This window comes from Oncorhynchus tshawytscha, linkage group LG18, assembly GCF_018296145.1.
Source record: "Oncorhynchus tshawytscha isolate Ot180627B linkage group LG18, Otsh_v2.0, whole genome shotgun sequence".
Lineage (NCBI taxonomy): Eukaryota > Metazoa > Chordata > Actinopteri > Salmoniformes > Salmonidae > Oncorhynchus > Oncorhynchus tshawytscha.
Genome location: NC_056446.1, coordinates 21,504,021 through 21,557,415, shown reverse-complemented (window position 1 = coordinate 21,557,415; position 53,395 = coordinate 21,504,021). Strand labels below are relative to the sequence as shown.

Here is a 53,395-nt window from a genome sequence, read left to right as displayed (position 1 = left end):
GTGACTTTTGCCAGGTTTAGTTAAAATGTCTAGCCCAATGACAACTGAAAACTAGGCCCAAAAGATGTTGCTCCAGCAAGAGTTGCCACATTTATCCAATATGTGGCTCCATATTAGCTAGCTAGTACTGTCTTTCTTACTTGCCATGATGTGTGTGCGCGTGCTGCTCTCCTCTCACTTGTGACTCAGCTTGCTGCATGCTGCAGCCCTCTCACCAAGCACACATACCCCCCCCAGAAAGGGATATGCCATGGTGTAATTTAAAAGTAGCTATAAAAAAAAAAAACTGTGACCAAAACATTTTCATAACATCGTTTTCAAAATGTCCCCCCCCAGCTGGGTTGATTTGCCTCCCTCTCTAGCGATTTGTTTTCCTCTGAATCTGATCTGGCGTTCCAGTGATGTAGGGGGGTTTCTGGGTGTGGAACCCCACCCCTCTGACCCCGACAGTCACATTGTCTGCCTGTGACAGCCCACCCACCCGTGGGCTACCTAGCCTTAGTCACTGACCCACAGATTCACATGGCTCCCCTTACTGTCATCAGCTCCTGCACGCTGCTCCAGTAAGACACTTACAGCAGAGCAGCTCATGTTCAGGGTCCAGATGCAGATGTAGGGTAAAAAATAAAATAAAAAGTGATATTCAGTGGGAACTGGAAAGGCAAAAACATGATTTTCCCAACACTGCATGAAAGCATATTTATACAGCTAGAAGAGGGAGCTCTGTTCTGTTTTGTCTTAATATCAGTGTTATCTTGTCCTTGAGGGAACAACATGTGAACATTTCTGTAATTTCACTGGCGAAATAAAGTAGTAATTTTCTTTAATGTAAAAATGTGTGTGTGTATAGGAGAACCTGTTTTCAATTTGGTCTTAGACTCATCCAGCTCCAGTCTAGCAGCGTCTTTGGCTTTTGTCTCAACAGATAAATCCGCTGCAACGTCAACCCCATGAATGCTCCCTCTGATACCATTTTTTACATTTTTCCAGAAACCAGAAGTAGAACTTTAGATGAGATGTTATTAATCTCCCCCTCCCCTGCTGAAATGCACATTCAAAAAAAGCACTATGGTGTCCATCTAGCTAACAACAGACAATAAATACATTGTGTTGTTCAGATGAGCTCTAGGTGAAGTAAACAGGATATTAGCTGATAGTCATAAAAAAATGAAGAGTTTGAGCGAGAGAACACTTCTATGTAAAAGACACAAAGGCAAGTCTGTCGGTGGTTTTTGCATCGGTTTGTGGTTCCCAGGCCATAATGTAAACTGGGATTCCAAACAATTATCCCTTTGGAAGTGTGTGTGGCTTTTGCCTGTTACCCATAGCGAACAGAAGTGGCAATGGTTGATGCTTTCTGACACCTTCCTGTCCTATCTGTTCTTCAGCTTTGTTTTGTTTTCTTGTCGGACGTTAGAATGTCGCTCTGTATTTGAGAGTTTGGTTTTAGTTTTCTGGTAACATTCACTTCTGAGTTAATCTGAAACACACAGTCACAGCATAGTTTTGGGGCATAAACTTCAGGGAAGTCGTCAAGCTTTCAGTCAGCAATGCATTGTCGGAAATGTAGATACAAGGGGAATCCGGCTTCTTTTTGAAGTTTATATTTTTTCACTCAATCCAAGCTGCCAGGGTGACATTGACAGAGTGCCCGGTGTAAAATCTGTGAGGTGACTCACAAGTGCACTTATGCTCCTCTGTTTTAAATGAAACCAAATGCACTGACATATTTCTTACACATAGTCACCCAGTCATCCTCTTTTCATTAGAATGGGGGAAGACATGTGGCTGTGGAATGATGAAGGTATCTATGCAGATGAGGAGAATCCCAAGTAGGTGAAGCAGACTCAACAGGACAATACAAGTTAATAGGTCTACTTGAAGTGCTTACTTGAATATGACAACTTTTGCATTGAGAACAGGTGTATGTGTGTGAGAAAATGAGTTTGTGAGTGAGACCGAGAGAGGGGGAGAAAGCAAACTCGCTGCTAACCCAAAACCTTGCATTAGGTTTGAGGTGCGACTATCATGATGTTCTGAGATGTTTTCATTCCTTATGGATTCTGACGGCATGGGTGATTTCATGGAATTTTTCTTTGATTTTTCTTCTGGAAAACAGATTTGTTCTCTAGCGTGCATACTGGGGTTGGGACCATTGTGCATGATGTTCTTTTAACACAATTCTGGGGGAAAAATATTTTTCAGGTATTTTATTTACATCAAAAGGTGATTTAGCTGTTGGACAAAGAATCTTAATTCCAAAGAGGGTAAAAATGCTAATTTGGTTACCATTTCTGGTTTGGATTCTGCACTTCATGGATCTTATTAACGGACAATATTTCTCAAGACATCCACGACACAGACGTAAGTAGTGAACCGACACATTTTGATGCGACCTGATTGAAATGCGGACACCTGTTCTGCGTAATTATACGCACATTCAACTCCTCTTCATACATGTGTAAAAGCATGGACATTACTATGTGGGTGCAGTAAATTTGACTTTCGGGGGAATAATGCGGTCATATATTTTCATGGTTTATACGCATTGGCTTACTATGTGAACCATACAACACATTGTAAAGTTTGGCTGAGGGTTTGATAAACCTCCTGTTCCTATTCTTGGAACATTAATGTGCCAGGTATAGTAAGTCACAACTCAGGTTTATGAGATTGGCTGTATACATTGAGTAGAGAGCATAATGATTTGTGATAATGTAGTTCTTCCAAAAAAGACTGAAGTTGTATGGGATTCAAGTTTGACCAAATTTCACATGCACGTGCTCAAGACATGTAACTGCATCCTCTCTTATGCAGGAACACATACACATGTGTGTGAGTGAAAGAGCGAGAGAGACAGACACACACAGCCATAACACCAGCTCTTTTCTCCAGGTAGCTTAGTGGTGAGCAGGTTGTGTCATGCTGGCTGCCTGACATGCTCAGTGTTAAACGGCTGCCTGTCCTGTAAGCCCCGCCTCTTCTTCCACTTGAAGCATGATGGGATGCGGGAGAGGGGGACCTGTCTGCTATCCTGCCCCAGAGGTCACTATGGGACACGCTCCCCACATGTCAACACCTGCACCAGTGAGTCATGTGGATGAACAACACCGACACTCTTATGGAGTGTTGTGATAATAATGTCATACACAGTGTAATGCCCTGATCATGTATCCACTCTAACCATGGTCCCTGTCTGTGTCTCAGAGTGCAGGGAGGACTGTGTTTCCTGCTTCAACAGGAACTTCTGCACTCACTGTCACCAGGGCCACTACCTGTACAGAGGGAGGTGTGAGAACAGCTGCCCCGAGGGCCTGACCCCAAATGCTGCACTAAGAGAGTGCAATGGTAAGTCTATTACACTACAGCTGAACTGTGATCTTCCTTCATAGTCATAATGTGTTCAAAGTCTGGCTAAAACTAATAAGATCCAGTATTGGTCGGCCAAGAATCTGGGCTTGGATGCATCAAAATCACACATTGTGGAAGAAGACATATAAAGTACATATTTACAGTAGGGAGAGAGATCTATATAGAAATGCGTCTCTAACGTCTATGTCCCTCCATCCCAGATTGTCTAGTGGGTTGTGAGGTGTGTGTGACGAGGAACACCTGCACCAGGTGTAGAGCAGGACTGTACCTCCTGCATGGCCAGTGCCAACATACCTGCCCAGGGGGGTTTGAGCCTGATAGACAGCTCATGGAGTGCATTTCTCAAGGTTAGTGACTCTCTGTGTTCCCCCATCTCTGTACATGCCATTCCAGCCATCCCAATAGATCATTGATTGATCACTCTACAATGCAAATTTGAGTGTACATTTTGTGTATCTATCCACCCTACAATGTCATGCCCCCCATCTCTCTCTCAGTACACTGTCAGGTGGGAGAATGGGGAGACTGGGGCCTCTGCTTTTGGAGAGGGAGGGACTACAGGAATTTTGTGGAGGTACGAAGACGAGAGGTCCTACGGCACCCCACCCTGTACGGCGACCCCTGCCCCAAAGTCAAAGAGTGGAGGAAATGTGTCATCAAAAGGAGACCGAGTCCAGGTATACTGGTGATCAAAGTGAAATGTTCTGACTTATTTCAGTTTTCACACATCTTGCATTGTCCTCTCCTTTTCCACAGGAAGATCAGATGGCAAAGGCATTAGGCCAGCAGAACATTGATGCAAGATCATTGGTGGGAGCAAAATAATAGCAAGTGGCAGATGTGATCCAAAACAGGATGGAAGGACAGGAGGACTGGATTAACTGGTTTGAAAGAGAGACCTCCATTGCCTGAACATCAGTCGTTTCTGTAGTCAGGAACAGTGTGCAACAATTTATTCCTCTATGTTTGTGACCAGCTGTTGACCTGCCTTGGTTGAGAGACCTTGGAGAAGTTAACATTATCATCTGCTCTAGAATTTTGTGTTCAACATTTTTTTGTTCATTACGAAATGTCACCCACATGATCCATTCCAGGAAAAGGTCACGAACTTGATATGGACTGAATTGAGCAGTGTTCAAAAAGCAAAGTGTGTTATTCTAATCGTTTTTTTTGTTTCTATCATGATGGTGGCTAGCCCACTTATTCTACATGTGTAGCATTTCTCTGTATAGCAAGTCAAATTGAAACTATTGATTCCTTTTCATGATTGCAATCATTGTTATAGACCTACATAAAATGTTTGTGTAGGTGATTTTATAGTAAATTACAGTATATTGTCTTCACAAACATGACTGAATTTTTTTTTCAATGAACCAAAAAACGTTGTTAGGTGGAAAGCCTACTCCAAAGATGTCTATAGCTAGCTAAATAAAACAAATTCTATACAATATGTTCTATACATTTTCTCCTACATTAAGGCGGCAGGTAGCCTAGCGGTTGGAGCGTTCAAATCCCTAAACTGACAAAAGTGAAAAATCTGTCGATGTGCCCTAGCCCTTGATCATGACTCAGTTCCATTACATTACACATAAGAGTCATTTGACGAAGGCGTGTTCTGTACGGGGATGCTCAATCTGAACAGTAACAAGCGTCGCTTGCTGTGCGTTATTGGCAGCACAAGGGCCTTAACTTCCATAGCAGAAAAAAATACAAGGTTAAATTGATACACACATTGGTACAGTTAGGGTTACTGTTCTCATACCGCCATATCTCCATGTTACAGCGCTTGTTTATGGAAAACAGACAGCTATCTAGCATGCTCTGAACACCTGTGTGTAATGTACATGTGCAACTCGGGAAGTGTAGTTTTTTCGGTTGGAGACACCCATAGCTGTATGGATCTGTGCAAAACTGCTACTGTAAGTGTAACTTTTTTAGTTGAAGGATACTTTCTCGCTGATGAAAGATAAGGGCCATATGTTTCAAAAGCGGTATTGCAAGCGATGAAAACGTTAAAACACAGTGTCGGGATTGTAGTTCACATGAGGCAGTTGTGGGCAAAGCTAATGCCTGAGAACTGTAAGGAGAACGCATATAATGCTGCCTAGAGTTTTCAATAGCTCGATGTGCCCTTGAGCAAGGCACTTAAACTTGATTGCTCCATGTTCGTTTCTGATAATGGCTGGCCGTGACCGTAATCTCCGAGGGTGTCTCAGGGAGTTGGGATATCAAAAAACACATTTCCATTTCACACATGCATATAATAGCTGACACACTTGTACATGTGTGAAACAGGACAAATATAAGCACCCACATGTTATACGCAAGCAATAATACATGAGGCCATGTGTTAATGTCAATTTTATCATGGTTGTGATGTGGTCATAGCCACGAGGAGAAGCTGACAAATAAAACCACCCACACGTTATTCGGTATGATCAACCTCCGACGCTTGAGGTGGCAGACAGACCACGCAACGTCATCCCGTTACGTGTATGAATACACGGAAGGAGCAGGAACGTCAGTATTTTGCTTTGTTTTGGTAGAAGATATTTTAGTGATTAGCTAGCGTTTATAGGTCGAAAGCGATCAATAATTTGCGAATGATCTCAAAACATCACTGAGCGATGGTCAAACGCTATTCATGACAGGTGAGTGTGGAGGAAATACGCTCGAGGTAGAAGACAGTCAAGCGGTGAGTCACTGACAACTGTGGCCTCCGAAGCTGACAGTAATTTGAAAGCATAACTTGTCAACAAGAAATGGCTACTGTACAGAAGCTAACTAGTTTGATGGCCACATCATACTATTGATGTGTGTATTTAGTAGCTAGCTATGTTCTTTATGGTGATTGTCCTGTTCGCTTTAGATTAGCAAGATGGCTAACGTTATAGCAACATACCCTCTCTAATTATAGCTAACCCGTGTTTTTATCTCTCTGGGAAAGGTGGGATTAAACCGACTCCTGACTCTTGTCTCTTCAACAATATTTTTTTCCACAGAGAGGAACTTTGAGAGAATACAGAATTGACCCTGATGTCATCCCAGTAACTGCGCTTGAGAGAGTAAGTAGTTCATTTTTTTCCATCATAGTAATTAGGGCAATATGATTGACACAAAATATTCTAGCCAGCTAAATCATCTGAAATTCACATTTTAGATATTTAGGCATATTGCTAATTGAGTCTCTCGTGACCGCTTTATGTGATTTTGTTCAACTGGGAGCTGAGAATATTGCTTAAAATTAGTCCGCAGGACTGTCTTTTTCTGTCTCTCAGCATTAGCTTAATGATCTGTCTTTTTCTGTGTCTCAGCATTAGCTTAATGATCTGTCTTTTTCTGTGTCTCAGCATTAGCTTAATGATCTGTCTTTTTCTGTGTCTCAGCATTAGCTTAACGATCTGTCTTTTTCTGTGTCTCAGCATTAGCTGAATGATCTGTCTTTTTGTGTGTCTCAGCATTAGCTGAATGATCTGTCTTTTTCTGTCTCTCAGCATTAGCTTAACGATCTGTCTTTTTCTGTCTCTCAGCATTAGCTTAACGATCTGTCTTTTTCTGTCTCAGCATTAGCTTAACGATCTGTCTTTTTCTGTCTCTCAGCATTAGCTTAACGATCTGTCTTTTTCTGTCTCTCAGCATTAGCTTAACGATCTGTCTTTTTCTGTCTCTCAGCATTAGCTTAACGATCTGTCTTTTTCTGTGTCTCTCAGCATTAGCTTAACGATCTGTCTTTTTCTGTGTCTCTCAGCATTAGCTTAACGATCTGTCTCCCCCCTCAGCATGGCGAGCTGTGGTGAGGTAGACCACACTGTGGACTCTGTGTCCTCTAAGGTGGAAGATGGAGGGGACGCCTGTACTGGTGACTCCCCCACCTCCCCTAAACCTTCGGCCAACCCCTTGCCGGAGTGTGCCATCTGCCTCCAGACCTGTGTCTACCCGGTTCGCCTGCCCTGCTGCCACGTCTTCTGCTTCCTGTGCGTTAAAGGAGCCTCCTGGCACAGCAAGCGCTGTGCTCTCTGCAGACAGGAAGTACCTGAGGACTTCCTGGAGCATCCCACCCTGCTGTCCCCAGAGGAGCTGAAGGCAGCAGCTGCAGGTGGGCGAGGAGGAGCCGGGCCGAGGAACGCTGGGGGAGACAATGCCTGGTACTACGAGGGGAGGAATGGATGGTGGCAGTATGACGAGAGGACCAGCCGTGAGCTGGAGGATGCCTTGGCCAAGGGCAGGAAGCGTGCCGAGATGCTGATTGCTGGCTTCCTGTACGTGGCTGACCTGGAGAACATGGTGCAGTACCGCCGCAACGAGCACGGTCGCCGCCGCCGCATGAAGCGTGACATGGTGGACATTCCCAAAAAGGGCGTGGCCGGACTCAGACTGGACCCTGACCCCGCCCCGCCAGTAGTTGCCATGGCAGCTGTTCTGGTCACAACAGCGACAGTGGAGCGGTCAAGCTCTGCTGACGGGGAGGATGTGACTGGACAGGCAGGTCGCTCAGGGGTTCTCATCCCAGCTCCTCCTGTCAGACCCCCTACAGTCCTGGGGGCTCACCCTGCCACCCCAGCCTTCATCTCCCTGGAAGACTCTCTGTCCCAGCTCCTCATCAGCCAACCAGAGGGGGAAGAAGAGGAGGATGAAGAGGAGGTAGCTTCAAGCATGAGCCAGGCGTACGAGTCAGCATCTGGTAGCAGTGAGGATGAGGATGGTGGTGGTGATGAGGTAGGCCAGGGGTGGGACAGGGAGAGGAGGGGACGAGAAGTAGGAGTTCAACGGAGGACCAGATACAGACTCCTACAGCGGTGGCTCAGGGAGGTCCAGCCTGACAGACTGCCACCTGGTGGTGGGTCCTCTAGCGGAGGCCTTACTGTGCGCTCACGCAGCCCTGACGGTCAGTGCAGTGTTACTGAGGTGTGACCACAACTGGACCACTGTCTCTGCACTCATCCCGGCTCAGCAAAAAAAACGCATTCACTTCATGCCCATGGTGGTAGTGAAGAACCCAGGGGAAGATAGCAGATCAGCCATTTCCATTACATATACAGTTCAGTCTCGTACATATGCTAATCAATAGTTTATAATAATATGTCAGCCAGCAAGATTATGCAACATTGCACACAATGAAATAGCCCATACTGCTCCACTGTCTGCCACTGTAACCATTTGAGCCCATGTTAACCATGCGTTGGTACTAAATATTTGAAGAGAAATGGTGAAATGATAAAGGTTTGAGATTTGGAGGGGACTTAACCTTTTAAATGTAGCATCCCATCTCTAACCGGAGGCAAAAAATAATTATCTTGTTTTGTTGTACATTGTTTTTTGATGTAAGAAATGTATTTTCTCATCTCTATTGAGTGTGTGTGTGTGCTCTTTTGTCTGTGTATTGAGGTCATATTCCATCTTAATATAAAAAGTGTGTGCTTGTGTTGTGTGTGAAAGGTGATGAGAGCCTACTGGTAGAGAGGTCTTGAGTGTAGAGACGAGTGACGATTTCTATTACTTGTTCTAATATGTTATGGAAACAGTTTGGATGGGAGATGTAATGTGAGTGTTAATGAGTCTGTTTTGAAGTTTGAACCTATTATTTGAACTCTTCTGTCAACAAAAAAGTATTTTTGACTTATTTAATATGATTTAACATATGTGTGTGGTCTCTTTAACTGTGTTTTCTCAAAAACAATAAAGTTTGTCTTGACATTAATTGAAAAGTCATGAGTTCAATTTTATTGGTAACTTAATGGGAATGACAATTATTGGAAGGTGATAGCTATTACATATGCATATGACTTTGGGTGATACAATATGCTCAGTGTGCATGAGTGTTGTGACTCAGCATTGTGAATTTACACACCTCTTACACCCGCAAGGTTTTTTTTATTAAACATTTTTTACCAGGCAGGCCAATTAAGACCAAATTCTAACATCAGCTCAGTAGGTGGAAATGATGGGAAATGCTATATCAGGAGACTTCCTCACTCAGATGAAAAATGACAGAATGAAACGGATGTTGATGGAAAAAGATGGTTAACCTGTGGTTACTTGGAGGCATGAGACAAACTCAATGACTCGTCTTTTCATCAAGTATAAAGCAGAAACCTTTGCATGACAAAGACACTACTTGTTTGGATTGAAACATTGAAACATGTGAGTTACTCTATTCCTCCTGCCTCTGACCACACAGAATGACTAAGCAGCAGGAAAATGAGAGAATTGTTTTGCAAACTGAAACTGATTGGATGAAAGTTATGTAGATGTTTCCCTGGATTCACTTGGTGTGTGGATCTTGATGAGCCTGTGGATAAGCTTTTTATGGCGGTTTTGGAGCAGTGGATTCTTCTTTGCTGGTTGGCCTTTCAGGTTCTCGATACAGGACTTGTTTTATGGGGATATAGATACTTTTGTACCTGTTTCCTACAGCATCTTCACAAGGTCCTTTGCTTTTGTTCTGGGATTGATTTACACTTTTCGCACCAAAGTATGTTCATCTCTAGGAGACAGAACGCGTCTCCTTCCTGAGCGGTATGATGGCTGCGTGGTCCCATGGTGTTAATACTTGCATATTATTGTTTGTACTGGTGAAAGTGGTACCTTCAGGAGTTTGGAAATTGCTCCCAAGGATGAAACAGACTTGTGGAGGTCTACAATTTCTTTTCTGAGGTCTTGGCTGTTTTTTTTTATATTCCCATGATGTCAAGCAAAGAGGCACTGGGTTTGAAGGTAGGCCTTGAAATACATCCACAAGTACACCTCCAATTGACTCAAATGATGTAAATTAGCCTACCAGAAGCTTCTAAAGCCATGACATCCTTTTCTGGAATTTTCCAAGCTGTTTAAAGGCAATGTCAAATTAGTGTATGTAAACTTCTGATCCACTGGAATTGTGATACAGTGAATTATAAGTGAAATAATCTGTCTGTAAACAATTGTTGGAAAAATGACTTGTGTCATGCACAAAGTAGATGTCCTAACCGACTTGCCAAAACTATAATTTGTTAACAAGAAATCTGTGGAGTGGTTGAAAAACTAGTTTTAATGACTCCAACCTAAGTGTATGTAAACTTCTGATTTCAACTGTACATAGTCATTGAACACTGGTCACTTTAATAGTGTTTTATGTATATACTCTGTTCCAGTCATGTCTAATCCTATATAACTTATTTAATATTCATTTATGGATTATGTGTGTATTGTTTTTTATTTTATTGCTTGGTATTACTGCACTGTTGGAGCTAGAAACACAAGCATTTTGCTGCACCTGCAATAACATCTGCAAATCTGTGTATGTGATGTCTAACTCCACCCACACTGTGTGCTCCTGCAGTAATCTCAGCAGCTATGCCCTGCTCAAAGATAACCACCAGAGTCTGTGGTGATGTAGGTGGGTGCTTCCGTGGCTATGGCCTGTGTGGTCCAATCGCTATTCGTGACAGCTGCGTAATGATAGACGCCTCCAGCAACAGAACATACAGTAATTTCGGAAAGTATTCAGACCCCTTGCCTTTTTCCACATTCTGTTATGTTACAACCTTATTCTAAAATGTATTAAATTAAACATGTTCCTCATCAATCTACACACAATACCCCATCATTTTTTTCAAATGTATATAAAAAAAAAACTGAAATACCTTATTTGCATAAGTATTCAGACTTTTTGCTATGAAACTTGAAATTGAGCTCAGGTGCCTCCTGTTTCCATTGATCATCCTTGGGATGTTTCCAGCTGTGGTAAATGCAATTGATTGGACATGATTTGGAAAGGCACACACCTGTCTACATAAAGTCCCACAGTTAACAGTGCATGTCAGAGCAAAAGCAAAGCCATGAGTTCGAAGGAATAGTCTGTTAAGTTCAGACATAGGATTGTGTTGAGTCACAGATCTGGGGAAGGGTACCCAAAAATGTTTGCAGCATTGAAGGTCCCAAAAAACACAGTGGCCTCCATCATTCTTAAATGGAAGAAGTTTGGAACCACAAGGACTCTTCCTAGAGCTGGCCACCCGGCCAAACTGAGCAATCGGGGGAGAAGGACCTTGGTCAGGGAGGTGACCAAGAGCCCGATGGTCCCTCTGACAGAGCTCCAAAATACCTCCGTGGAGATGGGAGAATCTTCCAGAAGGACAACCATCTCTGCAGCACACCACCAATCAGGCCTTTATGGTAGAGTGGCCAGACGGAAGCCACTTCTCAGTAAAAGGCACATGACAGCCCGCTTGGAGTTTCACAAAAGGCACCTAAAGACTCTCAGAATCTCTGGTCTGATGAAACCAAGATTGAACCCTTTGGCCTGAATGCCAAGCGTCACGTCTGAAAGAAACCTGGCACCATTCCTACAGTGAAGCATGGTGGTGGCAGCATCATGCTGTGGGGATGTTTTTCAGCAGCAGGGACAATGAGACTTGTCAGGATCGAGGGAAAGATGAACAGAGCAAAGTACAGAGAGATCCTTGATGAAAACCTGCTCCAGAGCACCCAGGACCTCGGACTTTGGCAAAGGTTCACCATCCAACAGGAAAACGACCCTGAGCACAGAGCCAAGACAACGTAGGAGTGGCTTCAGGACAAGTCTCTGAATGTCTTTGAGTGACCCAGCCAGAGCCTGGACTTGAACCCAATCGAACATCTCTGGAGACCTGAAAATAGCTGTGCCGCGACGCTCCACATCCAACCTGACAGACCTTGAGAGGATCTGCAGAGAAGAATAGAAGAATCTCTCCAAATACAGGTGTGCCAAGCTTGTAGCGTCATACCCAAGAAGACTCAAGGCTGTAATCGCTGCCAAAGGTGCTTCAACAAAGTACTGAGTAAACGGTCTGAATAATGCTGTAATGTAACAAAATGTGGAAAAAGTCAAGTGGTCTGAATAGTTTCCATGTGCACTGTATATGCCATTATGCAATAAATCCCCAGTACACCTGTATAAATCACACACCATGATGTACTTTGTGTTCAAATCAAAGTTTATTTGTCACGTGTGCCGAATACAACAGGTGTATTCTTACTTACAGGTTCTAACCAAAAGTGTGGAGGGGGAAAAAGTGTGTGTGTGTAGGTAAGTAAAGAAATAAAACAACAGTAAAAAGACATTTGAAAATAAGAGTAGCAAGGCTATATACAGACACCGGTTAGTCAGGCTTATTGAGGTGGTATGTACATGTGGGTATGGTTAAAGTGACTATGCACATATGATGAACAGAGAGTAGCAGTAGTGTAAAAAGAGGGCTTGGCAGGTGGTGGGACACAATGCAGAGAGCCTGGTTAGCCAATGTGTGGGAGCACTGGTTGGTCGGGCCAATTGAGGTAGTATGTACATGAATGTATAGTTAAAGTGACAATGCATATAAGATTAACAGAGAGTAGCAGCAGCGTAAAAGAGTGTTTGGGGGGGGCACACAATGCAAATAGTCCGGGTAACCATTGGTTACCTGTTCAGGAGTCTTATGGCTTGGGGGCAAAAACTGTTGAGAAGCCTTTTTGTCCTAGACTTGGCACTCCGATACCGCTTGCCATGCGGTAGTAGAGAGAACAGTGTATGACTGGGGTGGCTGGGGTCTTTGACAATTTTCAGGACCTTCCTCTGACATAGCCTGGTGTAGAGGTCCTGGATGGCAGGCAGCTTTGCCCCAGTGATGTAATGGGCCGTACGCACTACCCTCTGAAGTGCCTTGCGGTTCGAGGTTGCATCACTGCCGTACCAGGCCAGGATGCTCTCGATGTTGCAGCTGTAGAACCTTTTGAGGATCTCAGGACCCATGCCAAATCTTTTTAGTTTCCTGAGGGGGAATAGGCTTTGTCTTGCCCTCTTCACGACTGTCTTGGTGTGTTTGGACCATTCTAGTTTGTTGTTGATGTGGACACCAAGGAATTTGAAGCTCTCAACCTGCTCCACTACAGCCCCGTCGATGAGAATGGGGACGTGCTCGGTGGTCCTTTTCCTGTAGTCCACAATCATCTCCTTGGTCTTGGTTACGTTGAGGGATAGGTTGTTATTCTGGCACCACCCGGCCAGGTCTCTGACCTCCTCCCTATAGGCTGATTCATCGTTGTCGGTGATCAGGCCTACCACTATTGTGTCGTCAGCAAACTTAATGATGGTGTTGGAGTCGTGCCTGGCCATGCAGTCGTGGGTGAACAGGGAGTACAGGAGGGCACTAAGCACGCACCCCTGGGGAGCTCCAGTGTTGAGGATCAGCGTGGCAGATGTGTTGCTACCTACCCTCACCACCTGGGGGCGGCCCGTCAGGAAGTCCAGGATCCAGTTGCAGAGGGAGGTGTTTAGTCCCAGGTTCCTTAGCTTAGTGATGAGCTTTGAGGGTACTATGGTGTTGAACGCTGAGCTGTAGTCAATGAATAGCATTCTCACATAGTGTGTTCTCAGACATTCAGTTGGTACTTGTATTTATTTGGCTTTCATTTATGATAGACACTGTCATTGTTGTAGTTATTGTTGTTCTCATATGCCAACAATTGTTTTTTAGGGCAAGTAAGAGGCAACTCTGACCTCTAATGGCTGAACATATAAAACCATTTTTTCAAGATTTTATAAAAAAACAATGCATTTCCAGCCGTGGTATGTAATACAATTAGACATTTTAGATGAGAGCCATGTGAAAGACATACTGTATATAGATGTTATTATGGTCACCGGGTGATAAATATAGAAATTCAACACACTTGGGGTCTTATGATGCCAATGTGAAAGATACATGGGAGAGAAAAAGAGAGAGTGATGATGGAGGAGGAAAGAGGAAGACCGATAGAGGGAGAAAGGGAGGTGGTTGGAGTGGGAGGGAGTGAGAGAAGGAGACAGGAAGATGACAAAGTGAGAGAGAGCAATGAGAGATAGGAAGAAGAGAGGGGGGGGTGGAGAAAGAGGTAGAGTGAAAGAAGGATGATGGAATAAGAACGTGAGTGAGCAATCAGTGGGAGAGAGGAAGGGATGGACAAAAATAGGGATGATGAAAGAGAACATGGTAAAAGAGTTAATCTTAGGTACGTATGCACTAGGCCAGACATAGCCCTGAATACAGACAGACAGACGGACAGACGGAGAGACAGATGGACAGAAAGACAGGCAGACAGAGGGGAGACAGAGGGGAGACAGAGAGAGAGGGAAGACAGGCAAAAGTAATTTAACTCTCCCATAACCCATGTAGTCTACACCCTATCATGTCCCCCCTCTCTCTGCATGCAATACACTGGGATACAACCCCCAGTCCTACAGGAATAGTTGGATTGTTCTTGTCTGACTCCCACCACCCTGTAGTTCAAGAGCAAATTGTTTTTGTGTGTGTTATTCTTTGCAACCTTGTTTTGCTTGGGATGGGACTGTTATTTCTTGTTTAATGCTTAGGGGCTGTGTATTCCTTACATTGTGAGTTATGTTCTGTTGATACGTTGAGACATGTTTGAACTAATCCATTCTATGTTGGTCGATTTATCTATTCCATCTATTAAAACCAAATTTCCATTAGGTAAGAGTTAAGTTCTGGTGCCTGTAAGTTTGCGTACGTGTGTGTGCATGCATGCATTCGTTTGTGTGTGTGTGCATGTGTGTGTGTGGTTGTTGGTAGCCTATTTCCAGTGGTAGAACAGACATGGATGCGGTCAGATTCACAGACGTGTCTGTAGTCTCGGCCCAATAGGAACCAGCATGACCTCATTCTACTGTAACCATCATCTGCTTTAAACCATTAAGACTCCGATGGCATCCCACTGTGAAAACAGTGCCACCACGAACATTAATAACTCTCAGATGTCACCCCCCGGCTATGATTTTATTTTAGGAATAAGGCCTGTTTTTCTTTTGAAGCCAGGAGGCTAGTATCAGCTACATTTATGCCTTTACTAGACTATGGGGATATTTTATTTTTATGCTTCCACTCAGTGTTTGAGATCAATTGACACCCTTTACCATGGCACATTGAGATTCATTTTAAACTGCAAAACCCTTACGCACCACTGCACTTTGTATACCAGGGTGGGCTAGCCTCAGTCACTGGTATACTTTTATTTACAAAGCCATTTTGGGTTTACTACCATTTTATTTTGGCATTTTTATTGTTCAGAAATGTGGTGGGTACTCTCTTCGTTCGCAGGACTTTATCCTGCTAACTGTTCCAAATGTCCGAACTGAATTTGGTAAAAGGGCTTTTATGTACTCTGCGCCATCGGCTTGGAACGCCTTACAAAATACTTTTAAACTGGAAGAACTTGTCCCGATTGGTGATTTTAAATCACTGATGAAGGATTTTGAGGCTGATTCCCTGACCTGTCAATGTTTTTAATTTGCTGTTTTATGATTTTGTTATACTCTTGTGAATTTTATGATTTTTACTAGATTACTAGAGTAGTTTTTCATGTTGTCTGTCTGTAGTTGTGTAATGAGTTGGTGCTGCCTATCCAGGATGCTCTTGAAAAAGTGATTTCAAACCTAAATGAGCTCTTCCTGGTTAAATTAAAGGTTTATTTTTTAAAATTTTTTAAATGATCACCTTCCTATGCTCATAAATATGTCAACCTATGACACAGTTCTGGACTCGTACATCATAGAATTATTTCTAGTGTATCGTCCACCATGCATGTTACATTAACCAAGGCACTGTAGCAGTGGTAACATGGAAGCATAAACAGAGAAAACAATGACAGAATGGATTAATAGAATGGATTAATAGAGATTTGAGTGTGTGATTGAGTATGACGGAAATAAATGGAGCTAGTCTGATGAAGGATAGAAGAGAGGACAGAGAGAAAGTGTGAGGGAGAAACAGGTAACTGGTCAAAAGAAAGGAAACACCAACATAAAGTGTCTTAATAAGGTGTTGGGCCACCATGACCAATCTGTTGTCAGGCCTCCTGCTGGTTGTAGGGGTCTCATCTTCCTACGTGGTAATTGCCTGAACAGGGTCAGCTGTCCCTTCAGCCTGTTGCACACAGACTGACAGGGTCAGATTCAAACCCTGCAGCTCTACTTAGAATCCTACAGGTCAGGAAGCCAACAAGACAGCCTGTCTGAACTCACATAGCATCATACTGTACACCACACATGCTGCATTGGGACTGTTGCTAGCTCACTGTGAGAGAGTTAGCTTCTCGCTTGGCCAAAGTCAAGTTCACTTGTTTTTTTTACATTTAAATAGTTCTCTTCTCTCAACTCTAAGTCATTTTTTTAAGAGCCACCAGATACAGTGAATATTCCCTAATGGTACATACTGTATAGTTTAAATGGACTTTGCCCTGGGCAGTGGTGTCACCAAAGCTCAGTAGTTGTCTGTGCAAAAACCATTAGCTTACTGTTGCTATGGCTGCTATTTCCATATAGGTTTTATTATGTGATACAGTTGAAATCGGAAGTTTACATACACTTAGGTTGAAGTCATTAAAAATAGTTTTTCAACCACTCCACAAATTTCTTGTTAACAAACTATAGTTTTGGCAAGTCGGTTAGGACATCTACTTTGTGCATGACACAAGTCATTTTTCCAACAATTGTTTACAGACAGATTATTTCACTTATAATTCCCTGTATCACAATTCCAGTTGGTCAGAAGTTTACATACACTAAGTTGACTGTGCCTTTAAACAGCTTGGAAAATTCCAGAAAATTATGTCATGGCTTTAGAAGCTTCTGATAGGCTAATTGACATCATTTGAGTCAATTGGAGGTGTACTTGTGGATGTATTTCAAGGCCTACCTTCAAACTCAGTGCCTCTTTGCTTGACATCATGGGAATATCAAAAGAAATCAGCCAAGACCCCAGAAATACAAAAACAAAGTCAAGGTATTGGAGAGCCATCACAAAGCCCTGACCTCAATCTCATAGAAAATTTGTGGGCAGAACTGAAAAAGCGTGTGTGAGCAAGGAGGCCTACAAACCTGACTCAGTTACACCAGCTCTGTCAGGAGGAATGGGCCAAAATTCACCCGACTTATTGTTGGAAGCTTGTGGAAGGCTACCCGAAACATTTGACCCAAGTTAAACAATTTAAAGGCAATGCTACCAAATACTAATTGAGTGAATGTAAACTTCTGACCCACTGGGAATGTGATGAAAGAAATAAAAGCTGAATAAATCATTCTCTCTACTATTATTCTGACATTTCACCTTCTTAAAATAAAGTGGTGATCCTAACTGACCTAAGACAGCGAATTTTTACTAGGATTAAATGTCTGGAATTGTGAAAAACTGAGTTAAATGTATTTGGTGAAGGTGTATGTAAACTTCTGACTTCAACTGTATATGTTAGATGTGTAAATTATATATCTCAGTGGTGTGATATATTCTAGATGTGTTGATATGTGTCAGATGTGTATAGTCAGCCAGTAGTGAATGATTTTGCCACCTCAGCTAACCTCAGCTAAGCCTTCTCAGGTTGACCTGTCTCTGGGGAACATTCAGATTGATCTCTGGCTCTGGGCCAATGGCATAATATCTGGTGTTCTCCCTGGTTCTACCATAGTAAGCCTGTACTACAAATTGGGATATTATACAGCATGTGGTGGTCACAAAACTATGCTGATAGTATATACACTGAGTGTAGAAAACATTAGGAACACCTGCTCTTTCCATGACATCGTCTGACCAGGTGAATCCAGCTGACAGCTGATCCCTTATTGATGTCACCTGTTAAAACCACTTCAATCAGTGTAGATGAAGGGAAGGAGACATGTTAAAGAAGGATTTTTAAGCCTGGGGGACAATTGAGACATGGATTGTGTATCTGTGCCATTTAGAGGGTGAATGGGCAAGACAGAAGAGTTAAGTGCCTTTGGGGTTTGGTAGTAGGTGCCAGGTGCACCGTTTGGAGGGTGTCAAGAACTGCAATGGTGGTTGGATTTTCATGCTCAACAGTTTTCCGTGTGTATAAAGAATGGTCCACCACCCAAAGGACATCCAGCCAAGTTGACACAACTGTTAGAATCAACATGGGCCAATATCCCTGTGGAATGCTTTCAAATCCTTGAAGAGTCCATGCCCCGCCGAATTGAGTCTTTTCTGAGGGTGAAAGGGGTGCAACTCAAACCAAAAGTTTATTTGTCACATGCGCTGAATACAACAGGTGTAGTAGACCTTACAGTAAAATGCTTACTTACAGGCTCTAACCAATAGTGCAAAAAAGGTATTAGGTGAACAATAGGTAGGTAAAGAAAAAAAACATCAGTAAAAAGACAGGCTATATACAGTAGTGAGGCTATAAAAGTAGCGAGGCTACACACAGACACCGGTTAGTCAGGCTGATTGAAGTAGTATGTACAAGAAAAAAAAAAGATACAGTGGGGCAAAAAAGTATTTAGTCAGCCACCAATTGTGCAAGTTCTTCCACTTAAAAAGATGAGAGGCCTGTCATTTTCATCATAGTTACACTTCAACTATGACAGACAAAATGAGAAGTAAAAAAAATCCAGAAAATCACATTGTAGGATTTTTAATGAATTTATTTGCAAATTATGGTGGAAAATAAGTATTTGGTCAATAACAAAAGTTTATCTCAATACTTTGTTATATACCCTTTGTTGGCAAAGACAGAGGTCAAACGTTTTCTGTAAGTCTTCACAAGGTTTTCACACACTGTTGCTGGTATTTTGGCCCATTCCTCCATGCAGATCTCCTCTAGAGCAGTGTTGTTTTGGGGCTGTTGCTGGGCAACACGTACTTTCATCTCCCTCAAAGCATTTTCTATGGGGTTGAGATCTGGAGACTGGCTAGGCCACTCCAGGACCTTGAAATGCTTCTTACGAAACCACTCCTTCGTTGCCCGGGCGGTGTGTTTGGGATCATTGTCATGCTGAAAGACCCAGCCACGTTTCATCTTCAATGCCCTTGCTGATGGTAGGCTTTGTTACTTTGGTCCCAGCTCTCTGCAGGTCATTCACTAGGTCCCCCTGTGTGGTTCTGGGATTTTTGCTCACCGTTCTTGTGATCATTTTGCCCCCACAGGGTGAGTTCTTGTGTGGAGCCCCAGATCGAGGGAGATTATCAGTGGTCTTGTATGTCTTCCATTTCCTAATAATTGCTCCCACACTTGATTTCTTCAAACCATACTGCTCACCTATTGCAGATTCAGTCTTCCCAGCCTGGTGCAGGTCTACAATTTTGTTTCTGGTGTCCTTTGACAGCTCTTTGGTCTTGGCCATAGTGGAGTTTGGAGTGTGACTGTTTGAGGTTGTGGACAGGTGTCTTTTATACTGATAACAAGTTCAAACAGGTGCCATTAATACAGGTAACGAGTGGAGGACAAATCAAATCAAATTTTATTTGTCACATACACATGGTTAGCAGATGTTAATGCGAGTGTAGCGAAATGCTTGTGCTTCTAGTTCCAACAATGCAGTAATAATCCAACAAGTAATCTAACTAACAATTCCAAAAAAAAAACGACTGTCTTATACACAGTGTAAGGGGATAAAGAATATATACATAAAGATATATGAATGAGTGATGGTACAGAGCAGCTTAGGCAAGATACAGTAGATGGTTTCGAGTACAGTATATACATATGAGATGAGTATGTAAACAAAGTGGCATAGTTAAAGTGGCTAGTGATACATGTATTACATAAGGATGCAGTAGATGATATAGAGTACAGTATATACGTATACATATGAGATGAATAATGTAGGGTATGTAAACATTATATTAGGTAGCATTGTTTAAAGTGGCTAGTGATATATTTTACATCATTTCCCATCAATTCACATTATTAAAGTGGCTGGAGTTGAGTCAGTGTGTTGGCAGCAGCCACTCAATGTTAGTGATGGCTGTTTAACAGTCTGATGGCCTTGAGATAGAAGCTGTTTTTCAGTCTCTCGGTCCCAGCTTTGATGCACCTGTACTGACCTCGCCTTCTGGATGATAGCGGGGTGAACAAGCAGTGGCTCGGGTGGTTGTTGTCCTTGATGATCTTTATGGCCTTCCTGTAACATCGGGTGGTGTAGGTGTCCTGGAGGGCAGGTAGTTTGCCCCCGGTGATGCGTTGTGCAGACCTCACTACCCACTGGAGAGCCTTACGGTTGTGGGCGGAGCAGTTGCCGTACCAGGCGGTGATACAGCCCGCCAGGATGCTCTCGATTGTGCATCTGTAGAAGTTTGTGAGTGCTTTTGGTGACAAGCCGAATTTCTTCAGCCTCCTGAGGTTGAAGAGGCGCTGCTGCGCCTTCTTCACAATGCTGTCTGTGTGAGTGGACCAATTCAGTTTGTCTGTGATGTGTATGCCGAGGAACTTAAAACTTACTACCCTCTCCACTACTGTTCCATCGATGTGGATAGGGGGGTGTTCCCTCTGCTGTTTCCTGAAGTCCACAATCATCTCCTTAGTTTTGTTGACGTTGAGTGTGAGGTTATTTTCCTGACACCACACTCCAAGGGCCCTCACCTCCTCCCTGTAGGCCGTCTCGTCGTTGTTGGTAATCAAGCCTACCACTGTTGTGTCGTCCGCAAACTTGATGATTGAGTTGGAGGTGTGCGTGGCCACGCAGTCGTGGGTGAACAGGGAGTACAGGAGAGGGCTCAGAACGCACCCTTGTGGGGCCCCAGTGTTGAGGATCAGCAGGGTGGAGATGTTGTTGCCTACCCTCACCACCTGGGGGCGGCCCGTCAGGAAGTCCAGTACCCAGTTGCACAGGGCGGGGTCGAGACCCAGGGTCTCGAGCTTGATGACGAGCTTGGAGGGTACTATGGTGTTGAATGCCGAGCTGTAGTCAATGAACAGCATTCTCACATAGGTATTCCTCTTGTCCAGATGGGTTAGGGCAGTGTGCAGTGTGCAGTGTGCAGTGTGGTTGAGATTGCATCGTCTGTGGACCTATTTGGGCGGTAAGCAAATTGGAGTGGGTCTAGGGTGTCAGGTAGGGTGGAGGTGATATGGTCCTTGACTAGTCTCTCAAAGCACTTCATGATGACGGAAGTGAGTGCTACGGGGCGGTAGTCGTTTAGCTCAGTTACCTTAGCTTTCTTGGGAACAGGAACAATGGTGGCCCTCTTGAAGCATGTGGGAACAGCAGACTGGTATAGGGATTGATTGAATATGTCCGTGAACACACCGGCCAGCTGGTCTGCGCATACTCTGAGGGCGCGGCTGGGGATGCCGTCTGGGCCTGCAGCCTTGCGAGGGTTAACACGTTTAAATGTTTTACTCACCTCGGCTGCAGTGAAGGAGAGTCCGCTTGTTTTCGTTGCAGGCCGTGTCAGTGGCACTGTATTGTCCTCAAAGCGGGCAAAAAAGTTATTTAGTCTGCCTGGGGCAAGACATCCTGGTCCGTGACTGGGCTGGTTTTCTTCTTGTAGTCCGTGATTGACTGTAGACCCTGCCACATACCTCTTGCGTCTGAGCCGTTGAATTGAGATTCTACTTTGTCTCTATGCTGACGCTTAGCTTGTTTGATAGCCTTGCGGAGGGAATAGCTGCACTGTTTGTATTCGGTCATGTTACCAGTCACCTTGCCCTGATTAAAAGCAGTGGTTCGCGCTTTCAGTTTCATGCGAATGCTGCCATCAATCCACGGTTTCTGGTTAGGGAATATTTTAATCGTTGCTATGGGAACGACATCTTCAACGCACGTTCTAATGAACTCGCACACCGAATCAGCGTATTCGTCAATGTTGTTATCTGACGTAATACGAAACATATCCCAGTCCACGTGATGGAAGCAGTCTTGGAGTGTGGAATCAGCTTGGTCGGACCAGCGTTGGACAGACCTCAGCGTGGGAGCTTCTTGTTTTAGTTTCTGTCTGTAGGCAGGGATCAGCAAAATGGAGTCGTGGTCAGCTTTTCCGAAAGGAGGGCGGGGCAGGGCCTTATATGAGGACAGAGGAGCCTCTTAAGGAAGAAGTTACAGGTCTGTGAGAGCCAGAAATCTTGCTTGTTTGTAGGTGACCAAATACTTATTTTCCACCATAATTTGCAAATAAATTAATAAAAAATCCTACAATGTGATTTTCTGGATTTTTTTTCTCATTTTGTCTGTAATAGTTGAAGTGTACCTGTGATGAAAATTACAGGCCTCTCTCATCTTTTTAAGTGGGAGAACTTGCACAATTGGTGGCTGACTAAATACTTTTTTGCCCCACTGTACATGTAGATATGGTTAAAGTGACTATGCATATACAGTGCCTTGCGAAAGTATTCGGCCCCCTTGAACTTTGTGACCTTTTGCCATATTTCAGGCTTCAAACATAAAGATATAAAACTGTATTTTTTTGTGAAGAATCAACAACAAGTGGGACACAATCATGAAGTGGAACGACATTTATTGGATATTTCAAACTTTTTTAACAAATCAAAAACTGAAAAATTGGGGCGTGCAAAATTATTCAGCCCCTTTACTTTCAGTGCAGCAAACTCTCTCCAGAAGTTCAGTGAGGAACTCTGAATGATCCAATGTTGACCTAAATGACTAATGATGATAAATACAATCCACCTGTGTGTAATCAAGTCTCCGTATAAATGCACCTGCACTGTGATAGTCTCAGAAGTCCGTTAAAATTGCAGAGAGCATCATGAAGAACAAGGAACACACCAGGCAGGTCCGAGATACTGTTGTGAAGAAGTTTAAAGCCGGATTTGGATACAAAAAGATTTCCCAAGCTTTAAACATTCCAAGGAGCACTGTGCAAGCGATAATATTGAAATGGAAGGAGTGTCAGACCACTGCAAATCTACCAAGACCTGGCCGTCCCTCTAAACTTTCAGCTCATACAAGGAGAAGACTGATCAGAGATGCAGCCAAGAGGCCCATGATCACTCTGGATGAACTGCAGAGATCTACAGCTGAGGTGGGAGACTCTGTCCATAGGACAACAATCAGTCGTATATTGCACAAATCTGGCCTTTATGGAAGAGTGGCAAGAAGAAAGCCATTTCTTAAAGATATCCATAAAAAGTGTTGTTTAAAGTTTGCCACAAGCCACCTGGGAGACACACCAAACATGTGGAAGAAGGTGCTCTGGTCAGATGAAACCAAAATTGAACTTTTTGGCAACAATGCAAAATGTTATGTTTGGCGTAAAAGCAACACAGCTCATCACCCTGAACACACCATCCCCACTGTCAAACATGGTGGTGGCAGCATCATGGTTTGGGCCTGCTTTTCTTCAGCAGGGACAGGGAAGATGGTTACAATTGATGGGAAGATGGATGGAGCCAAATACAGGACCATTCTGGAAGAAAACCTGATGGAGTCTGCAAAAGACCTGAGACTGGGATGGAGATTTGTCTTCCAACAAGACAATGATCCAAAACATAAAGCAAAATCTACAATGGAATGGTTCAAAAATAAACATATCCAGGTGTTAGAACGGCCAAGTCAAAGTCCAGACCTGAATCCAATTGAGAATCCGTGGAAAGAATTGAAACTGCTGTTCACAAATGCTCTCCATCCAACCTCACTGAGCTCGAGCTGTTTTGCAAGGAGGAATGGGAAAATATTTCAGTCTCTCGATGTGCAAAACTGATAGAGACATACCCCAAGCGACTTACAGCTGTAATCGCAGCAAAAGGTGGCGCTACAAAGTATTAACTTAAGGGGGCTGAATGATTTTGCACGCCCAATTTTTCAGTTTTTGATTTGTTAAAAAAGTTTGAAATATCCAATAAATGTCGTTCCACTTCATGATTGTGTCCCACTTGTTGTTGATTCTTCACAAAAAAATAGTTTTATATCTTTATGTTTGAAGCCTGAAATGTGGCAAAAGGTCGCAAAGTTCAAGGGGGCCGAATACTTTCGCAAGGCACTGTATGATGAACAGAGAGTAGCAGTAGCGTAAAAGAGAGGGTGGTGGGTGGGAAACAATACAGATAGCCCGGTTAGCCAATGTGCGGGAGCACTGGTTGGTCGGCCCAATTGAGGTAGTATGTACATGAATGTATAGTTAAAGTGACTATGCATATATGATAGACAGAGAGTAGCAGCAGCGTAAAAGAGGGGTTGGGGGGGCACACAATGCAAATAGTCTGGGTAGCCATTTGATTACCTGTTCAGGAGTCTTATGGCTTTCGGGTAAAAACTGTTGAGAAGTCTTTTTGTCCTAGACTTGGCACTCTGGTACCGCTTGCCATGCGGTAGTAGAGAGAACAGTCTATGACTGGGGTGGCTGGGGTCTTTGACAATTTTTAGGGCCTTCCTCTGACACTGCCTGGTGTAGAGGTCCTGGATGGCAGGCAGCTTAGCCCCAGTGATGTACAGGACCATACGCACTACCTCTGTAGTGCCTTGCGGTCAGAGGCTGAGCAATTGCCGCACCAGGTAGTGCTGCAACCAGTCAGGATGCTCTCGATGTTGCAGCTCAATATTAGGAAAGTGTTCCTAATGTTTAGTACACTCAGTGTACTTCTATTCTGTGTCCACTTTGTTTTGTATTCAAGGGTCATTTCAGACTGTTCCATATTTGCAAAATAAATAAAATATTTAGTGTATCAAAGGCCTTTGACTTCGACAGATAAACACCTCCAATTGTCATTTATACAGTACTCTGTAGTCTACTATGAATCAAGTGCCATGAAGTTAGAATGTTTTAATCTATAGATATACTGACAGGATTAGAGAAGTTTGTTTCTAAGATTTAGAATTTAGAGCAAGTTTATCTCATAGTAAAAGCCCATTTAGTACCTTATACATACTAAGAGCCCAGATTCAGTGAAAGGATGAGTTGATTCAGTTTCAGGTCTCAGTTTTGAACCTGTTATTCTTGTCTCATTCCAACCTGTCAGTCTCCCTAAAAGACTGAAGCGCTAACATCATATCTGCCTTTATCCCATAGCCTAGAGAATCCAACTCTTTCTGTACTCCAGCTCTCCCTCATTCTAGCTACCCCCCTCTTCATCCCTCCATCACTCACTCGTAATGGACACGACAAGATGAGCCAGTCACAGCAGGGTGCTTGTGTGTGTGTGTGTGTATGTGTGTGTGTGTGTGTATGGGTGAGTCGGTGCGTGTGTGTCTGTCTGTGTGTCTGTGTGTGTGTGTGTGTGTGTGTGTATGTGTATGGGTGAGTCGGTGTGTGTTCGTGCGTGTGTGTGTGTGTTCGTGTGCCTGTGTGTGTGTGTGTGTGCCACAGGAGGCTGCTGAAGGGAGAATGGCTCATAATAATGTCTGTAATGGAGTGAATGGAATGTTATCAAACACATGGAGATTTGGTGTCTGATTCAGCCATTACTATGAGCCCGTCCTCCCCAGTTAAGTTGCCACTGGCTGCCTGTGGTGTGCGTGTGTGTCCAGACAGAGTACCCGCTCCACTTTGGACAACCGGGCACGATGACACACCCAGACCCCCTCCACAGAAACCAAATTGGATCGTCATTCATCACGCGTAAAGTGGTCCATTATAGTCCCCTCTGCCAGGCAACACACTCACTAATCCCACGAGAGCTCCCATTGCTTGTTTTGAAAGCCGAGCCCCTAGCCCGGATCTCCTTTCAAAGGGATGTTTTTGGGCCCCTTTCTATTTTCATGGGGTGGCTGAGATTCTGAAAGACCCAGAGTTAGACCGTGATATTGGTCTTCTTTGGCGGCTGGGACCAGGTGTCAACGACAGAAATTGGGTTAAACAAGGAGGTTTGGAGTGGTGGCTTCGTACACTGTAGTTTATTATGCCTAAGTCAGAGTAGATTTGAAAATTTCCATTTTTTTAATTTCTAAGATACTGTAGATGTCCTACAGGAGGGAATAGTGTTAGTGGGATTGGACAAAATACATTTTGGGTCGTTCCACCATTTTGGGGCCTTTGGGGAAGCTCAATAAAACTTTTGATTTCACTTAATTTGAACATTCTGTAGCGGTGCGTGGGTAAAATCACAAACAAAGCCATATTGTATATCTATACATTGTTTGCTCTATAACTTGTTAGTTCATATGCCTTGCGACCATGATATATAGGCCTAAGGCAGAGACAAAAAAGAAGACACAGTGGCAGAATAAATTCAACCACACCTTTGTTTCATCACAAAACTGGAGAGCAACCTCTGTCAGGTGAAGTCCACAAAGAATATTGCATGTAACAAACAGTTACATGGTCAAGCAAGTTAATGTTTCCGCCATTTTCGGACTACTAAACAACTATTGATATAGAATCACAGAGTTACCGCAAGTCACAAAGAAAAAAATGGGCTGCCTCCACTGTTCCAGCACCACTTCAATTTCAACATTTCAACATCATCAAATCACCAATGCTTAGTCTAATACAATGACAACAATTTAGTCCAATCAACGCAAGCTAAATATGATGTGGCTGTCCATGGTTCTGATATCTGTGTGTGTGTGTGTGTGTGTGTCTGTGTCTGTGTCTGTGTCTGTGTCTGTGTGTGTGTGTGTGTGTGTGTGTGTGTGTGTCTGTGTCTGTGTCTGTGTGTGTGTGTGTGTGTTTTGTGCAAGTAGAAAAAACATGTTGACTCACCGTACTTGTAGAGAAACGCCAATGCCATCCTCCTCTGTTTCATGTTGACAAAACGGTCTATAACTCTGTCATACAGTACACACTATTAGTTTTTGTTGTTCTAAGCTACCTGGCTAAAATGCTTGCACTCTAACCCAACTTTCTTTCATGGGCAACACTGAGCCAGCTAGTTAACATTAGCCTACTACATCTAGCTACATAGAATCGCCGTTATAATCATTGACCGGTACGGAGAATTAAGTAAAACCACAAGTCCAAATCCCTATCTCCATCCATGGCTAATTTAGAAAAGGGCCAATTTTTGCTAGCTAGCTAGCTAGCCACCGGAGGACAACAACACAACGAGATGCATGTTTTTTATGTCAATGGCTTTTTGCTCTCGATGTGATCAAATCAAATCTAATGTCATGCCCTGATCTGTTTCACCTGTCCTTGTGATTGTCTCCACCCCCTCCAGGTGTCTCTTATTTTCCCCAATGTATTTATCCCTGTGTTTACTGTCTCTCTATGCCAGTTCGTTTTGTATGTTTCCAAGTCAACCAGCGTTTTCCCCATTCTCCTGCTTTTTGCATTCTCCTTTTTCTCGTCCTCCCGGTTTTGACCCTTGCCTGTTTCTGTACTTTGTACCCGCCTGCCTGACCATTCTGCCTGCCTTGACCACAAGCCTGTCTGCCACTCTTTATCTCCTGGACTCTGATCTGGTTTTGACCTTTTTGACTTTCCTCGGCCATTCTCTTGCCTACCCCTTTGGATTAATAAACATTGTAGGACTCCATCCATCTTCCTCCTGTGTCTGCATTTGGGTCTCGCCTTGTGCCTTGATATCTAATTTCATTAGTCACATGCGTTGAATACAACCTTACAGTGAAATGCTTACTTGCGAGCCCTTAACCAACAATGCAGTTAAAAAAAATAAGAAGAAATAAAAGTAACAAGTAATTAAAGAGGAGCAGTAAAATAACAATAGCGAGACTATATACAGGGGGGTACCGGTACACAGTCAATGTGCGGGGTCACCAGTTAGTTGAGGTAATATGTACATGTAGGTAGAGTTTTTAAAGTGACTATGCATAGATGATAACAACAGAGAGTAGCAGTGGTATAAAGGGGGAGGGGGCAATGCAAATAGTCTGGGTGGCCGTTTGATTAAATGTTTAGGAGTTTTATGGCTTGGGGGTAGAAGCTGTTTAGAAGCCTCTTGGACCTAGACTTGGCGCTCCAGTACCTCTTGCCATGCGGTAGCAGAGAAAACAGTCTATGGTTAGGGTGCCTGGAGTCTTTGACAATTTTTAGGGCCTTCTTCTGACACTGCATGGTATAGAGGTCCTGGATGGCAGGAAGCTTGGCCCCAGTGATGTACTGGGCCGTATGCACTACCCTCTGTAGTGACCTGTGGTCGGAGGCCGAGCAGTTGCCATACCAGGCAGTGATGCAACCAGTCAGGATGCTCTCGATGTTGCAGCTGTAGAACCTTTTGAGGATCTGAGGACCCATGACAAATCTTTTCAGTCTCCTGAGGGGGAATAGGCTTTGTCGTGCCCTCTTCACGACTGCCTTGGTGTGCTTGGACCATGTTAGTTTGTTGGTGATGTGGACACCAAGTAGCTATCAACCTGCTCCACTACAGCCCCGTCAATGAGAATGGGGGTGTGCTCGGTCCTCTTTTTCCTGTAGTCTACAATCATCTCCTTTGTCTTGATCACGTTACAGAGTGGTTGTTGTCCTGACACCACAAGGCCAAGTCTCTGATCTCCTCCCTATAGGCTGTTTCGTCGTTGTCGGTGATCAGGCCTACCACTGTTGTGTCATCGGCAAACTTAATGATGGTGTTGGAGTCGTGCATGGCCGTGTAGTCATGAGTAAAAAGGGAGTACAAGAGCGGACTGAGCACGTACCCCTGAGGGGCCCCTGTGTTGAGGATCAGCGTGGCGGATGTGTTGTTACCTACCCTTATCATCTGGGGGTGGCCCGTCAGGAAGTCCAGGATCCAGTTGCAGAGGGAGGTGTTTAGTCCCAGGGTCCTTAGCTCATTGATGAGCTTTTAGGGCACTATGGTGTTGAACGCTGAGCTGTAGTCAATGAATAGCATTCTCACATAGGTGTTCCTTTTAGTCTAGGTGAGATAGGGCAGTGTGCAGTGTGATGGCGATTGCATCGTCTGTGGACCTATTGGGGCGGTAAGCAAATTGAAGTGTGTCTAGGGTAACAGGTAGAGTGGAGGTGATATGATCCTTGACTAGTCTCTCAAAGCACTTCATTATGACAGAAGTGAGTGAAACGGGGCGATAGTCATTTAGTTCACTTACCTTTACTTTCTTGGTTACAGGAACAGTGGTGGCCACCTTGAAGCATGTTGGGACAGCAGACTGGGATAGGGATTGATTGAATATGTCCGTAAACACACAGTCAGCTGGTCTGCGTATGCTCTCAGGACGCGGCTAGGTATGCCGTATGGGCCGGCAGCCTTGCGATGGTTAAAACTTCTTTGGGATAGGGCGCAGCATTTTCACTTTTGGATGAATAGCGTGCCCAGGGTGAACTGCCTCCTACTCAGTCCCAGATGCTAATATATGCATATCATTATAAGTATTGGATAGAAAACATTCTGAAGTTTCTAAAACTGTTTGAATGATGTCTGTGAGTATAACAGAACTCATATGGCAGGCAAAAACCTGAGAAAATATCGAAACAGGAAGTGGGAAATCTGAGGTTTGTCATTTTTGAACTCCCCCTATCGAATACACAGTGGGATATGGGTTATTTTGAAATTCCTAAGGCTTCCACTAGATGTCAACCGTCTTTAGAACTTTGTTTCAGGCTTCTGTGAAGTGGGGCCGGATGGGAGCTGTTTGACTAAGGGGTCTGCCTGCAGCCTCATTCTCAGTCACGCTCTTTCACATGAGAGGTATCTCTCGTTCCATTGCTTTTCTACAGACAATGGAATCCTCCGGTTGGAACATTATTGAACATTTATGATAAAAACATCCTAAAGATTGATTCTATACTTAGTTTCTTCGACCTGTAATATAACCTTTTGAACTTTTCGTCCGACTGGACCAGATCGTGCTTTTGGATTTGTTTACCAAACGCCCTAACAAAAGAAGCTATTGGACATAAATGAACATAAATGATGGACATTATCGAACAAAACAAGCATTTATTGTGGAATTGCGATTCCTGGGAGAGCATTCTGATGAAGATCATCAGAGGTAAGTGAATATTTATAATGCTATTTATGAATAACCAACATGGTGGATATTTCTCTGGCTGGTTTGGGGTCTGAGCGCCGTTCTCAGGTTATGCATTTACGTAACGTTTTTTAAAATCTGACACAGCAGTTGCATTAAGGAGAAGTGTATCTAAAGTTCCATGCATAACACTAGAATTTTCATCAACATTTAGAACGAGTATTTCTGTGAATTCATGTGGCTCTCGGCATAATCACCGCATGTTTTAGAACTACTGAACGTAATACGCCAATGTAAAATAAGATTTTTTGATATAAATATGCACTTTATCGAACAAAACATACATGTATTGTGTAACATGAAGTCCTATGAGTGTCATCTGATGAAGATCATCAAAGGTTAGTGATTCATTTTTTCTCTATTTGTGCCTTTTGTGACTGGAAAAATTGCTGGGTTTTTCTGTGGCTTGGTGGTGACCTAACATAATCATTTGAGGAGCTTTCGCTGTAAAGCATTTTTGAAATCAGACACTGTGGCTGGATTAACGAGAATCTTATCTTTAAAATGGTGCCTAATACTTGTATGTTTGAGAAATTTGATTTATGAGATTTCTGTTGATTTGTATTTGGCGCCCTGCAATTTCATTGGCTGTTGGCGAGGGGTTCCGCTAGCGGAACAGGGTTCAAGACGTTGATGTCCGCGATGGTTTTCTTTTTAGAATCCGTGATTGTGTGTAGACTCTGCCACATACGTCTCGTGTTTGAGCCGTTGAATTGCAACTACACTCTTGTTTTCCTTATTAGGATGTCGGTGGGTGGAGCCAGGAGGGTCGTCAGCGAAATGGGACACACCTGGGCCCGGGTGTGTCCTGGGGATAAATACGCCTTTCTCCCATTTATTGGGGAGACTCTGCATGCATATGTAACTGATGTGAAATGGCTAGCTAGTTAGCGGGGTGCACGCTAATAGCGTTTCAATCGGTGACTTCACTCGCTCTGAGACCTTGAAGTAGTTGTTCCCCTTGTTCTACAAGGGCTGTGGCTTTTGTGGAGCGATGGGTAACGATGCTTCGAGTGTGGCTGTTGTCTATGTGTGCAGAGGGTCCCTGGTTCGAGCCCAGGTAGGGGTGAGGAGAGGGACGTAAGCTATACTGTTACACAGACACACTGTTGGATTTTGGTTGTGGCATTTTTGTGACTGTTTTGTTTGTTTGCTTTGGCACCTTTCAACACCCCTCATTATCACATCTATGCATGCAACCACTTACTTACACTACTGACTACACACACCAGTGTTTAGAGTTTACTTTAGTTAATAAATATATTTTTGTTATTCCTTGATCTCCATGTTGTCTCCCTTTTTGTTACGGGCTACGAGCCTGTTCGTGACACTATGATTAGCTATTAGATGTTCAATTTTCTTTTGAAGATAATATTTTCAAAGGAATAGTTTCACCATATTAAAATGAGAGTTCACGTAACAGGGTTGACCTTAAAATGAAGGACAGAAATGAATCACTAATCACATAAAATACATAATAATCTTCAGAAATTACTTTGTCAAAGCAACAAAATAACGAGGGCTTTACAATGATGATGAAGACTTTGAGGTGTTTGTGCTTAAATGGGTTAAAATCTTCCTAGAAGTCACAAAGGGTGCAAGGAAGGACATGTCAAAATGCTGTATTTTGGAACTTTAGCAAGTCTTTATTCATACAAATGAATCTGATGTATTGAATTCTCTATGTGATCTATGTTAAAGGTCACCTTATTTTATATAACAGGTTTTTAAAAGTCAATATTGGTGCACAATTTCTATTTCCAAAAAAGGACTCTTTTCATGGAATGACCCCTTTACATTGACATTTTATCCATTTAGCAGATGCTCTTATCCAGGGTGACTTACAATTAGTGCGTTCATCTTAAGATCGCAAGGTGAGACAACCACATCACAGTCGTAGTATCACAGTTGCAGTAATAACCTAATGTGGTCTGCCTTCAACCCTTATGACATGTTGATCAACTTCAAGCATAATGTAATTCAATGACAGTACGTGTCCTGCATAAGTATGGATGCCAAAAAGGGACATCTTACCGAGAATTGCAAACACTGTATAACTGAAAGTGTCCCTGACATGCCTGATGTCTTCAACATGCAAACACCCGCAGACTGTTAAACTTTTACAAATGAAAACATTCCCAGTAAAGACTGCACCTGTGAATACCGCGAACCGGTATGAGTTCTCAAGTTCAGTACTTTAGTCTTTACTGTTAACCTATTACCAGGGTGGTCCTATCACTCTCCTATTCACATGTGAACGCACACACGCATGGGCACACACACGCATACATGCACACAAATGTTTAAGTGGCAGTTAAATGTCTATTTCAAGGCTTTCACAGTAGCGGACTGACATGCTGTGGCCATCACCACGGGCTTCTGCAGAGGTCCTATGAGTGAGGAGAGAGAGGTAGGGAGGGAAGGAGAGAGAGAGAGTGGGAGAGGGGACAGAGAGAGAGCTAGGGATCGAGGGAGGGAGGAAGGGAGAGAGAGTGGGAGAGGGGACAGAGAGCTAGGGAGTGAGAGAGAGCTAAGGAGCGAAGGAGGGAGAGAGTGGGGGAGAGTTACAGAGAGAGCTAGGGAGGGAGGGAGGGAGGGAGAGAGAGGACAGGGCTGGAGCGTTACACACATGCCCCTCAGACACCACCAGTACCTTCATTGTCACCTCTGTTCCCCCAGGGCTTATCTCTGATGTGCCAAAAACACAGGGTGTCAAAATGCATTCAACCGCAAATTGGAGCATGGGAGTGTATGAGTATGTTAAATGAAGGATGGAGGGCAATTCTCAGATGCAAAATCCATTTGTGTATATTTTGAAGCATGGATCAATGCAAACTTCGACAGAAAGTATGTAAAAAAATATGATGCAACCACGTAAAAAACTACGCAAAATGTCTGGAAATCAATGGTAGCCATTATTTCAGCTGAAGCCAGAGAAAATACACTCCAACTTTGGAATGAAATGTTGCCTATTTACATCTTATATGTTGCCTGACTACAATATTTAATCTTCATACTTTAATAAATACATGCTGTGTTAATTTTGGCATGTTTACCTGCCTACGTACTGTAGACAGCAAGCCCGTAATAAGTCAATAGGGCTATCTGGCTAGCTACTAGTACTGTAAGCTAGCCAGATAGCCACAAAGAATTGTGAGCTAGCTATCCTCGAAGAATTGACATCTATCTTGCATAGAATTTGTTTTAGGTCATTTTTGACTGTTATATTATCTGGTTAGCTACATCATTACGATTCACATACAGTGAGGAGAACAAGTATTTGATACGATGCCGATTTTGCAGGTTTTCCTACTTACAAAGCATGTAGAGTTCTGTAATATTTATCATAGGTACACTTCAACTGTGAGAGACGGAATCTAAAACAAAAATCCAGAAAATCACTTTGTATGATTTTTAAGTAATTAATTAGCATTTTATTGCATGCCATAAGTATTTGATACATCAGAAAAGCAGAACTTAATATTTGATACAAAAACGTTTGTTTGCAATTACAGAGATCATACGTTTCCTGTAGTTCTTGACCAGGTTTGCACACACTGCAGCAGGGATTTTGGCCCACTCCTCCATACAGACCTTCTCCAGATCCTTCAGGTTTCGGGGCTGTCGCTGGGCAATACGGACTTTCAATTCCTCCAAAGATTTTCTATTGGGTTCAGGTCTGGAGACTGGGCCACTCCAGGACCTTGAGATGCTTCTTACGGAGCCAATCCTTAGTTGCCCTGGCTGTGTGTTTCGGGTCATTGTCATGCTGGAAGACCCAGCCACGACCCATCTTCAATGCTCTTACTGAGTGAAGGAGGTTGTTGGCCAAGATCTCGCGATACATGGCCCCATCTATCCATCCTCAATACGGTGCAGTTGTCCTGTCCCCTTTGCAGAAAAGCATCCCCAAATAATGATGTTTCCACCTCCATGCTTCACGATTGGGATGGTGTTCTTGGGGTGGTACTCATCCTTCTTTTTCCTCCAAACACGCAAGTGGAGTTTAGACCAAAAAGCTCTATTTTTGTCTCATCAGACCACATGACCTTATCCCATTCCTCCTCTGGATCATCCAGATGGTCATTGGCAAACTTCAGACGGGTCTGGACATGCGCTGGCTTGAGCAGGGGGACCTTGCGTGCGCTGTAGGATTTTAATCCATGAGGGCGTAGTGTGTTACTAATAGTTTTCTTTGAGACTGTCGTCCCAGCTCTCTTCAGGTCATTGACCAGGTCCTGCCATGTAGTTCTGGGCTGATCCCTCACCTTCCTCATGATCATTGATGCCCCACGAGGTGAGATCTTGCATGGGGCCCCAGACCGAGGGTGATTGACTGTCATCTTGAACTTCTTCCATTTTTTTATAATTGCGCCAATAGTTGTTGCCTTCTCACCAAGCTGCTTGCCTATTGTCCTGTAGCCCATCCCAGCCTTGTGCAGATCTACAATTGTATCCCTGATGTCCTTACACAGCTCCCTGGTCTTGGCCATTGTGGAGAGGTTGGAGTCTGTTTGATTGAGTGTGTGGACAGGTGTATTTTATACAGGTAACGAGTTCAAACAGGTGCAGTTAATACAGGTAATGAGTGGAGAACAGGAGGGATTCTTAAAGAAAAACTAACAGGTCTGTGAGAGCCGGAATTCTAACTGGTTGGTCGGTGATCAAATACTTATGTCATGCAATAAAATGCAAATTAATTACTTAAAAATCATACAATGTGATTTTCTGGATTTTTGTTTTAGATTCCGTCTCTCACAGTTGAAGTGTACCTGTAATAAAAATTACAGAACTCTACATGCTTTATAAGTAGGAAAACCTGCAAAATCGGCAGTGTGTCAAATACTTGTTCTCCCCACTGTATCTAGCTGATAGTTATGAAGTAAAACGTTTGCTTTGTGTATATCTTGTTTTGTCTATTGTTGCCATTGTCCTGGCTGGGGGGGGGTGAAGCATGAGGTAATAATACAGTAGGGGAGTGCTAGTGGGAGTCCACACTCGTTCTCACAAGAACGTGATGGTTTAGTAATTCCTCTTGGGATGGCCTAGGTTTGTGTTGTACTGTCTGTTAGAAAATTGGGGATGTTTCAACTTGTGATGCAATGCATGCTGGTTTAACACGGAAAGGTCAACCAATTGAAAACAAAGTGTAATATTTCTCCCACCCACCTTATTTCTCCCCACTTGACCGCACCCCAGCATTGGCAAATGTGTTGTATGGGTTTTGGTTTGAAATCGGCCGAAGAGCTTGATAAAGACACTCCCGTTGTTTAGCTTCTCTTATGACTTTGAGGAGTAGAACAGTTACCAGCACAGTAAATCTGTGTGTGCTCATATATCATTACTGTTCCCAAAACAGCAACAGACACACACGCACTTTCCAACTTTAACTATAACTCAGGAAGGAAAGGACAGAAGGTATATATACTGTATAATGAATCATTATGAACTTGAACCTTAACCCCTGGTGTACAAAGACAAATCATTATGAACTTTAACACTAACCCCTGGTGTACTAAGACAAATCATTATGAACTTTAACACTAACCCCTGGTGTACTAAGACAAATCATTATGAACTTTAACACTAACCCCTTGTGTACAAAGACAAATCATTATGAACTTTACACTAACCCCTGGTGTACTAAGACAAATCATTATGAACTTTAACACTAAACCTTGATGTACTAAGACAAATCATTATGAACTTGAACCTTAACCCCTGGTGTACTAAGACAAATCATTATGAACTTTAACCTTAACCCCTGGTGTACAAAGACAAATCATTATGAACTTGAACCTTAACCCCTGGTGTACTAAGACAAATCATTATGAACTTTAACCTTAACCCCTGGTGTACTAAGACAAATCAAGTGTTTGGCTACGGCCTACATGAGGAGTATAGATGGATCAGTGTTCAGCTGCCCCTTCCCTCTACCCAGTGATATAGATGCATTTTTTGTTGTTTTGACTCTGTATTCCAGCACTTTACAATGACTATGAGGTTAAACTGCAGACTGTCAGTTTTAATTTGAGGGTATTTACAGACGCACAAATGTCATACCCCCCCAAAAATGCTAAACTCCCCTGTTATTGTAATGGTGAGCGGTTAGCATGTCTTGGGGGTATGATATTTGTGCATCTGTAACTTTCTATCCTTAATAATGGTAACATCCACATTAATGTAGAAGTGTTTAGAAACATATTATATTCTTATTTATAATAAAAGTGACTCCAAAATGACACACTACATTATTTACATTTCATTTCTATTGGGCACAAAATAATCTAAAACAACCAAATCAAACAGCAAATGCATCCACCAAATTTGTAGAATCACAAGTTTGTTGTAGTCATTGTGTGCTATGAATATGGGACCAAATACTAAACTTCATACTCCTTTACAGTTTTTTTCGATTGCTAAACGACAGTGGACACAACTGGAGTCACATGTGCAAAACTCTAACTACAGTCTGCACAGCAGCAGTTCATGTGGACCAAACTCTAGTTCGTTTTTCATTGCTTGAACACAGTTTTCAAAACTCTACACACTTATCCCATGACTTTAACCACAACCTGCACAACACTGTGGATTTACAGCACTTTGTTCAAATGCTAACACACTGCTGTCAAAACTGTGAACCACACATTCAAAACGGAATAGATTTCAGCCTTGTGCCTTTCAAACACTGCTGATTGCAATTTCAGCTGAAAGGCTAAGCAGGTGTCTTGTTTTAGACTTGTTAGTGAACACACACACATATTACAGTATATATAGGTAGAGCTCAGAAAGACTCATTTTGGAAATGGAACAAGGAAGATGGGTTCGTGGAGGGAGAAGGGTGGCAGGGAGAGGGCGGATGCGTGGAGGAAGACAAAGAAGACAAAGAGCTGTTATTTCAGATGAAATAAGGGCTACACTTATAGACCATGTCGTGAACCATGGTCTCTCATTGAGAGAGGCAGGGTTGAGGGTGCAACCCAATCTGCAAAGATCCACAGTGGCATCTGTAATGCGAATTTTCCATCATGCAAACAGGTGAGAGTTACATCCTTACAGTAAATGAAAACATCACAGGAATCTATTTTGTATTGCAATTATAGAATATTGACACAGATATATATTACAGTAAGATTGACTGTAAAATATATTTTTACAACAGGACCCAAAGGCTGCCCCCAACAGGGGGAAGAGGAAAAATATTTTCAGATGCGCAGAAAATGCTATTGTTGACATGGTTGTTGTCAACAATGCAATAAAACTGCGGGAGATTCAAGATAAAGTGTTGGCTGATAATGATATATTTGAAAATGTTAATTCTGTCAGCACAACAACTATTGCTCGAGTCCTAAAGAAACACCAAGTTACAATGAAAGTTATACACTGTACCGTTCGAGAGAAACAGTGAACGGGTAAAAGAGCAAAGATACCAATATGTCCAGGTAAGACGTCTGAGGTTACGTACACAGCTATACAAAATATTTACAGTAAAAAAAAACACTAGCATTTCTACAGTAAAACTGTGCACTTACTGTTTTTCAGAGAGTAATGGAGGTGGAAGCACTGGAAAGACCACATTCATTTGTATTTATCGATGAAGCTGGATTTAACCTTGCCAAAACACGGCGCAGAGGAAGGAATGTTATAGGTCAAAGGGCCACTGTGGAGGTTCCAGGCCAAAGGGGGAAATATCACCATGTGTGCTGCAATGGCCAATGATGGTTTGCTTCTCAACACACCACTCATTGGCCCATACAACACAGAAAGGCTTATAGCTTTCCTAGAACAGCTCTATGCTCAGCTAGTGCCAGCAGAACAGGGGGAGCCAGTAAGAAACCCCCAAGTTTTTGTCATAGTTTGCGATAACGTTGCTTTTCACCACTCTGCAGCTGTCACAGATTGGTTTGCAGCACATCACAGATTTATGGTTTTGTACCTGCCTGCATATTCACCCTTCCTCAACCCAATAGAGGAGTTTTTCTCTGCCTGGAGGTGGAAAGTGTTTGGTCACCACCCACATGACCAAATGTCTCTTTTGGAAGCCATGCGTGCTGGATGTGAGGACACGAGTCCAGAGGACTGCCCGGGATGGATAAGGCACTCCAGAAGGTTCTTCCCCAGGTGCATGGCAAGAGAAAACGTTAGATGTGATGTTGAAGAAAACCTGTGGCCTGATGCTAGAGAGAGGCAGGATTAGCCCCTTAATTATTTGTTCGAATTACAGTATGTACTTTTAGTTTCTACCTTTTTTTCTCATTACTGTAATTCCGTAAATTACTACAGACTATTGAAGCAAACTGCTAATTTTCATTTACCTTAAAGAATTGTTATGTTCTAAAAATTTTAATAAATCATGTGAAAGAATGTCACTCTTTTCTTTGAAGAAAATATTACTTTGTATGAAGTCACTGAAATTGTTCAAACTGTAAAGATGAAAAGTTTGTATTTTCTGTATTGGTGTTTGATGCTAGTGTTTTTACTCTCAGTGTGTTCTGAGTGACAGTGTGTGTTATCTCAGTGAGGGTTGTGCATAGTGTTTGGCTGCACTGAACGTGTTTTGAGCCATGTGTTAAGAGTTGTGTTGCTTGGAATGAGTTTTGCAGGTGATGTGAACTGTTTAGCTCAGGTGACTGTGGGTAGTGCAGACTGTAGTTAGAGTTTTGCACATGTGACTCCAGTTGTGCCCACTGTCGTTTAGCAATCGAAAAAAACTGTAATACACGACACAGTACATTTGGTTCCCTAAAATGGGGGGACTATTTACAAAAAGTGCTGTAATTTATAAACGGTTCACCCGATATGGATAGAAATACCCTCCAATTAAAGCTCACTGTCTGCAGTTAAATCTTATAGAAATTGTATCATTTCAAATCCAAAGTGCTGGAGTACAGAGCCAAAACAAAAACTCACTGTCCCAATACTTTTGGAGCTCACTGTAGTGTGTGTGTGTGTGTGTGTGTGTGTGTGTGTGTGTGTGTGTGTGTGTGTGTGTGTGTGTGTGTGTGTGTGTGTGTGTGTGTGTGTGTGTGTGTGTGTGTGTGTGTGTGTGTGTGTGTGTGTGTGTGTGTGTGTGTGTGTGTGTGTGTGTGTGTGTGTGTGTGTGTGTGTGTGCCTGCATATCCGCATACCCTTGCTCTTTTGCAGGGTTATGTAAAAGGCTTTTATGATGGGGTATACATACCCAGGGGTTACAGTGTGATAACTTGGTGTGGCCAAAAGGCCTGTGGTGAGGTCAATGTGACCATGGCTACCATAGGCCTTTACTGTGCTTTTCCTTCTCTGGGTTAGTCATGTGCCCACCGCTACTCATCCCGCTTGTCCACACAAATACCCATTAGGGAACACAGTGTGCCCTCAGCCTGTCTGTTTCTGTCCTTCATTAGACCATGGGCCAGGAAAGAGGGCGAGAGAGGTAGTCAGAAAGGGAGAGAGAGAGGCAGGAAGAAAGGAAGGAAGGAAGAGAAAGACAGACGAAGAGGGAGATGAAATAGAGAGAATTAGGAAGTGAGGGGGAGACAAAAGGGAGGAATTGTGAGGGAAAGGTAGTGAGGGAAAGAGAAAGGTGTAGAGATAAGAAATAAAGGAGCTCTGATCCAGTGGGGGGCCTAAACAGGACCTAGGATTGATGGCTGGCGGGATGCCTTGTTAAGATATCCCAGTGTGGACCCAGGGAGGTGCCAACCTGTGAGCTTCCCTCTCATTAACACACAGTCAGACACACAGGCAATGTGGGGCAGAGAGAGAGAGAGAAATAAATACCTAGCTGGGATAAGAGAGAGAGAGTTAGCATGAGGATAGAGATAAAGAAAATGAAAATGGAGAGATGAGAGAGAAAACAGGTATACGGTGAACACAAAGAAAAAGAAACAAGCTGGGAGAATTGGTACAGAGATGTGAGAGAGGGGTTAAAAAGGGACTGGGAAGTGTACATAAACAGTCGTGGCCAAAAGTTTTGAAAATGACACAAATATTAATTTTCACAAAGTTTACTGCTTCAGTGTCTTTAGATATTTTTTGTCAGATGTTACGATGGAATACTGAAGTATAATTACAAGCATTCTATAAGTGTCAAAGGCTTTTATTGACAATTACATGAAGTTGATGCAAAGAGTTAATATTTGCAGTGTTGACCCTTCTTTTTCAAGACCTCTGTAATCCTCCCTGGCATGATGTCAATTAACTTCTGGGCCACATCCTGACTGATGGCAGCCCATTCTTGCATAATCAATGCTTGGAGTTTGTCAGAATTTGTGTTTTTTTGTTTGTCCACCCGCCTCTTGAGGAATGACCACAAGTTATCATTGGGATTAAGGTCTGGGGAGTTTCCTGGCCATGGACCCAAAATATCAATGTTTTGTTTCACGAGCCACTTAGTTATCACTTTTGCCTTATGGCAAGGTGCTCCATCATGCTGGAAAAATGCATTGTTCGTCACCAAACTGTTCCTGGATGGTTGGGAGAAGTTGCTCTCGGAGGATGAGTTGGTACCATTCTTTATTCATGGCTGTGTTCTTAGGCAAAATTGTGAGTGAGCCCACTCCCTTGGCTGAGAAGCAACCCCAGACATGAATGGTCTCAGGATGCTTTACTGTTGGCATGACACAGGACGGATGGTAGCGCTCACCTTGTCTTCTCCGGACAAGCTTTTTCTTCCGGATGCGGTGGTGCCCCGATCCCGCAGCTGAATCACCTTTAGGAGACGGTCCTGGCGCTTGCTGGACTTTCTTGGGTGCCCTGAAGCCTTCTTCACAACAATTGAACTGCTCTCCTTGAAGTTCTTGATGAATAGATAAATGGTTGATTTAGGTGCAATCGTACTGGCAGCAATATCCTTTCCTGTGAAGCCCTTGAGGCAATGAAAGCAATGATGACGGCACGTGTTTCCTTGCAGGTAACCATGGCTGACAGAGGAAGAACGACGATTTCAAGCACCACCCTCCTTTTGAAGCTTCCAGTCTGTTATTCGAACTCAATCAGCATGACAGAGTGATCTCCAGCCTTGTCCTCGTCAACACTCACACCTGTGTTATTGAGAGAATCACTGACATGATGTCAGCTGGTCCTTTTGTGGCAGGGCTGAAATGCAGTGGAAATGTTTTGGGGGGATTCAGTTCATTTGCATGGCAAAGAGGGACTTTGCAATTAATTGCAATTCATCTGATCACTCTTCCTAACATTCTGGAGTATATGCATATTGCCATCATTCAAACTGAGGCAGCAGACTTTGTGAAAATGTATATTTGTGTCATTCTCAACACTTTTGGCCACGACTGTACAATAGAGAGGGAGGGAAAAGAGAGTGATGAGATATAGATGAAAGTGCTGAGAAAGGAAGAAAAAGGGAGACAAAAAGAGAGAGAGAGAACCAGCAGCACACACCCCTCTTCTTTATTTATACCTCCATCAGCAGCAGGCTAAGATTTCTGGCACCAAAACAACGTCACGATTGCTATTTCAGTCAGAGGGGCAACATTTCAGAGTGGGGTTGGGTGACGAGGTTGAGGCGTCGCAGGGCCACGGGACTTCCGTACCCCTACAGCCCTAACATTTCACAGCCCTGACATTTCACACTGTAGCTACCTCCCCTTGCTTTGTGTGTGTGAGAGAGAACCTCTGTCTGTGTGTGTGACTGTGTGTGTGACTGTGTGTGTGACTGTGTGTGTGTGTGTGTGTGTGTGTGTGTGTGTGTGTGTGTGTGTGTGTGTGTGTGTGTGTGTGTGTGTGTGTGTGTGTGTGTGTGTGTGTGTGTGTGTGTGTGTGTGTGTGTGTGTGTGTGTGTGTGTTAGAAAGAGAGAGAGAGACAGGTAGTAAGATGGCACCGACAGATATGGCAGCTCTGCCAGAGGGAGAGAGAGAGTGTGTATATGTGAAATTGTAAGTGTGTTAGAGAGGACCCACCTGCTGTGTGTCTTGAATGGCAGACAAAGTGGCAGCAGACAAGTTGGCAAACCGCCTCTTGGTTGTTCATGCAGTTTTATGAGGAGAGTACCTCAGGGCATGAAAACACATCTAATATAGACCCCCAACAGTCTTCTCACGCAACCCCAGTCTATGTTAGTCTGCCTGGTAACATGGTTGGAAAGAGTGAGACACTATCCTACAATATAAACCCTATTATTATGGCCACGGGGCACTTATTTACTGAGCATTCACTACCATATGTAGATATCATATGGTAAGGTGTTGAAAGAGACAGTTTGCACTGATGCAAAACAATGACTTATGGTGCAAACAGTTAGTAAATGTAGCCCAGAATGTATGTTAAATAAAATAGTTAAAGGTTAAATAAAATAAATAATAAAAAAATAACTGTGCACTGACTCAGTGTTTAGTCAAAGTGAGTTGTTCACATGTAGTAACCAGGTCATAAATAGGGATTTCATAGGTGGTGGTCTTTCCCAAGAAGATATTGCTTATACATGATCAGATTGACCAAAAATCATCCTGTCATCCGCTGTCTCGGAAGCTACACTACCGTTCAAATGTTTGGGGTCACTTAGAAATGTCCTTGTTTTTGAAAGAAAAACACATTTTTGTCCATTAATGCCTTTTAAAATGATAAACTTGGATTAGCTAACACAATGTGCCATTGGAACACAGGAGTGATGGTTGCTGATAATGGGCCTCTGTACGCCTATGTAGATATTCCATTAAAAAAAATTGGACGTTTCCAGCTATAATAGTCATTTACAACATTAACAATGTCTGCTCTGTATTCCTGATCAATTTGATGTTATTTTAATGGACAAATAAAATTGGCTTTTCTTGCAAAAACAAGAACATTTCTAAGTGACCCCAAACTTTTGAACAGTAGTTTATTTGGCACCGGAGAAGCTTCCTCGCCCCTCGCCTTCATTCAGCTCCAGCTAATGTAGAATACATCAGCTAGTCATAGTTAGCTTGGCCTCAGGCATTGATGTCACCTTCCCTGAGACCTAAAGTAGCTGACTCCCCTGAACAGTAGTAGCTGAGCTAGTTGCTTTCAATGTTTAGTGGCACTCAGGATTGTTTCAGTATGGTACTGAATCTCAGTAGTGTTGATACATGGAAGTAGCAACACCATGTCACCACCAACCAATGAAATAACAGGCACAAATCAAACAATACAAATCATGGGGATGCAATTCCAAAGATAGCTGGAGTCAGTTCGTCAAAGCACTGTCATGTTTATTTCTTATCAAGAGAAAAAAGGACATGAAAAGCATCAGTCATAACTGTATGTCTCACTATGGTTACTTGAACATTTTCAAATGCGTTACTTTGACAATATGATACAGTAAAACATACTATAGACAGTTAGCATGTTGCATCTGTGCTGACAGGACAGGATCAACTCTGTATTGACTTGTTGGCCATTTATAAAAACAAGCCAACATGGCACTTATTAGGGTTGAGTTACATACATAAAGGGACATGCACCCGCAAGTAAAAGGGGGCATGCTATATCACATTTTACACAGCCATCCAAAAATCACCAATACAAAAGAAAGAAAGGTAGAGAAGTTAAGAGAGTGAAAGAAATAAAGACGTAAAGAAGTTAGGCACAGGAGAAGGGAAGGCCACAGTAACACTGGAGACTGAACAAGAGTCAACTATTCTGTTTCTTATAGACCACACATACACAGTCATGTGGGTAATCTCATAGAAAATTTCTTAAAGCACTTTTTTAAAAAGCCAGATAGAAGGAACAGTCTTTAGTATTTACAGAGAGGGCAGGACTATGTCATCTGAGTCCTGTGGGTTGAATTTGGGGAGGAGAGGCAGGGTTTAGAGGGGGGCGGGGCAGGTGTCTCACATGATGGCAGTCTCAGTGTGGAGCAAATAGGAGCAGAAAGATTGCTGCTTCAGGGCGGGGCTTGGGGTTCTTGCTATCGGACTAGGAGTGCGTGCCAAGGTGCTTGGGGGGTGGGAAATTGGGCCGGAGGGGGCAGAGATCAAGGCGGTGGGGGCACAGCAAGCCCACCTGGATGGAGGACGTTGATTAGCTGGACGAGCAGGACGAGAGAAGTTCCTTGTGGGGGTTGCTGAGAATGAGTCGGCTGGGCTCATCTGGAGAGAAACAATACAAGTTGGTCAGGTCAAGACTGTGTGTGTATGTGTGTGTGTGTCTGTATTTGCTATGCCTATTTCACCTGCTGTGTGTCCTGTATGTAGGCAGTCTGTGCGGCTTGGGGGCAGGAGCTGTACTCGTGCTCAATGTCCAGCATATCGAGTAGCTCAATGAGTCCATTGTCCTTCTTCTGACCTGCAACTGGCCCTCCCCTCTGGATCATCTGAGCCCCAACATAGGATCCACTCAGGTTCCTGTAGTCCACTCGGAGTTCCCCAGGCTGGGGTGCAGGCCTCCTGGCCCTCTCCCCCTGGACCAGACCCATGTCTCTGTCTGCCCTTCCGAGAGCCCTTGCTTTGGGCTTGGGGCTGCCTCCTACCTGGGTCCTCCTCTGAACCCCTGCATGGAGTCCTTTAGGGTGAGCATAGCTAGCCATTGAGGTGCCTCTGCCCTCTCCCAGCTGGCTCTCTCTTCTAAAGTCTTTCACTGCCCCTCGTTCTTGGCTGCAATCCATCCTCGCTGTTAGCACGGAATCTGCTTGGCACTTCTGGACAGGCACGCGCCCAGTCGTCCTGCTACCGCCCAGCCCTTTGTGCTGACAGATGGCGGTGGGGCACTTGTTCTCGGTAGGCACCTGGTTGGTCAACACACCGGTATCAGTGAGGGTTTTGCCCTCGTTTTCCTGGAGCATGGCTCCAAACTTTCTGAGGACCGAGGGGCTACTACACTTCCTGTCCACAAGGACCCCAGGGGCATAGGACATCCTGTCCAGGGCTGGGGAGAAGGTGTCGGGAGGGGCCATCTGGGAGGTGGATCGGGAGGGTATGGGAGGACCTTCTCGCTGTCTGAGGGGGGGATTGGCCCCTGTGTTCTCCTTGTTAAGGTCCCTGCAAGGGGAACTCTTTCTGTGTGACACCCTGTTCTTCCTGTTCTCAGCCTCCTCGTCCGCAAACCGCACCTTACTAATCCTAAAACAGATCAACAAGCAAAAAATGTCATCAGTAAGATAACTAAAATAAGGAATTGCATAGGTGGATTGAACTCTCAAAATTAATTTTCTCAAAATGAACTTCACAAAATTATGTCTGTATGAAAGGTCTCTTACCTTTCATTCCCAACAGGCCTACTCTTCATCTCATCCTGGTGTACCGACTGATCCTGGCTCCCTTTAGTGATCTCCTTCAGATGCTGAGAGAGAAGTGGGACAAGGGTTACCTGGGAGGGAAAATAATCAGTGAAGCAGAATAGTGCAAATAGCAAAGATACCGTATATCAAATTCAGCTGTGCAGTCACACTGGCATGGCTGATGCAATTTCCAGTGGAGTATGAAGCCATGCCAGTTCTATGTAATCTATTTATATTAACATTCCTGAAAACAACCCTGCCTATCCCCTGGCCCTCCAGTGCTGGCAGACTTGAAGGAACCAAATAGGTGTAATCATTATGGTGTTGGCCCCATCTCGTCTTCCAATGAGCTAAGGGGAGATTCTACCACATTGCTTTCACCTATCAGATTTCTTCCCATCTGCAAACACCAAAGAGGTGAGTCATAGGATAAAAGTTGTTTCCGGATGGGGCTGCCTAATGACTGTAACCCTTAGTTACTGTAGCTACTCACATTGTTGATAGCGGAGTTGGTCTTCCGGGTCTTTCCGTGACCATGTCCAAGATAATCCTGCAACAAGTCTCCAAGTTCCACCGCACTGTTGCTAAGGGGATAACCATAGCCGCCATTCTGATGGTTGACAGGGTAGCCGTAACCGTTGGGGCCGTGGTTAAAAGCATCTACAGCACTGGGGTGGTCCTTGGTGGCGTTGATGTGGCTGCCATACGGGTCAAAGAAGCCATTGTCATGATGCCCACGGCCGCAATCAATCATCCTATCATTTTTGCTGTTGTCCATGGTGACATAATTTCCACCTCTACGAGCCTGCACCTCGTTGTAAAGCTGAAATATGCACATAAACATGATGATTATCAAGACTCTACATTCACAACATGAACACAAGTTTTTATACATACAATAATTCCTTACACTTACAACCTAGACGTATTCCAAAACATAAATGTCAATACAAAAGCACTGTATAGCAATATGTACACAAAACCCTTCTGTACGTATGACAATGTCAACCGGCCTTGTTTACGCAATCCATCGCACCATGCCAAAACAGTTAACCCAACTATTTTCTAGAATCTGCACCTCCGCTACTTCAGCTGGAGTGAGTGTGTGCTTCCTTTGCCATTCCAACCTTTAATGTGTTCATTAGTATCAACTTTCACAGTGTGTGTGTGTGTGTTCTGACTGTCTGTCAGCACATCACAGTTTAATTAGCTTGTTAACACGTGTCTGTGTCCTTAGTCCAGAAATGCATAGGGTCGCAGGAAGGGATGTGCTGCCAACAGTTTATTATAGGACACACACACAACCAGTTAAACACTCTTCAGGAACGACCAAGAGTGTGAGACGAGAAAGACATTATCTCAAAGTGAAAATATTCACAAGTATGTTCACACGACTGATGTAGTGAACCCCATGTCAGGTAATGTTACTCTACCTAGGATCTTGTTTGACCATGTCAGAACTGGACTTGAGCATGTTGGACAACGTTTAGACTATCCCATGTATTTGGATCATGTTTTACTTTAGTTTGGACCGCGTTGGACTGTATCTGACCGTGGTTGACCCCTCACCTCCTCTATCTTCCTCTGCATGTCCTGCAGCTGGTCCTCCCATTCCTGCATCTCTGAGTCGAAGCTATCCAGAAGCTCCCCCCTCTCTGTTCCCCAGCCCCTTCCAGACCGCTTCAGACTCTGCTGTAGTTCGATGGCCTCCATTTTGGGCCACTTCCTGCAGCAGCTTCTTACTTCCTGTCACAAACTTCCTCTCTTTTTCTGTTTCAACTTCCTAGCGTCTTTCTGTCTTGATGGGGTCACCAACGTGTGGAAATGCTGGAGGAAAAATGCAAAGGGGGAGAGAGAGCGAGAGAGATGATTATTGTGGACGATAAGACATGGAAGAACTAGAGGACATTAGCCATGTGTACATCAACCAATAAACAAAGGGTCTCAATATGCATTTAGCAGATTTCATGGAAATATTCAAAGCAATTGGCACATTCCAATCGTTCACATCCTGTAGGCCAGATATTTTGGGCAAGCCCTCCCATTCATTCGTGATAAATTATCATATGTAAATATGACATGTCATAGACTACACATTTTCAGATTAGATCCCTCTCGAGTCAGTTGTTAACCGAATGTGTCATTTATTTTTCAAGTGAAAACTAGGCAAGTCTGATGCCAAAAAATAAAGGAAATTCTTGTCTACTTCACCCATATTTTCTTCAATTTTAGCAAAAAAAGTAGTGTGTAGTTCCAGTAGTTAGCTACACCACTACCTGGCAAAAAAAAGCAATTAACTACTGAAAACACTACCAAGATTTGAATTAAGTTCAACTACCACCAAGCCATTGCAAAATGTAGTTCAATTACTACATGTAGTTCACTACCCCAACTCTGCTTGTGACAACTTCACTGTTTGGCTCTTGGTCACCATCCCCTCTGCTCCAACCCTTCTCTTAGTCTGGGTACCAGTCTTTTCAGCTAACATTCATTTGGCAAATGGTATGACTGGCAAGGAGTGGAATGGTATAGCTGATCAGAGATGGCAACCAGACTACCCTTCCCTATGTCCTTCACAACTTTCTATACTGGAATTTGGTATACATTTCAACTTCAGGGGCATGCACATATCCGGCAGCCATTACCCATTTTAACGTACATGCATTCCTCATTTTTCAAATGTTCACACATTATGCACAATGGGCATTTCTGCCCTCAGTGTCAACGCTAAAAGATAAGGTCATTGCCGACTTGGCTGCATGGCCGACTCACCACTAGAAAATGGACCATATGCCACACTATTGGCATGGCTTTCACGCGTTTCCGTAGGCCTATCGCTGCAGTAATATATTACAGTACATCCAGTACATTTTTACAAGGGAGATGATTTGCTACCAACGAATGTTATAGATTAAGTGCGTACCGAACACCAACGTAAGAGTACGGATATATTTAGAAACCTGTAAATATGCATTGTAAACTTGGGAGGGCGGAAGAGAGAGAGAATAAATGTGCATGGCGTATGTTTTTATATTAATAGGTGTCTAATAAAGAAATCCACACAAGGCCAAATGCAACCTATTTGGAGGCGCGTAGAAAAAGGCACAGGTTGATCAAATGTGACCCAATACACAAAGCCCACAGCGGATCTGCAAGGTTATATTTTACAATGTTTTACCTCTGTCCAATGATTATGTTGATAGAAACCAAAGTTGTAGAGATGATCAATTAGCCTTATGGGTAAAACAATGCATACAACAAAACTTAATGGAACGCTCTATATATTTCCACAAAATAAAATAAAATATTAACTTCTGAGTGTGGCCTTACCTGGCTGTGCAATAGCTTCCTTGAATATTTTATTGCCAATCGCTGGCGGTATATTGCAGTGGCATATACTTATAATAAATAATAGCAGAAATTTAATCCAGATTTTAGTCTAGCCAAGGTCTTCACAGTGACCCTCTCTTTAGCTCGCAAACTGTGTGTCTGTCTGCCCGGTGGCGGTTTTGCTCCCCTCTTCCACAGCTCTCCCTTTCGGTTGCCTCCACTCTATTACGTAAAGTCGCGCGGATTGTCACTCCTAGGCAGCGGGGTTAAATCCGGAGCAGGTGCCTTTTTCCCCAGGGTAAACAACTTCTGTTCCAGAGGGGGACCCTGCCTTTATAGTGCGCCTGGTATTTACACCGCGTCACTGGGGCTAGGATCAAGTATGATAATGTCAAATGTATTCTAGCACGACTGTCTTCACCACCATCCTGTCTATAATTACAAAGCAATGGAGAGAGGGAAAGTGTTTACATAGCTATTTTAGCTGCCGTTCTCTGAGCCAATTGGCACCCCTGTTGCTACTCCGCTTTGGGGTGCTTGGCAGATTTTCGTCTTGTGACTCCAAGCTACTCGTAATTGTTTACAATTTATAATGTCAAACTGTAGACTACCGATATGTGACAACTGCGCAAATATTTGGATTTGAAAGGCTACGCCGCAAAACTGGATGTCTGGCGCGTTGGCAGGTACTGTGATCCTATTTCACCACTATTTTACAGTTTATTTGTTTTCATATTCTCAATTGCTGTTGGTGAAGGTTGCACAATATCACCGCTCGCGTCATTCGATCCCCGCTAGGTTCTGACCCAAATAGATTACTGACACTTGTCGACATAAACAAGAAGCGTTGCAAAACGCATCTGATCGCTCAAAACCAAAATATATTTGGTGTGGATAGGAATGTGGGAATCCTCAGACTAAGGTAATATGAACCTTTTGTGTGACCGTGTTATTGACTCAAATCTATTGGTACGATGTCCGGGAGTCATACGCGTTTCCTCAGTATAGGAGCTAGTCTACTGTATGCCTACTCATTCCTCGTTAATTTACCAGAATTAGTATGGTGACAGGAAGGAGAGAAAACACATTTGTTCTTACCTTTTTGAGGTAAAAGCAGCATAATCTTTGATTAATGTAGACCTATAGGCTAAATCTGAAAAAGACTACAACACAGCACTGTCACAATCTGTTACAAAATAAGATGTTGTTAGGGGCAAACACCATTCAGCTGCATTGTCACTATTATGTTTGTTTAAAATTCTTATCTACTAGGCTACCTGATGTGGTGGCCTATCTTCATGGCTAATGGGTTTGATTTTGGAATTGGGCAAAACAGGTGTCATTAGCTAACTCACCTTTACTTGGGGGTGATGAAGGAAGTGGTGGGTAGTGGGTAATGTAGTCTCCAGTGTTGAACATAAGCATACTGTAAATCCAGTTATGTGACTGTGGCCTGTGCTTGAATAGGGAGGCTCCTGTGCATTGACCTTGACAACCAATGTAAAAATCAACACAAACAAACAAACAAAGGATGTGGCTATGCTATTGAGGCGGGATCACAGGACGAAGAAAAGGGTAAACAGAAAGACAAGTTTAAAGATGGTGGCATAGGAGAGGGAGGAGAATAAGACTAGTATGAGGATGAGTAAAATTATGGGCTGAAAGATCTGGGCAGAGGAAGAACAGAACGTGAGTGTCAGCGGAGGAGAAACGAGAGGGAAAATAGGGTCAGAGAAAGAAGGAAAATAGATTCAGCAGAATATTCAATGGTCAGGGACAAGTGAAGAGACTATGGTGATACAGCCAAACCATATCTGAAAGTGGCTTATGGCCAGGTCGGTATGTCTCTTTAATTAAAACACACACACACACAGAGTAATAGTCTACAATAAGATTACAGAACGGCTGCTTAGAACCACATGCTGCTAAAGCTGGACCTCATTCTACACCTCAAATACAGAGACCCAGCCTGTATCAATAAGAAATGGGTAGAAGGCTAACATGTCTGGTCTTTTCTGGCTTATGAACAGACACACACACACACTTACTGAAAGTGGTTCCTCCTCCCTGTCCTCAGGTTTGGGCACCTCCAGTCTGTCTATGAAGCCCTGTAGCTCCTTCCTGAAGGCCTTCATCTGGGCATTGATCCTGTACAGCAGCTCATGCTCCCTGATCCTACCCCCTTCATCCTCCTCCTCACCCCCGCTGCCTCGCCCGTACAGGTCACCATTGGAAACATACACCCGCGCCTCTGCGATGATGGTTGCTGTGTCGGCAATTAACCGGTCGATGGTCCTGCCAAGACGCTCCGCCTCCACCCGGATGTCGATCATCTGCTGGCGATCCCGTGGGCTGCGAGGCAGGAAGCGGGCAGCGACCTCTGGGGGCGGTGTGTAGAGACCTCGGGTGGGTGTGAGGCAGCGGGTTTGGTTCCGCACCTCATCTGAGTCACTTTCCCCGCCCACTGGGCCCTCGCGTTTGCGGTGCGGGGGCAGGATGCGGGAGGAGGAGGAGTCATCATCACTCTCGCGCTGTACGGTTGGGCCGGTCCCACCCGCGTCACTGTCTGCATCGCTGTCCCGGGGGCTTGTGCACCCCCTCAGGGCCAGGTGGGAGGCCAGGTCGTAGCGCTGCATGTTGGAGAGCAGAACACGGTTCTCATACTGCAGCTGCATCACCTGGGGAGAGAGAAGAGGACAGGATGAAGGAGGCATGCTATGTTTATGACCATATATTTTTTGCTTAACATATACCATACTTTCAATGTATGTTATGTCACAGAAATAAAGGGGGAAAACCATCCCACCTTCCCACTGAGATCATTAATCTGTAGCCGGGCCGTCTTCAGTTCTTCCTGCAGTGCATCTGCCTTCTCTGTGCTTAGTCCTCCTCCTCCTGACACCCCTCCTCCATGCCTCGCTCCTCCCTCGTGGGTACCAGCCTTAAACCTGAGCTTGTTGAGTTCTCCCATCACCCTCTTGTTGTGATCCTCAGCGTCTGCCAGGTTCCTCCTCAGTAACTCTGCCTCGTCCTCCACCAGCTGCAGCTGCTGCCTCAGCTCTGTCATGGCCTCCCCATGGCCCCGGCCCACCCCTACCCTGCCCACAGCCCCACCACCAGACCCCCCTTCTCCCTCCCCTTCTCCCCTGAGGTCGTCCAGCTCGGCCCTCAGTCCCCGGTTCTCCACCTGGAAACACATGACATGAAAAACATTTGATCAGTTATGTTATGAATCACTAGCATCCTCTCTCTGAAAGCAGCTTCTGAACCGAACTAACAGAAATGCTTGGAACAGTTGTGTTCCCAAGTGCAAACTTATTTCCTGGTTTCTTTGATGACATACATCATACAACCTACATCAAACCCTCTGCATCACATCCTGTCTCTCTCACCTCCAGCTCCACAATCTTTCTCCCTAGGATGTTAGCCTCCTCCTCCACCAGACGCAGACGCAGCTTCAGCTCGGACTCACGGGTGCTGGGGGGTCCCCCGGCCTCACCCTTGGGGTGGGGGCTGTCTAGATCCCCGTAGAAGGAGCGGTACTTCTGTAGCTCCGCCTCCAGACGGTCCTTTTCCTTGTCGATCTTAGCTGTCTTCTTTCTCATCAACACAGCCTCCTCTTTGATGAAAGCCAGCTGGCACTTGAGGTCCTCATTGTGGTCCTGAGAGGGGAAAGTGGAAGAAAGATTTCAGATGTACAGACACAACTCTCGCTGGTGTTTGCAACAAAATCACTTTTTATTTATTTCTAGGATAAAACCATTTCATGTTGAGCCCACACCTCTGTTGGGGTCTGGGCAGACTTCTTGTCAGACCGTTGAACCTCCTTGCTTCCTCTTCTCTTCTGTGACTGTTAGGAATGGAATAACAGAATAACCCTATGTAATATGTATTATAGCAATATATGTGCTATATAGATTATATAGTGTACTGTGGGTGTGTGCTCTTACCTCTTTGACTTTGTCCAGCTCATTCTGAAGGGCCTGTTTGGTCACCTCCACCTCAATGAGTTTCTGCCTCAGTTTCTCATTCTCGTCCTCTGTCTTTGTACGTTTCTCCTCCACATTCTCCAGCTCATGGTGGAGCCTCACAGACACATCCTTCGCTACCTGCATTAGACAGAATCAGGGACATTGATTAAAAGTTGATTGAATCAATTATCTAGGTGAGTGGACAGGGCATCAACTAACTAAATAAATGAGTGTAAATATCAAGCCTACGTACCCTCCCTCCCTCCCTCCCTACCTTCAGGTCCTGCTCCAGGCTCCTCAGTAGTTCCTCGTCGATCTCTCCCGTCTGGGCATAGCGCAGCTTCTTCCTCTCAGCCTTCCTCAGCCGGTACTGGAGGATCCGGCAGTTCTTATTGGCTCGCTCCAGTTCACGCCTCATTTCCTGCAGCTGGCACGTGTCCTCCTCGTAGAAAGTGTCACGCATCTCGTCCATCTCCGTTCTCATCTCCTCGATCTCCGTCTGGGACATCAATAGGAGTGATCAGTCAGTCAGGCACTACAGGGTAGTAGTAGCCTACAGGGTACGTGGGGCTCACGCTTTAGTGTTATTGGTGTTGAGTGTTTCGGTCCTCAGAACATGATGTAATTGGATAGGGACATACCAATCTGAACTGATCAATAGGGTCATCATTACAGATGTAGGATCTTAATTTGATTATCTTGTTGCTGGAGAACTGTCCTGCTGTGCAGGAAATGCAAAAGCTGTCCTGTATTTGAGGTTTAAAAAGGCTTCTAAAGTTTGTAATTTCCACTTTGAAATGTCAGACTTGATTATGCCTTATGTAAAATGTATCAACCCATACAAAAATGTCCATTAATTATAATCCACATAACAATTCACATTTCCTGATGCTGCAGAATTATTTTCCTGCTGTAGC

The 53,395-nt window shown here is 43.8% G+C and overlaps 4 protein-coding genes across 9 annotated transcripts in view; 2 read left to right on the top strand and 2 right to left on the bottom strand.

Moving 5' to 3' along the window:
• Nucleotides 1-357: 357 nt before the first annotated feature.
• On the top strand, nucleotides 358-4,810 carry LOC112217687 (R-spondin-3-like). Of its 2 annotated transcripts, XM_024378151.2 has the most exons (5): nucleotides 358-3,087; nucleotides 3,208-3,348; nucleotides 3,573-3,719; nucleotides 3,870-4,049; nucleotides 4,129-4,810. In XM_024378151.2, exons 1-5 carry the CDS (start codon nucleotides 3,006-3,008, stop codon nucleotides 4,167-4,169), a joined length of 591 nt encoding a protein of 196 aa, XP_024233919.1. In that variant the 5' UTR covers nucleotides 358-3,005; the 3' UTR covers nucleotides 4,170-4,810. The 2 variants fall into 2 exon arrangements, with proteins under 2 accessions (XP_024233919.1, XP_024233917.1); XM_024378149.2 differs by having other exon boundaries at nucleotides 3,870-4,810.
• Nucleotides 4,811-5,815: 1,005 nt separating this feature from the next.
• Nucleotides 5,816-9,070, top strand: LOC112217682 (E3 ubiquitin-protein ligase rnf146). 2 transcript variants are annotated; one of them, XM_024378144.2, is made up of 3 exons: nucleotides 5,816-6,023; nucleotides 6,375-6,437; nucleotides 7,152-9,070. In XM_024378144.2, exon 3 carries the CDS (start codon nucleotides 7,153-7,155, stop codon nucleotides 8,281-8,283), a length of 1,131 nt encoding a protein of 376 aa, XP_024233912.1. In that variant the 5' UTR covers nucleotides 5,816-6,023; nucleotides 6,375-6,437; nucleotide 7,152; the 3' UTR covers nucleotides 8,284-9,070. The 2 variants fall into 2 exon arrangements, with proteins under 2 accessions (XP_024233912.1, XP_024233911.1); XM_024378143.2 differs by having other exon boundaries at nucleotides 5,816-6,067.
• A 34,081-nt stretch (nucleotides 9,071-43,151) lies between these two features.
• On the bottom strand, nucleotides 43,152-49,858 carry LOC112217675 (uncharacterized protein KIAA0408). 4 transcript variants are annotated; one of them, XM_042300827.1, is made up of 7 exons: nucleotides 49,785-49,858; nucleotides 49,606-49,670; nucleotides 46,747-47,004; nucleotides 45,671-46,000; nucleotides 45,157-45,266; nucleotides 44,134-45,019; nucleotides 43,152-44,050 (listed from the first exon to the last, which is right to left on the bottom strand). In XM_042300827.1, the coding sequence occupies exons 3-7, from the start codon at nucleotides 46,888-46,890 to the stop codon at nucleotides 43,793-43,795; spliced, it is 1,728 nt and encodes a 575-aa protein (XP_042156761.1). In that variant the 5' UTR covers nucleotides 46,891-47,004; nucleotides 49,606-49,670; nucleotides 49,785-49,858; the 3' UTR covers nucleotides 43,152-43,792. The 4 variants fall into 4 exon arrangements, with proteins under 4 accessions (XP_042156761.1, XP_042156762.1, XP_024233904.2 ...); XM_042300828.1 differs by having other exon boundaries at nucleotides 45,157-45,239; XM_024378136.2 differs by lacking the exon at nucleotides 49,785-49,858 and having other exon boundaries at nucleotides 49,606-49,768.
• A 7-nt stretch (nucleotides 49,859-49,865) lies between these two features.
• LOC112217673 (protein SOGA3) overlaps nucleotides 49,866-53,395 on the bottom strand; it is a 5,459-nt gene continuing 1,929 nt past the window's right edge. The window contains exons 2-8 of the mRNA XM_024378132.2: nucleotides 52,753-52,977; nucleotides 52,458-52,616; nucleotides 52,289-52,357; nucleotides 51,900-52,169; nucleotides 51,314-51,694; nucleotides 50,556-51,185; nucleotides 49,866-50,174 (exon numbers count right to left, since the gene is read on the bottom strand). Coding sequence (XP_024233900.1) covers nucleotides 50,064-50,174; nucleotides 50,556-51,185; nucleotides 51,314-51,694; nucleotides 51,900-52,169; nucleotides 52,289-52,357; nucleotides 52,458-52,616; nucleotides 52,753-52,977 — 1,845 coding nt within the window. The 3' untranslated portion in view covers nucleotides 49,866-50,063. The remainder of the gene's footprint in view (nucleotides 50,175-50,555; nucleotides 51,186-51,313; nucleotides 51,695-51,899; nucleotides 52,170-52,288; nucleotides 52,358-52,457; nucleotides 52,617-52,752; nucleotides 52,978-53,395) is intronic.

What these genes read in the sequence shown, in the direction of transcription:
- LOC112217687 (XM_024378149.2), top strand. Translation starts at nt 3,006, where the DNA reads ATGCGGGAGAGGGGGACCTGTCTGCTATCCTGCCCCAGAGGTCACTAT. An exon ending in ACATGTCAACACCTGCACCA is followed by an intron (nt 3,088 to 3,207) that starts GTGAGTCATGTG and finishes TCTGTGTCTCAG; the next exon opens with AGTGCAGGGAGGACTGTGTT. An exon ending in CATGGAGTGCATTTCTCAAG is followed by an intron (nt 3,720 to 3,869) that starts GTTAGTGACTCT and finishes TCTCTCTCTCAG; the next exon opens with TACACTGTCAGGTGGGAGAA.
- LOC112217682 (XM_024378144.2), top strand. Translation starts at nt 7,153, where the DNA reads ATGGCGAGCTGTGGTGAGGTAGACCACACTGTGGACTCTGTGTCCTCT.
- LOC112217675 (XM_042300827.1), bottom strand. Translation starts at nt 46,890, where the DNA reads ATGGAGGCCATCGAACTACAGCAGAGTCTGAAGCGGTCTGGAAGGGGC. An exon ending in TGCAGAGGAAGATAGAGGAG is followed by an intron (nt 46,001 to 46,746) that starts GTGAGGGGTCAA and finishes TGCATATTTCAG; the next exon opens with CTTTACAACGAGGTGCAGGC. An exon ending in AGGCCTGTTGGGAATGAAAG is followed by an intron (nt 45,020 to 45,156) that starts GTAAGAGACCTT and finishes GATCTGTTTTAG; the next exon opens with GATTAGTAAGGTGCGGTTTG.